The 61,248-nt window shown below is 37.9% G+C and overlaps 2 protein-coding genes across 9 annotated transcripts; one reads left to right on the top strand and one right to left on the bottom strand.

Moving 5' to 3' along the window:
- Window positions 1-4,257: 4,257 nt before the first annotated feature.
- On the bottom strand, window positions 4,258-51,575 carry LOC106879872 (ranBP-type and C3HC4-type zinc finger-containing protein 1). 8 transcript variants are annotated; one of them, XM_014929594.3, is made up of 12 exons: window positions 51,436-51,575; window positions 38,161-38,339; window positions 37,533-37,635; window positions 35,357-35,555; window positions 32,707-32,778; window positions 29,955-30,043; window positions 28,935-29,108; window positions 12,832-13,001; window positions 11,865-11,976; window positions 9,953-10,231; window positions 8,518-8,661; window positions 4,258-7,789 (listed from the first exon to the last, which is right to left on the bottom strand). In XM_014929594.3, exons 2-12 carry the CDS (start codon window positions 38,325-38,327, stop codon window positions 7,709-7,711), a joined length of 1,590 nt encoding a protein of 529 aa, XP_014785080.1. In that variant the 5' UTR covers window positions 38,328-38,339; window positions 51,436-51,575; the 3' UTR covers window positions 4,258-7,708. The 8 variants fall into 8 exon arrangements, with proteins under 8 accessions (XP_014785080.1, XP_014785079.1, XP_014785077.1 ...); XM_014929593.3 differs by lacking the exon at window positions 51,436-51,575 and adding an exon at window positions 47,150-47,310; XM_014929591.3 differs by lacking the exon at window positions 51,436-51,575 and adding an exon at window positions 42,442-43,055.
- A 445-nt stretch (window positions 51,576-52,020) lies between these two features.
- Window positions 52,021-61,044, top strand: LOC106879874 (ER membrane protein complex subunit 4). The gene is made up of 5 exons (XM_014929596.3): window positions 52,021-52,148; window positions 53,447-53,564; window positions 55,246-55,399; window positions 56,515-56,672; window positions 60,918-61,044. The coding sequence occupies exons 1-5, from the start codon at window positions 52,096-52,098 to the stop codon at window positions 60,951-60,953; spliced, it is 519 nt and encodes a 172-aa protein (XP_014785082.1). The 5' UTR covers window positions 52,021-52,095; the 3' UTR covers window positions 60,954-61,044.
- Window positions 61,045-61,248: the final 204 nt, after the last annotated feature.

Genomic DNA, 61,248 nt, shown 5'->3' with positions numbered 1-61,248 from the left:
CAAATCGACCCCAGGACTTATTCTTGGGAACCTAGTACTTATTCTACCAGTCTCTTTTTGCCAAACCGCTAAGTTGCGGGGATGTAAACACACCAGCATCGGTTGTCAAACGATGGTGGGGGGACAAACACAGACACACATACATAGATATACACACACACACATATATATACATATATACACACACATATATATACACACACACATATATATATACACATATATATATATATCCACACACACTCATATATATACACCCACATATATATATATATATATATATATATATATATATATATATATATATATATATATATATATATATATATACGAATGTGTGTTTGTGGATGTGTGTGTGTCTATATATATAGGGAGAATTCACAAAAAAAAAAACAAGAGACGAAGGCAGGTGGTGTAGACAACAAACAGATGTATTAGTTTAACACTCGGGAATTGAAAAAATCTTTAACGTTTCGAGCCTACGCTCTTCCACAGAAAGGAACAAGGAGAGAAAAAAAAATGTGTGTAGTGGTCAGCGATCCATCATGGTGAATATATATATATATATATATATATATATATATATATATATATATATATATATATATATATATATATACAGATGTGTGAGTATATATATATATATATGGGGATGTCTGTGTGTGTGTGTGTGTGTATATATATATGTATGTTTGTGTGTATATATATTTATATAGGTATGTGCTTTATTGAAAGTATGACTGCTAAATTTGTATTGTTTGAATGATTTCTGATATTTCCTCGTTAGTCTTTCATATTTAAGTTGGAGCAGTAATTAGAGAAATTCATAATAATAACTATTTTTTTGACTGTAGATGCAAGTCCCGAAACTTATGTGGGGTGGACAGGGCTAGTTGCTTATTGACCCGATTACTTGTCTGGTACATATTTCATTGACCCCGAAAGGAATGAAAGGCAAAGTTGACCTTGGTGGAATTTGAACTCAGCACATAAAGCTGGACAAAATGCTGTCATGCATCTTGCCTGGCCTGCTAACCAATTCTTTCCAGCTGACTGCCTTCTATGAGAACAACAACAACATTAACATGAACACTGTTGTTTCTAATATAAAGAGGTATGGACATCATGCCAGCCTCCCCACGATAGGATAAATGATACAGCATTGATGAACAAACAATAACTCTAGAGTAGAAAATAGCAGGAATTGAACCCTCACACATCGACTGTCTGATGATGCCAATTTGAGAGTGACAAGATGTGATGTCCCTGTTCCTGCTGTGTCCACCAGTGATTTATGAAAGGGGGCTTGTTGCTATTTTTGTATTGTTGTTTATAAACCCATCCCAGTTAATATTGTTACATCTGTATACATACATGTGTGTGTGTGTGTATATATATATGCACATGTATGAGCATCTATGTAGATGTGTTTATACAAGCTGTTTGATTCTATACTCCATAGTCACTCTTACGTTGGCGTGTAACAGTTTTGAATTCCATCAAAACCCTAAACCTGCAACTTCTGCATATTTTGATGTCTGTATGTGATACGTGCATTCAATAGTGCACCAGTTTCTCTTTTGAAAGCCCTTGTACAGTTTTGCCCTGCTCCCCGCTAACACTACATATACACTCACACACACCAACTCTGTTACAACAATGGAAGATTCCAGAAAAATCGTCGGAAGAAACTTCCCTTTCCCCCCCACCCTCATTGGGTTCCTTTTTAATCTTATCACATGATGAGCAAGAAAACTGGAAACTTGTGATAATAGATATGTATATCTATATAATGTGTGTGTGTGTTTGTGTGTATACACGTATGTGTACACACACACACATACATACACGTGTGTGTATACTTCCCCAGCATCATCATCATCACCACCACCACCATCATCATCAACAGCAGCAGCAGGAAGTGAGTACAATGATTTCTCCGATCCTCTCTTCCAACAATAAATTGACTTTTCTCTGTTAACTTCTTCAATTCTTCATCTTTTCTTGATTTTTATTTGTTAACTATTATTTCCCAAATCAGTTGTTGAATTTCTACCATAGTTCATGAATTAAGGTGTGTTTGTATCTACATGGGGAAGCACGTTCGATTGAGCTGGGGATGTTCTTTGTTGAATATCCTCGGTCATACAATTTTAAATCCATTGTGAGTCTTTGGTGATTATGGACGACCTATTGCTGTGTGTGTGCGTGCGTAAGTCGTATATCAATGGAGTGGTTATATTATCTGAAGTATCATATTCATGACGGCTGGTCATACCAAATCAGTTTCACACTAAGGATTCAAAAACAGCCCAACAATATAATCCTACGCTTTTCAGAGGAATAAGATATGGCGACTGCTCTCTATTGTTGGAGGTGGATGGACACATGCAGTTGGTGTGAAAAACATAGGAAGAAGATCCTGGCAGAAGTTCTTTTCGTCTGCGTAGAACCAGATCGTCTCAGCATGTTCAGAAGCTTCTGTCCGTTCGTCAAGTAGTCCTCCTTGGCCCTGGTTGTCAGAATTTGTGCTTTGTGCCTCTTGTATTAATGGTAGCAAAGATTCTCTTTCAGGGGCAACTCCAACACCAATCTCTCTCACCAAAGCCCAGATTCCCTTGCTTAGATCTTCCATCACTTTGTCCTGCAGTTATCCGATGAAATCCAATGTGCAGACGTGGTCAGAATGCCTGCTGTGCCCCTTCCTGTTGGCCATGGCTTTCTAGTCTCCATCGCAGCTGTCCGGCTTCTACACGGTTCAGAGCATTGTGCAGCAGTTACGGTGTTGCTATTTTGATACCATGTGCAATCATCATGACACAGATAATTCTTTACCAATATTCAAATGCTTTCCAGTCCTCCATGTCAGATAACTTTAATCTTTGTGGTCCTCAAAGCCATTAACTGTTTACCAATACATGAAGTTGTTCCTGTAAAAAAAAAACAAAAAAAATCGACAAATTTAGCCTGAATCGCAGACTCCTCCTTCCAGAGTTTGGCATCTTTCTATTCAGCTGCAATCCCCAGTTTCCTTGTGCCCAATATTTACAACAAACAAGTTTTTATTTCTATTTATTTTTATTATAATTATTATTTACACCTGAGTGAATGTAGATACCAGTTGATGTGTTTCATGTCATTAAAATGTAAGAGAGTCTGCTCCCCCACCCCACTCCCAAAGAAATCTTGTCAATTCTTCCTTATTGATATTGGCTATTGATTAATTGATCTTTGAATATTGTTAACCTCAGATCAAAACCATTCCAGCCAGCCATGACCTGCTTTTTTTTTTTTTTTTTTTTTTTTCACAATTATTTTGTCGAATACTTCAATGTTTTGGTTTTTTTTTTGTAGGGGAGTTGGCTGCTATTTCTACCAGGTCTAGCTACCAATAAGGTTTCGTACACATTAGTGTGTCATCTGATTGGCAGCTGACTTATGTCCAGCAAGCCATTATGTGGTTGCCCCGTCCCTGACTAATATCAGGGATTCACTCTAGTCGTTACTTTATTTAGCTCATAGGAGTTATCTACCTTGCTTTTAGATTTTAAACAGGAAGTTTTTGTCAATTAATTATATGGATAATAACTTCAATTTGCCTACAATTATTAAGGTTACATTCGATCAACCAAACACACACACTAACAACAAGGATTCGTCTACAGAATTAAAAATGGACAATAAATAATCTTTTATTCTCTGGCTGTTGATTTCAGGCAACAGCCCAAGCTGGGACAACATTTGAAGAGTTTCAATTGATCACATCTGTATTACTATCAGACAGAATGGCTGGTCCCGCTATTAAGTTTACATTAGGAAGACTATTTCTCCCAGTCATTCTTCACATTTAGTAATTTTTCATAATGGCACTCTTGTGCTTCTTTCGTTTTGGAATCACAAAGTGCAAGTGTACCATTATCCATCCACACACACACACACACACACACACACACCTCTCCCACATCTCAATCCGAAATACCTCATTCCGTAGAACATTGACAAACCTCTGCACTTCTACTTCTTCCCTTGCTAAATATATTTTGTCTCCTAACTTTTTTTCTAGCTACTTGATATAATTCCCTTCTATCTCCATTCTTCTAAACCCTTCCTAGCTTGGCTCTGTATACTTCACTGTTCCACCCTTATATCACCCTCGGTCCAACTGGAACTTGCTATATGTTTCCCATCAAATGCTTCAGCTTGTACTTCTCTAAACCTCTTATTTTCTGGTGGATCTTTTTAACTTCCACATTTTCCTTTTTCAATCTGAATCTTTCAAGCTGTATGTCTGCAGTCACTTACCACTAACCTATATTGACTTGTACATTCTTCACAACCATCTGGCTTGTGTGCCTACCTAATTAACTGGCTCCTTTCCTCAAGTGAACATTCTTCTGTGATGCAAATGAGCTAATGATCTGCAACACTAAGAACCTTGCTCTGTCTGCAGCCTCCATGTAATCCATCATGAAGGTCACTGCCGTTTGTTGGCCAATGCCAGTGGCAGATAAAAAGCACCGCTCAAGGCAGTGACAGGTGACAGAGACCTTTGGCGATATACCATGCTTGTGTAGACCTGTCAAGCCAAGTGAGATCATAGTTGTGGCCGATGCCAGTGTCACGTAAAAAGCACCCACTACACTCTCAGAGTGGTTGGCATTAGGAAGGGCATCTAGCCGTAGAAACCTTGCCAAATCAAATTGGAGCCTAGTGCAGCTCCTCGGCTTACCAGTTTTCAGTCAAACCATCCAACCCATGCCAGCATGGAAAGCAGAAGTTAAACGATGGTGATGATGGTGTTGTCTGCATAAAAGCATCATAGAATCAGTCCTTTCGTACATCTGGCAGTCCTGATTAAGTAGCATTGGTAAAGATAAATGTTCTGTTCTACTCTAGGCACAAGGCCCGAAATGTTTTGGGGGAGTGGGGGCAGTCGATTAGATTGACTCCAGTGTGCAACTGGTACTTAATTTTATTGACCCCGAAAGGATGAAAGGCAAAGTCGACCTTGGCAGAATTTGAACTCAGAACATAAAGACAGACAAAATACTACGAAGCACTTTGCCCGGCATTCTAACGTTTCTGCCAGCTTTGGTAAATGTTGCTCTTATTATTTGCCCAGAAGAGTCCAAGCTTTATTGTCCTCTTGTTGCATGCTTTCATTACCTCAATCATTTTTGCTGACCCAGGGGAATTTATGTTCTTTGTCCTGAAGGAGTCTGACTGAGGCCCCTTGCATGCAGCACACACTTGTACTTGCCTCTAGTCTAGCATGCTAATTCCATCAAAGCTACCTTTTGATTGCCGCTGCCCAAACTTAATAGAAAGATTCAGCATCTGAACAGAATGTGGTTTGTCTGTGCACAAATATTTCTATTTTCTACTCAACTGATCCACCATTTTCCTCAAATCCTGAAACATCCAGAGCCAAGTAAAGAAATAAATGAAAGGATTAAATAAAAAAGAATAGCTGGGTGGTGAGAGGGGAGAGGCGGGAGGGTGAAAGGGGTGGAAAAATAGAGAAAGGAGTCTGTAAGTCTCTAAGTGATTCGTTAATTAGGACAAGTACAGCTCTTAAATGGTAGTGTTTTGTCATTCACTGTACATAAACGGAGCATCTATCTTGCCAAAGTTTCTCTTCTGATTTCGTCTGTTTTCTCCTCCAGCAAATTTATTATTAATATTTAATTCCACTCATTATTAATACACTATATATCTGTCCTCTTTCAAAAATGTATCATCATCTTCGTAATCACAAATTTCGTTGTTCAGACCAAAGAAATCCCATCCATCCCCATGTGAGGTTCTTTCTCACAAATCTCTGCTGTAAATCCCTAGTTTGGCTTCAAAAGTTTCTCATTTCCTCTCAGTAAGTCATTGCTTTGTGACCCCTAATCTGCTCAACCCACTCATCCTTACAAACTTGCTCCATTTCGTAACCTCAGTAAGGAAATAGCCTAAAGAGACTCCAGTCTCTCCATTTTGTTCAGGTTGTGTTTCTGTATCCTTATCAGTATTATGTATTATCACAATGTTCTCATCTCCTCACTCATCTTGTAATTGGATTGCCTCTGCCTTTTAAGTCTTCGTCTCTATATAATCACTACACACACACACGTTTATGCCAATATTTGCATGTCAATGCTAAATTCATTTAAAACGTGTTTAAAACGTGTTTCATAACAACATCCAGATTCAAGCTTTAAATAATCTCTCAAACTTTAATTACAGTAATTGGTTTGTTATCAGTTGGGGGGAGTGGGTAACAATAGCAAATAAATTAAAAGTGAAAATAACTAAAAGTAGAAGGCCCTATCCAATACAGGATAATCTGCTGAGGGCAACAGAGTGCCAGACACATGGGAGTGGAATAACTGTAGAGGCTCAGAGACAGGTATGGAAAGACTAGCTAAAAGGGGACAGTGAAGAACACCACCAAGTTGCAAGAAGGGAAGTCAGAGGTTGAGTATATCTAGCAAAAGAAGAAACCCAGAGCAGGAAGTTTACCAATGTCTTAAGACATGTGTGTCCATGAGAGGAAGGTGAGAGTTTCTAATACAATGTGAACGTAGGGATGCAACGGGGCGTAGTCTGCAGCTTCTTGTTTATTATTGTCCTCCAAATCATAGTTGATTCAGGTTGAGACCAACTCCCTCCCCATTCGTGTGCCTTTATGTTGAAGACTTAGCTCTAATAGCAGAATGTGTGGAAAACAAAATCTGGATTGGAGAGACTTCAAAGTGAATTAAGCAAAGACTAAAGTATTAGCAAATAGGAAAGCAGTCAGGTACCTATTGACATGAGTAAAATAGCCTTCCTTAATCTGCTAAAAAGGAGCTGGTAAGAATTCCATGCAGTGTACCCAGGGGGAAACTGGGTCTATACGAGGCATAGAGGGCTAACATTTTCACATCTGATAGATGCAGAGGAACAAAAACACTTATGAAATAGACTCCATTCAATGTTCAGATGGCTCTCTACAAGTGGCTGGTAGTAAATCCTGTTGCCTTGGAGACCAAATTAGCAGTAGAGGAGTGTATTCCGAGACTATTGTTGCCAGTGTATGAACTGGTTCAGACAGCTTTTTTACCTCTGCTGGTAAAGAAGGGTTTCTTCCGTTCCATCTCATCTTTCATGTTGAGGTAACTGTTTTGTTCCCAGTTCAGTCTCCACTAGTGTTTGCCATCCCCTCCTCCCATATCACTCTTCCTTCCAACACATTTTGGGCATCTATCCATCTCCCTGCAATCCTAGTCACACTACATCAACACACACACACACACACATACATCTCTTGTTAAGTGGTAACTTAGCAATTTGATAGAGATTGACAAAACAAGTTCCACCCTGGAATTAACAAATTGAGGTTGATGTGATTAAGCAAGGCCTCTCCAGGCTTGTCCCAGCTGTTGAACTAAAAAAGGTGTCTCATAAAAATCTCATTGTAGACTTTCAAGATGGCTGGAAGCAGTTCTTTGAATTTACAGATTTTTTTCCAAACTTACTCAAACAATATTTTGTAATGTTCGTAATATGGATAAGAAAGTTAAAACTGTGTTTTATGAATTTTCTAGAAATATATCTGCAGGTGTTCAAAGATCAACATAATAATTAATTTAACGAGCAACAAGAACACATTTGCATAAAGTTAACTGAAAGAGACTCTCTATTTTCCTCAATGTATTTTGACAAATTAACCGAAATAAAATCAATGACAATTCATACATTTTGGATGACATTTAACTCCGTTCACCTTGCATTTACACCCTCCACTGTTGTCATTCTGACCCTGAAATTAAATAAACATATATTTAGCACACATTTAGCATATATTTTAGCAGGTCTACACTATCTCGTCCCACCATATTAGCTTGTCTACTCAGATGGATATATGAAAATGTCCATAACTGTCAATATTTTTACCATATATATACCTCTGCACCAATCACCTTCCCCACCACACACATTGCCAACAGATGTTTCCCTGTTAATTCTCGACTTTCCCTTCTACTTAACCCTTTCGTTACTGTATTTATTTTGAGCTCTGTTTTTCTCTCAATTACTTTAAATATAACAAAGGATTTAGTAAAATAACTTAGTTATCATTAAGCTGGTGTTAGGAACATAAATTGTGACTAAGGTTTGGTGGAAGATTTTTATTCAAAACTTATGAAAACAAGACATTTGTATTCAGAGCCAGAGCCAGAGCCAGTTTCAGCCGGGTGGATAACGAAAGGGTTAAACTTTCTTGTATTCCTACTCTATTCTAGTTTTCCTTTAAGTTGCAGTCATACTGGATCACTGCCTTCACAATTTGCAATCCTTAACTTTTAGTGAATGAAGCAGGTTGATGTTGGTGTCTTCATTTGCTTTCCATGCCATGACATTGCAGATAGAATAGTTAACAACATCTCAACTACATTTACTTGGAAATGATAAATCTATTTGATAGATACAACAATCACCACACTGGTATAGTTAGATTTTAGCCAACAGAGATTATAAAAATAGGTTTACCTTTGGCCCCCATCTTGGACCTCGTGTTGCCCAGCAGATTTCAAGTTTACACACTGAACACCTCAGCCAATCACAGCCATCCTTCTTTGTGACAATCACCTCACATTGTGGACATTTCATAGCATCTCCAGACTTAAGCAGGTTCTGAAATTGTAGACATTTCATTAAGATTTAATTTTTCTTAACTATTTCATGGTTAATGTATTTAAAAAATTTCATGGGACAAAATGGCCAAAGTTGAAGTTGTGGCTCTTAAACCTCTCAGACCTCAGCCCTTGTGTCTAACTTTGCCCTCCACCTGGGCTCCTCAGCAAAATCATAAATAGTTGCATACACAGCTCAAGAGTAATAATTGCAGACAAATTAATGGACAGAATCACAAAAAAAAAAAAAAAGAGAAAAATTCAGAACAACACCAACAACAATAGGCCTATCTTTCAACCACCGTATTTGTTCATCTGAATTGTTACTTTCCTCATCGCTTTCACCAGTTTCATTGTCCGAATCACTCTCATTGTCTGCACAAGTGTGAACTCTTCACCCAAAGAATAAATATCATCAATCATTTCTTCAACTGCAAAGAGTCTAGGCCTTGCTTGTTTACCAGACAAACCACTGCATCCCTCAAGCCCATCTTTCTTCACAAAAGATCCCCTTTTTTTTTCTTTCCGATTAAAGGCAAAAGTAAACAACAGCTATGGAGGACACCATTAACAATGAATCATCAACACACTTGACTACAAAAAGCTGTGACACGATCGGTTGTCTATTTCTGGTATTTTATCTTCTTTTTCTCCGTGAGTTGTTCATTACAGATTTAACGGGAATCCAATAGAGATTTCATTCAGGCTGTTCTCGGTATACTGGGAACATGGCATGATAGGGTTAAAGAATTTGATAGCATGAGGTATTAAATACAAATGACTAAGGAATACTCAACCAGTTTCATGTTTTGTCACTAAATACTGGGAACACAACACGAAGTTAATATGGTGTTTTACAAAACATTTTAATGATAATTTCTGGGGCCGATGCCCCTATCATCCCCAACTATAATTGAGAACCTAAAACAATTATTGGAATTGCTCTAGTAGTTGCAGTAGTAGGGAGGGTTGACAACAAGTATAGTGAAGAATTCCAGGTAGAAGTAGGGATTCACCAAGGATTGCTCTCGTAGTTGTAGTAGTAGTAGTGTGTTGTAGGTGATGAGTTAAAATTCATCAGCTTGGAGGGGAATTAGATCTAGCAAGATGGCTATTCCTAAATACATTAAGATCAGATGGAATTATGGGATAATGCCATAAATAGTATTTATTTCCTTAATCTGGTTGGAAGAACGACAGTGACTTTTAATCCAAAACTAGACACAGAGTAAAGCATCTAGTCAGATGCTTGGTCATCTCTATTAATTAGCTTATAATTAACGTTTGCTTACCGTTAAGTATATTTTAGTCCGCTCTGCATTAGCATTTTGGCGAGACGCTCGATTTAAGTCATCCTGGAACTCTTTGCAGTTTTTACCTTCATGAATCGATTTACAGGTCAAACAGTTGGTGTGTTGACACACAGGGCATGGAAAGAAGTTCACATCATCCTCGTATATGCACCAGCCTCGGCAGTTTGGAGTTTTACAGTGGAAGCTATTGTTGATTGTAGACTCTGCTCGCTGGATTCCAAGGTATAAATAGCGTTTATACACTTCATCTGAAACCAACTGCAAAAACAAAGATAATGTATGTTTGTATGTATATATGGAGAGAGAAAAAAAAGGGTGATCATGGAGAATGAATGGGAGGAGAGTCTGCTAATGGTTGACCTAATTGAGGGACCAGCTACCTGAATCGAAAGTACCCTGGTAGATAAAGCAATTATGCATATGAAGACAGGGAAAGCCCCCGACCTATCAAGAATCAGCGCTGAGATGCTTAAAATATCTGGCAGTGTGGGTTAGGGTCTAGTCACCCATATTGTAAATCAGGTAGCTCATGAAGGAGTCATACCCAATGACTGGTGTAGCAGCACCATAGTCAACTGCTACAAAGGTAAAGGTGATGCTTTAGATAGAAATAGCTACAGGAGTATCAAATTGTTGGATCAGGTGATGAAAGTTACGGAGAGGGTCACAGCCCAACTAATTAGGGAGACAGTTAGCCTAGATGAGATGCAGGTAGAAATACTACTGATGCTATATTTCTGGTAAGGCAGCTGCAAGAGAATGCATCGCCAAAGATAAACATCTGTACTTGGCTTTTGTTGACTTGGAGAAAGCCTTTGACAGGGTCTCCTGATCCCTTATCTGGTGGTCAATATGGAAACTAGGGATAGATGAGTGATTGGTAAGAGCTGTACAAGCCCTGTACTGAGATGCTGTCAGTAAGGTGAGGGTTGGCAATGAGTATAGTGAAGAATTCCAGGTAGAAGTAGGGGTTCACCAAGGATCATCATAGTCCTCCAGGCAATAACAAAGGAATTCAAGACAGGATGCTCCTCTATGCTGATGACATTGCTCTAATAGCTGAGTCACTGCCAGAACTAGAGATGAAGTTTCAGGTGTGGAAGCAAGATCTAGAATCGAAAGGCCTTAGAGTTAACCTAGCCAAAACCAAAGTCCTAGCAAGTAGGAAGGCAGACAAATCACAAACCCCTTCAGGTAGATGGTCCTGCTTGATCAGTAGAAAAGGCATGAGGTAGAAACTCCATAAGATGTACCCGGTGTAAGCTATGGACACATAAGAGGTGCAGCACTATCAAAAGAAAGTTAACCGGGAAAGTTTTTGTGTGTGAAAGATGCCCAGGTACACTAAACACCAAAAATGTACAGAAAACAGATTTCATCACATGCTAGGGGGAAAAACTAGGCATAGTTAATAGCTCTCGCTATCTAGGTGATCAAGTCTGTAGTGGGGGTGGATGCTCTGAGAGCATAGCTGCTAGAATAAGGATAGCCTGGGCAAAGTTCAGTAAGCTCCTACCTCTGCTGGCAACAAAAGGCCTCTCACTCAAAATTTTACATTCAATATGCACACAAAAACACAGAGTAGCATTCCTGTAACATTTATTTTTCAGAAATATTCTAAAGAGACAGAATGTCATAAAACCAGGCAGTTCCTGTTTACCACCAGCTATGAAATACAATCAGAAGCACCAAAGTCAGTGTACTGTATACCGCACACACACACAGATTATAAAGAGATTGTTTATGGCACACATTCACACTGTAAAGAACAACCTGCACCTAACATCATCCAACTGCCATCATTAATTAACATCAATTAATCTATAATTGAGTATCTCTCTTCGCAGTAAACACACTTCTGCTGTTTACAACAGAACTATACTTTACTCACAGATTTGATGACACGTTCAGGAATCTTTGCATCACATTTGTATTCTTCGTTCTGGAAAAGACATCTGGCATCTCCAGAGTCATTATGGTAAACTGCATCATTTAGACACTGCCTGGAAAGAAGAGAAAAACAGATGGATTTGTGTTGGAGTCTTTCCTGGTTCAGTCATAAACTTTCTACATTATAACTTGATTTGACAGTAGAACTTAAATTTCTGACGGTAGAAACCATTCCAATATAAAATGGAAATTGGATCAAAGAACCATACCTACAAGAGCAGTAACTCCAAATAACAACCGACTCCCGTCATGCTAACCCAGAATGGGGACATTAAAGGGAGATAATGATGACGCTAACCCTACCACAACCACAGCAACCATCCCGTTAAGATTTTAAGGCTGACTTCTCATAAGGTCATCACAGACTTTCAATTTGAAGTGTGATAGGTTTTAAGCTCTACAATAAATTGGAATTGCAAGATATAAGAGTCAAATACTTGGCAAAGGAAAAAGTTGATGTACTGCAATATATAAGATGAAGGGGAGCGTGTAAGAGTTTGAGGAGTTTGTAATTATTTGTAATTTGTGAGGAGGTTGTAATTATCGCATCACTTTGGTTAGGAAAAGCAATGACAATATCATTTATCTGAAAATTAAAATTCTTCACTCATTACAACTAAAAAAAATCATTAAAAGAGTCCACAAACTCTTTTATTAATTTATGGATGATAACACACCCAATTACCCATCACATTTTAGCCCATTTACAAATGGTTAACAAGTTCCTGGTTTGGAGCCAAGTGTTAGACTGGGTTGACAGGAAGTGTGTGAAGGAGGCCAATCAGATGGTGATTAGGGTTCTTAGTTTCATTGATTAAACAACAGGTGGTACTCATTAAAACTGAAATGAGTGAGATCTATTGGTGCAGAATATTACGACAGCCAAACTGTGTCTTGTAACTACTTACTTGCAGAACATGTGCAGACATCCCTGAAGAATGATTCCATCACCAGGAGGAATATCGTCAAAACACACGGGGCAGTTGAATTGCTCAGGGTTTGAAACTAGACTCTTTTTTGATGCATCGATCAGTTGTTGCTTGTGTTTCTCTCTTTCAATTTTGTGTTGGTTCTCTATCTGAAAATATAAGAAGTTTACGTATATACAGTGAGTACATGAACATGTAGTAAATACACCAGCTACCTTTAGTGAATAGAGAAAGCCTATTGTAAATATACATGTTTATGGTTAGTATAGAAGCTTCTAAGTAAGGCGTGAGTACAGGGCAAATGGGAGATATTTTGGATTGCTGATTTGACATCAGACATTTTCATGTTTCTCTTGCTCTCGTTCTCTCTCTAAGTATATTTCTATGTGTATGTGTGTGCCTCCAGCACCAGAACAAATTGAATGTCTAGTCAGCCAGACCAGATCATCTCATTCTGGCACAGGGCAAGTAAGTAATTTGATTTTAATTAGAATGGAGCTCTTTTAACAACAGAAAACCTGCCATGGCAACAAAACCCTGAGTCACGAATAAGCAGACCAACACCTTATCTATGTGCAGCATATAAACACTGGACATTAAATAACATTTCCACCAAGCATAGAGAAGTGTGTTTAAGTGATGAAGAGTCCAAGGGAGACTTAGCTATTTGTAGAAACCAAGGAGCTGTACCCAAATCTAATTCTGTTAAAAATGTTTTCTCAACGTTATGTCTACAGAATCATTAACATGTCCAAAATTTCTATTGATTCTTAATGGTTTGGTTCTGAATGGTTGATAAGTAGAGGGGGTGAAAGACAAAACACACTCTTCAAAGGTGGAGTCAGGGCCACCATTTCAGAATGTTGCCAAGATCATTTAAGAAAGGCAGTGTATGATGTATGCAGCAATTTGTATTGTTAGAGGTATCAGTGATGAAGATTTTGTAGTAGTGAGGGAGGCAGTGTGCAGGGTAGGGATGTCATGTTTGGAGTTCGGTAAAGTCACAGGTCAGACAATCTCACTGGAACACAGAGCAAGGAAACTTCTGTGTGAAAACTGAAAGATGGATGTGTAAGATAGGGGTGGTGGCATTTGTGAGTCCTACCTGGTGGTTTGGCCAACAATTACTTGTAAATTGTAGGCTTGGGACTTCATAACAACACCAAACCTCAATGTTCATTTATCTCTGTTGCACAGCCTCTCTGAATCCCATATTTTAAATTGTACAAGTTTTGCTAGTGACCCTGGCACCATTAATACTCCACAATCACCATGTGAAACACGCAGTCTCCTGTCTGTCTTTATCAACAAACTGACTTAACGACAATAAAACGAACACACCTGACAAATTTGACAAACCCTGCTGTCTTCATTTTCATCAACAGCAATGTCATCAATAATTCCATTATCAACAACAATTCAAAGAGCAACTGAGGATCCTGTCTAATCAATTTTGCAATAATTTAAACAATTTTCAAACTACAACAACTGAGAAAGCACCTCAACATGTTCGTTCTTTACAGATTTTTACAACAGATTTCAGTTCTGACTATTTTTTTTTTCTTGAAATGGTTTCTAAATTTTGGAAGAATTACTGACAGCAAAAAAACTGGAATCTTGAAATTTGGATAAATTTTATGGCAAGAACTAAAGATATTAAACCAAAGACTTTTAGGGAAAAAAAAACAGGAAAAAGAAGAGAAAAGACAAAAATTTTTTAATATTTTTGGTATTAAAAAAAAGATTTTGGTTTCATTTCAAAGAAAGGATTTTTTTTTTTCTACATTCCACCTGAATTAAGAAGCAGCCACAAACAATACAATTTAGATGCAACAAAGTGCCACAGGTTTCAGTAGGTAATTATAATTATTTTCTATATTAATTACAAGAAATTTGTATCTAAAAAGGTAAAAAATGTTATTTTTAGTTTGGAACTGAAAAGTAAATCCTTATTTAGGCCATTCCTCTTGAAAGAAGATTCTGGAGAAGTTTGAGAAGAAAAATAGTTTAAAATGGCTGACAATGAATCTGAGAAAATGAAGTGAATGGTGAGGAAGCATGACTGAAGAGCAAAGAGGAAACTATCTGGAATCAACAAAAATGCAAATTAACCCTTTTGATACCAACCTGACCACCCCTGGCTCTGGGGTACAAATGTGTTGTTTTCAAAAGTTTTGAATTAAAATCTTCCACTAATCCTTAATCATAATTTATGTTCCTAACACCAGCTTAATGATAACTAAGCTATTTTACTAAATTCTTTGTTATATTTAAAATTAATTGAAAGAAACAGAGAACATCTCAACAGAAATATGGTAACAAAAGGGTTAAAAAGAAGGAGTTTTTAAATAAAAGAGAGGATTATGGAACTGATTCAGTTGTCTTCATTGATGGAATGTCTCTAACATTTTTGCTTTCCTTTGCTAAAGCTGAAAAAAGAGACAAAGCCTATGGTCACTACATGTTCTCCCTGAACAAGTGAGGGAAGGACTGAGTGTAGGGTCAGATATAACAAGAGTGACGTCAAGGAGATGTGAGTGGGGAGAGTAGAATGCTTGAGTGGGGAAGGCAAGAGTCCAGCCAACTGTGAAGAAGAGTTGAGTTCAGGATGGAGGAAGGGGAGGGGTTAATGATGTCTTCTGGATTTCTGTTGTGTTTATCATTGAAAAGCACAAAAACTGATATATCTCAATTAGAAGTCTGTTTCTGGAATTAGTTTATGCTTGACATGTTAAGGTTGCAAGGTTGGGGAAGAATGGAATGTCATGCAATCTGTGTAAGAGAGCATTAATGGAGATGGTGACAAGTCAGTCATTAGCAGTAAGAAGGGTAGGGGACAAAAATAAACCTTGAAGCATACCCAAGGAACAACCAGACAGCAATTGCAGAGATGGGAGATTGGGGTGGAATCCAGAAGAGATTTTTGTGTTAGACTTGGTGATAAGCTTTGAGACATCAACAGTAGTAACACTAGGGTGAGTATCTACTGATGGATGGCAGAGAAAACTAGGTCACCAGGGGTCATTAATGGGTGGGAGAGAGATTGAAAGTGTTGGAGGGTGTTTTGGTTAATGACAATTTCCATAAAAGTACTGCAAATGAGTAGGACAGGGTGAAAGGGGCAGCCTTTCTTGGGAACGGCTCTCAGCATGGCAGGTTTCCTGAGATCAGAATAGATCCCTGTAAAGAGGGAGAGAGAGAGATTGATGAGTTATGAATATAGGAACTGGATGTGGGACACAATTTTGGGGGGGGGGTAAAAGAAGGAACACTGCCAAGATTGGTGACCTTCATTTCAAATAGTTGGAGGTACTTTTTCATATGGCTTGTCTGTATGTGGGGGTGGGGGAGTGCAGAGTCCTTCTCCATGCAGTAGGGGTCATGATGTGGGTTACTGCTCACAGAACTCACTGGAGTGAAATGGAGGAAAGGGGGATTCTGTAAAGTTGGCAGATATTCTTTTTGTAAAGGACCAGGAGGATCAATTGTAGTTTGAGGGTTGTATGAAGCATCTATCACAGAATCAAAGATTGTAAAATATTCACTTTGTACATAGGTCTTACTAACGTGGGATGATTGTGAGAGCTCAGAGGAATTGAGAACTTTGAATTTTTAGAATACGATAATGTCAAAGAGAAATAAAGTGAAATATAGATGCCTAAATACTGGAGATAATGGTCGAAGAGATGCCAGAGAGTCAAAGTGTTAGGAAAACGGTAGATACTGTTTAGAAATGTTTTGAAACTGGAAATAATTCTTACTGATAACTAGGTGAGAGAAGTGAACGACAGGTATATAGTCTACTTCAGTGCAGACACTACGTTTCATGGTGACCTTAGAAAAAGAGTCTGGACAGCAGGCATGAATTAGAGACAGAGGTTGAGAGGTTTGTATAAGAGAAAAGAATAGAATGAGTAAGCGGTAACGAGTGGGTTCTAGATTGGAATGAGGTAAAAAGGATATTGCAAAATATGAGGGCAAATTGTTCAGGGAGTTTACTTGTGTTGTTAGTCATTATGGGGAAGTGTAAAGAGAAGTAATGATGCATTGACAAGTGATGGTCAGCTTTTGTCAGAAGCTTGGCAACAAAATGCTGCCATTAAATACATCTTTAGGACCAGGTGGTGTGATGTACCTCCCTCTCAGGAGCCGTGGGGCTCTTTGCCGTATATAATAAGACTATAATGGAACCTGAAGGATTGATATGCTTTTTACAGCAGTAGTAGTGGCAGCAGCAGTAGCATGAAGTAGTAGTATTAGTAGCAGGAGGGGGTAGTAGCAGGAGGGGGGGTAGTAGTAGAAGATATCGATATAGCCTATGGAACTTGTGTTTGTAAACTTTTTGAAGCAAAGGGGTTGTGTATACAATGATGGAATTCGAGTGTCTTACCTTTGGTCAGACAAAAAAACCAGTTGAAGAACAATGAAAGTCCAGTAAATATTGGTAAGCATAGTATCACAGAAGGCCAAGCTGATGGTGAGATTAAAGGTAATTAAAAGTAATTAAACTGAAAATGCTGTTAAAGAAGAATCTCCATTCAGAAAAGTTTGCTGTTTCATGATGCTATGTAGAATGGCAAAACTGTGGCTGGCCATTCTGGTTGGAAGAAAGGATCCATGGAAGTGAACTGGATGATAGTCTCTCAACTGAGGGAGTAGTTGTTTGGATGTGATACCAGCTTCGTTAAGGATGTTCTGTCACCTGGAGACCCAACATTTGGAACTGTTTTGAGGGCTGCTCCAGTTAAAGGTCTTGATTAAAGAGAGCAGTGGCAGTGGTGAAGATTTGTTGTTATGAGTAGCAGCATTTGTGTCTTCTTGCTGTTGAAAGAGACAAAATTAGCACACGGTCCCCACTGGACGAAGCCCTCAGGGGTTCCATTCATGAAATCAGTGCAGGTTTTGCATATGGTGTCTTGGTTGAAAGAGGATGATATGTGGTTGAGAAAGGTAAGAGAAGAATGAAAAGTAAGATAATCTGTGTTAGGGGGGGGGGGGAGTGTTGTTGGATGTGGTGGGAAGTCATTGATGTAGAAAAGGAAGAGGGGAGGGGAGAAAACTGAACCCTGGGGGCATGCTAGAATTGATAGAAAGTGGGACAGAAAGAATTGCATCGATACATGTCACAATAGTGTTACTTGTAAGTGGGCAATTGGCTTGAAAGATAAGAAACGTACAAAAAGGTATCTGCATTGATTTCTGGCTGAGAAACACTTGTTAGTTACAGTCACCCATTGTAAATAAGGAAGAAACCAGATGAGAGAGGATTTGTGGCCAGAACCAAACACAGAAATTCTACTATTGAAGAAAGACAAACAATAAATAGTCCAAAATATTTTCTGGTTACGGTTTTCAAAGGTCTTTTAAAAACACAACCTGAAGTTTGGAAATTCCAGCAATTCTATTAAGTATGTTTACAAATAGGGAAACAGAGAAAGTGATTTATTTAGTTCAAGATCCACTTTCAAATTATAGTGGTGATGTTATGCTTTCCCTGACTGGCACACACATTAGGACTAATTAGGAGCGGGTGTGAAGAACTCTGCAATTTCCCATCTATGAATGCCACCTAAACATGATGTACTTTGATGCTCATCTACAAAACAGTTTATTATAGAAAAACCTTCACAATCTCATTGAAAGAAGAATTGACAAGTCCAAACAGAGAGCATAACTTTCAACTTAGTCAATTTAATGAATTTGCCAAACTCTTCTGTGACTGATCAATCAAGATAATACAGTTGGCAAGATGTACTTGTCCCTTAATAATATTGAAATGTTGAAGGTGTGTGAAGCCCTTCAACACACTCCACCCAAGTGAAGAGGGGACACCCATGCAATGCAAAAAGGGCTCCAAAGTGTCTCCTGCTTTTCACATCAAACGTTGTTTTAACTGAATCACTGAAAACAATGGAATTTGATTTTGCATCTTTGTTTAAGGTTTGATGACAACTGCTCTTTAAGAAGGACACAGCGACTGTCAGGTGGACATTAATCCATTAATATTCAAACTGACCAAATCAGGCCCAGAATATTCTGCATGTTTTACGTTCAAACTGACCAGATCAGGCCTTTCGCACCTACTCATTCTAAACAAGTTGAAATCTCAAAGCTGAGATTATACATGGATTCTTCAAAACAATGTGAATAAATAAGCAGAACATTTCATAACATCTGAATATAAAAGGGCAACCAGCTGTGCATGTTTGCCGAGTGGAGGGTTTTGATGCAGTCAATGGGTGAGAAGACAAGGTGAAAATGAATACGGAAATAGCCATCAATGGATTTCAAAAAGTATTATGCTAGCTTTTAAATGAAAAGATAAATATTGGTTTGGATTTTCTTCTGGAACAATCCTTGTACTCCATGGTAAGATCTTTTGTATTGATGAATAGAGTTTTGAAATTAATTTGGGGATTCCCTCTGGAATCTCCATAACAGCTCATCTTGAAAAATGATCGTCTTCAGAAATGAGCATAGCCCCTACTGCTCAACTTTGTCATGACAGTTACCTGGTGGTGGTAAAGACAAAGGGTTCCACATATCAAAGAAAGAAGAACTTTGACAGGTCGTGCCAAATGTGAAGATATTTTTGTTCAAAGAATTCCTTTGACTCAAACAGAGATACCTTTCAAATTCCAATAACTTCAGTTGCTAGGGACACCACCATTCATTTGGAATGAGAATTAATAAAGACAAACTTCTGAAAGTATTGGAATTAATTTGAAATCACTGTTTTTGAGGCCAGGATCAGCTGCACATTGCAGAAGTTGTTTCTTTTTGCCTCCCAACAAAGAAATGAGGAATAGTGAAGAAACCCAAGCAAAGTAAATAGAAAAATAATTGATTTCCAATAAAAATATCTTTTTATGTAAAAATGTTTCCCCAGAAAATAAGACAAATATACAATATGAGCTCAATTTTATTTTAAGTTTCATATTAAATTTTTAAATACATTTTCAAAAATTTCAACTCAGCAGCAGCAACATCATCTCCATGGTTTGGATATAAGAATTGGAGGGCATTGATTACCAGTCCCAGACCAACTGAAAGATTCTTCACACATTTTCCTTTTTAACACACACACACACACACATATATATATACACACATATATACACACACACACACACACATATATATATATGACAAAAACGAAACTATGACAGTTGATATGAAGTGTATTGGAAAGACTTGCTCAATCCTTGCAGGCATAGAAAAACATGGAAATTATGATTGATATGTTTCATCAATCACTGCATTTCTATTAATTTCCCCTACATTTTTCTTCTCTCTCTCTTCTTCTTCTTCCATCTACCACCCACTCTTCTCCTATCACTGTACCTCCCTACTCTATCTCTCCCACCATATTGCCTTGCTATAAGTGATAGCACTACATCTGGCCACATGCATTCGCCCATTCCCCATCACCAAATGTTTAGTACTAAACAATACATTCATTCTCTCGTTACTCTCTCTCTCTCTCATTCTCACTTCCCCACCACACCACATGTAGTTTCTAGTCAATCATCCTACAAATAATTGTCATGTTGCAGTCAATCACTCTCTCTCTCTCTCTCTCTCTCTCTCTCTCTCTCTCTTCCATTCTTCTACTCTTCAAGACTTCACTCTGATCGTCCTTCATTCACTCATGAACACCTGAAGGCGATGAGATAACCTGCTTGTATTGGAGAACAAACGAATGGACACAAGAGACCTCTCTGTTTATGGTGCCATTATTCAATGCACCCAGTCCATGGTGTAAATTGCTTGGAGACAAGGAAAGAGATGAGAGAACTTAATTTTGCCAGAATCCAAACAATTTCTCTAGTGTTGCCAAGAAGTGGTTGGGGGACACACAAATAACAGTCAGTCACAGAAAATACAAGCAAGGCATGTTTCCCTGAATTGTCGAAAGGAAGAGTTAATTTGAATAGATTTGAAGAACTGGTGAAATGATAATGATGTTGCATGTGTGAGCATATATATATATTATGCAGATAAGAAACAAGAGGATGTGTGTACATGTAATATGAACATTATCGTTTGCATGATGCCAAGTGTTAAAGAGTACTTGTGTTTTTTTAACATTTGGCATCGTTTAAGAAGATTTCCCTAGATTTCTATCCCACAGCAAATTTGGTGCGTAAGCAAAACACATACGCAATATATGTACAACCAATAATGTTTATATTACTAGAGCTGCTTTTAGTTTGTAATATATATATATCTATATAAACATCATCATCATCATCGTTTAACGTCCGCTTTCCATGCTAGCATGGGTTGGACATTCTTTGATATTTCATTGTGAGAACACCTTCATGAAGACAAATGGAGAAAGGGTGAATCCAAGAAAGCAATTAGGACTATGGCCAGATTTGAACCAGTTCTATAAAGGTTCAGAACAAAATATCACAAACTGGTTTGTTTTATTCCTTACTGAACCTGTAAATGCTGTCCATATATATATTATATATATCTAATTCTTAAATATTGTGAGTATGTGTTAAACTGAGGTGTCACACTACAGTGCAGTGAAAATAATGAAGCCATGTAAAAAAGACAAATATGATAAAAAAAAAAAAAGACCAAACAAAAGACCATACAGTTGGTGTTTGATTAGAGGAGGCATTATCATTGGTGTTTAATTAGAGGAGGGTTATTGTTCGTTAAATTTGTTGTCCTCTTCTTGTGTCTAGTCTCTACATATTCTCGCTCCTGGCATTAGTGTTGTGATCCTCCTATGTTGTGAGAAATACAACAGAAATATTTGGATTAAAATGGGAACAGAGTTGATTTGTTTTAATGAATCTAACATTAAGACTAACTGTTAGTTAATCTAAAACTAGGACTGTCTGTTAATTAACCTAATATTAAAATAATTACGAATTTCACATTTAAGTAATTGTTAATATATGTAAGTTTAAGATGACTTAATGAAACACTAAAACTGGCTTAATTGTGGCAGTTTAAGTTATAAGGAAATAAAATTATCTAAAGTTCAAATAAACAAATCTAGAAAAACAAAACAGTGAAAATATACAAAAATATGTAATTCTAAAAAAGTAATTATATATAATAAACAATAGTCGATTAAGAAAGAATTAATAAGAAAAAACACATTTGCATATTTTAAGTGTTTGGGACTTAATGAGTGAAAAAAATGAAAATTTGAAGACAAAGCTACAATTTGAACCTATGTACATTCAGTAAACAACTGCTTAATTCTGTTACAATAAAAATAGGAGAGTGGAACATGGTCAGTTGGGTTTAGGTTCAATCCTACCATGTGGTCCCTTGAGCAAATGTTTTCTAAGATAGCCTTAAGCTGACCAATGACTTTTCAGTGGAATTGGTAGATGGAAATTGTATAGAAGCCCACTATTTAGTGTGTGTGTGTGTGTGTGTGCATGTAGATGTTGCTATTTTACATCTTCATGGGACAACTGCCAAAGTAAAACAGTGACACCAGGTTTCCGTTGCCTTTTGACAATCAATTCTGTCATTCTATACTTTCAGAGACCAACAGAGTGGAAGAGCTTCACTTGAGAAACAGGTGAAGGTTGACAACAAGGACATCTTCTGACTGTAAAACTCACAGTTCCAACTCATGGATAAATATACACGACATAAACAAACAAATGTAAATCTAAAATTATAAAAAAAAAAAAATTCAAAAATAATCAGTAAAAGAAAAAGAGGAACAAAAAGAGTAAAAAAACAAATTAGTAAACAAGATAAAGAAACTTGCACAGTGCTTGAATTTTGGCTCAGAAAAGGGACAGTGCTGTTCCCCTTTCAAACATGATGTGAGTGATTGTGAAGCTGAGATGATAACAGCTAGGTACCATCACAAATCTTATCACACGTTTCAATGTTAACAAGACAAAAAAAAAAAACACTTCACTGGCTCATTTTTGCTGCCACAGGTGTTTTTATGTCTCATTCAGTCCCAGATTAGTGTCTCCCCCCCCCCCACCACCACCACCAACATACACTAGCCAAGTCCAATTAAAATATTCTACTTGTTTTATATTCAATCTGGTCAGATCCAGCCTCTCACATCTACTCCATAATTTTATTGTGAAAATAAACAGCCACCTTGTCGAAATCTCAAGGTTACAAGATAATACACGATTAATTCCAAACAATGTGAATAAATAAGAAGCATTACATTTGGTGGAACATATACGGATGCTAAAAGGTTAAGGATGTGCGACAAAGCGAAACACTGATAACAATGATGTCCCCTATGAAGAGCATCTGCCTGTAGACCCAGCATTAAATAATTCAATCTACTTATTACCTGCAGACAATCACCCTGACCCTTTTAAGTTGCATTCAGTTACTATGACAATCCATTTTCTCTCACAACAAGGGATTTGCCACACCTCCCCGGTCCCTCCCATCCTTTATGTAATGACAATTTCTTTTAGCATTGCAGAGGCAAATGAGTGTTATGGGTTTGTCAGGGAAATGAAATCCTTTTCCAGATTTTTGCCTGCTGCATTTCCAGTCTTTTGCTGCATCATCAAGAGATGCGTCTCTGGTGAAGTTTCACTTTTCTGCACTTTCTCTGCACACATTCACCAGTATATCCTCTTGGTCAAATCGTACAACTTTCATTAGTAATGAGCCACACCAGAGTAATTGGAACTGACTACTTTGTTAGTGAGTAAACACATTAATAGAATACAAGTGAAGGGAGTAAAAGTGTTTACACTTACGGTTTACGGGGAATAATCTTCCATTATACAACTAACAATAAATTCAAACTACAATGTTTCAACATAAAAGAATTGCATCTGTGATATTTTCTTTATTTTCTCTTTAATGTTGGGATTGTAGATACTTACACGTACATATATGCACATGAATATATGTAATAATGTATTTATTATAGGTGCATGTATGTATATTTATATCTGCATGGGTGTGTGTGTGTGTGTGTGTGTGTGTGTGTGTGTGTGTGTGTGTGTGTGTGTACATACTTATAGATAGACAGAGGGAGACTTACTTACTCAAGACTTATGTTTTCCAATCCTGTGAGACTCAAGAACCAGCAAGCTTCATCCAGTGCCATTAATCTGTTACAATCCTCTCTCTGTTCCCTCTTCTTTCCAACTGCTTCCAGTGCATCTGGCACAAAGTGTTCTTGGATCATCTCTTTTGCTCTCGGTTTCCTTTTTCTGGTGCCCATGTCTTTCCAGTATTTGTATGTTAAATGGCTGGCAGAGATGCCAAATGTGACCTTCCAGATAATATTGACACAGCACCAAGATGTTATACAGTATCTGGGATTCGTTTCACTGAATGATTTCTTTGTAATTCTATCTCACTGGTAACTTTGAGGATCTTCTGGAGGCCTCGTTGGTAGAATACGTTCAACACATTGGCCACTTCACTGACATCTTCCAACTTCCACTGCAGTACAGAACTGTACGACTATTGACATGTATAGAGGAACCTTCTGATGCATTTTATTGTTGCCTAGATTCAGTACCTACATTGAAACATGGTTCCTGCTTTACCAATTCTGCTGTTCCCATCACTATGCTTCCATGATGACAGCTTATACTGATGTGAAGAACTGATGTGGTCAAAGATGAATGGCTAAAGGAAACACTGAAGAACACCAAAGCTGCTGGATATGACCAAATCTTGGCTGAACTCTTGAAGAATGATACAGCAGAAGCAGTAATACAGCAAAAAAAATCTGATGGAAACAACAGCAAACCCCAGTTGATTGGTGAAGCATTTGAAAAGGAAAACCTAATAGATGCCAACGATATTGGTTTGATGGCTTTTCAATCTGGGTACCTGTTGCTGAGGATGAAGCACATGTCATGCTGAAACCACATTTCAGTACTGTCAAATTTTGTCATCTGATATAATCCATGCTTTTTAGCATTTAATGTCTATATGAGATGATTTTTCAGGATGATTACTGCAGCTTATGGTTTTCAAAACCACACATATATACTAAGTTGGAAGTGCAAATTCCTATTTGTTGCAAAGGTTGCTTCTGTCACTAACGCACGCGTGCACACACACACACTGTATTTGATATCCAATAAGACTCGCAGCCATGTAAGAGTTCCTGTTCCACATTTCTGTAGGGTTTTTGTTTTTTTAAATGATTTTCAATGTCTTTAATGCTTATAAAAATTTGTAACTGCAGTGGAAGAGAAATTATAACACATGGACAAACATTTCACTAAAACACAGGGAGAAATATTTTTCATAAAAATGGTTTCTCATTGAGGCACAAGGAGGGTTAGTCAGTGGCATCAATGCCAGTTCTTAGCTGCTTCTTTATTTTATCAACCCTAAAAGGATGAAATGCAAAGCTGACTTTGATACAATTCGAACTCAGAACTTTCCCAATGTTCTAAAAATTCTGTTAGCTCACCACTTTAAACTTTCTCATAATAATAACAATAATAATCCTTTCTAGTATAGGCACAAGGCCTGAAATTGGACAGGGAGGCATAACTGATTGCATCAGCCCCAGTACTTAACTGATACTTATTATTTTATTGACCCTTAAAGGATGAAAGGCAAAGCTAACCTCGGTGGAATTTGAACCAAGAACCTACCGACAGACAAAATGCTGCTAAGCATTTTACCTGATATCCTAATGATACTGTCAGCTGTCTTTTGTTGTCAGCAAGAGGAAGGAAGAGGATATAAAATTAAAAAGACAAAAGTATCTTCGCTCTAGGAGAAAATATCAGATTAAGTTCCCAGTAGAGATTAATATTGGGAAAAGAAGAAATGAGAGAGAAAAAAAGGAATGGTAGTTTATGGGGATGAGATGGGATTTCAGAGATGGCTGCAGAAATAAAACATTGTGGCATAAGCTCTTGGAGAAAACATTTTACTAACAGGAATTAACCAGAGTCGAATAGATGAGAAAAATGAAAAACATGACACCAAAGCTGAATATGAAAGCAAAAAATGAAGACAATAAGAAATGGTTGAAAAGAGTTTGTAAAAGAACAAAGTATCAAGTCTAGTTGGCCATAAAGAGAATATGATTAGTTAAGGAAAAAAAAAAAAAAAAGGATTTCTCTACAACTTAGAGAAATATAGGTAGTTAGGGGTCAATCGCAGCTGTTTCTTCTTGAAGGACATCTGCTGATTCTATTATTAAGTTACCCACAGTTGTTGCTGTAGGTTAGATATTAAGACTGAGAAGTATGGAAATATTATTTGCAGATTTATTGCATAACAAAAGAGGAAAATGGAGATTTCTTTGGTTTTGAACAACGATATTAAAATCATGCAAATTCATGGTTGAAAAGAAATTAAATGAATTTAATTAATAGCAGAGTAGAATCAAGGAGATTCATATTTATCCTTATGAGAAAGAAAGAAGAAATGTGAGACTAGTTAGGTATAAACAAAAACTAAGGCAACTCAGGGTTATTTGAAAATATAAGTGGAAAAGGTTTTATGAGACATTTCTTCTACAGAAGAATAAGAGATAGGTATTTCTAACTCCAAATAAGCCATGTAAAGAAAGTTGTAGAGAAATGTCCAATGGAAAAGTATATTTGAATTAGGATATGAGTTGACAGTTTGAAACAATACTGAGTGTGGTGTATATTTAAAAAAAAATTTTCTACATGAGAATGAAGTTAAACTAGAGGATATAGTATATAAAGGGCTGCTGGAATATAACGTAAACAAGTATTAAAGGGGTAGAAATGCTTAAAGAGAGAAAAAAAGAGCTACATAAAATGGAGTTGTGTTAGTGCAAGAACTAATATTTGTTTGTCATCATCATCATCATCATCATCATCGTTTAATATCCACTTTCCATGCTAGCATGGGTTGGACGATTTGACTGATGACTGGTGAACCAGAAGGCTGCACCAGGCTCCAATCTGATCTGGCAGAGTTTCTACAGCTGGATGCCCTTCCTGACGCCAACCATTCCGAGAGTGTAGTGGGTGCTTTTACGTGCCACCGGCACGAAGGCCAGTCAGGCGGTACTGGCAACGGTCACGCTCAAAATGGTGTTTATTACGTGCCACCTGCACAGGAGTCTGTCCAGTGGCACTGGCAACGACCTCACTTAAATATTTTGTTCACGTGCCACCGGCACAAGTTCCAGTAAGGCGACACTGGTAACAATCACGCTCAAATGGTGCTTTTTACATGACACCGGCACAGAAGCCAGACAGCTGCTCTGGCAGTGATCCTGCTCGGATGGTGCTGTTAGTGCTCCACTGGCACAGGTGCCAGTCATCGAATTTGGTTCAGTTTCAATTTCACTTGCCCCAACAGGTCTTTGCAACACGATCCAAATTAGACCCATCGTCTCCAGCGTGGAAGGACCTCTATATAAAATATCCTGGTTACTTTCTCACATCCTGAAACACATACTCTCCACCTTTCCGGGACACGTCAAGAACTCCAACGAAGTCATCAAAAGACTGCACCAATTACCCCAAGACCAACTCAGGCAGAACAGATACGCCTTTAGTCTTGACGTTGTCTCAATGTACACAACGGTGCCAGCACACTCAGCGGTCAACCTATTGACTGACTGCATAATAACCTCCAACATCCAATGCTTCGGACTTACCACAGCTGATATACATCAACTTTTGTCCATCATCATGGACAACACCTACTTCGCTTTCCAGGACCATATATACAAACAGACAACAGGTCTCCCCATGGGATCCAGTCCCTCGGGTCTACTAGCCATCACTTATATGAACCATCTGGAACGTCGAGCACTCAACATCTGCCGCTCATGTTTTTCGATTATTTATTTATTTATTGTTAAAACAAGTATTTTTCTTTAGATATTTAGTATAAGTTACGATACATACATTGATTTTTTTTATTATTATTTTTATTTTATTTTAGACCTCACGAGTGACTATATTTTTGAATAGATTTAATTGTAGATCGATTTGATTATTAATCGAATTATTAATTAAATTGGTTTTATTAGTTATCAATTTGAAAATATAGCCACAAAACATGCGTAGTCATTTTATACCATTTACTAGTTATTCTTTTATGTATTTTATTGATTTTTTGAATAAGGTTTTTATGATATATTTATTTTCTGGAGGGTATGAATTACATTCTTCTTTATTGAATTATTTAATAGTGGTTTTTCTCTAAATTATATACATATATTTTATATTGGGAAATATGATTTAGTATTGCTAAATTGAATTTTTCCCTATAAGTTTTGGAATTTATTCCCTAATATTATTATTATTATTATCATATATATATATATATATATAGGGTAGGAAAAAATTATATAAATTTTTTTACCAGTGGCCTAGCATGTATACAAAGTCAATAGATATATTTTTCATATAAAATTAGTGTACATTTAAACACAAAAAGAGGTGAGCCTTAGCAGGTCACCTTACATGCTAGAAGGAACAGTCAAAGGTGCAAACCACAGTTGAGAGCAATTTTGAAGGGAATGAAAAATAAAAACATTTAGCATGTTTTACAGCTGGACCTTAGGTTTCGAACTTTAATTAGCAAATAAAATAGTTTGCAAGGCAAAGTTCTCATCAGTGAGTACATTAAAACATGAGCATGTTTTTCATTCCCTTCGAAATTGCTCTTAACTGTGGTTTGCACCTTTGACTGTTTCTTCTAGCATGTAAGGCGACCTGTTAAGGCTCACCTCTTTTTGTGTTTAAATGTACACTAATTTTGTATATATATATATATATATATATGTAGGCTTCTACAGATTTTCAATCAACCAAATTTCTCTAACAAGGCATTGGTGAAGCTGAGGTTAATTAGGAAACACTGGCCCAAGTTGCCCCTTTGTGGGATCAAGTTAAAAAAATATGCTGTTGCACACACACACACACACACACACACACACACATATATATATATATATATATATACATACTACCAAAATATAGTGTGCTTGTGCTAGTACACACCCACTCATAAATGTATCACTAGTTTAGGTTTTCTTACACTAATTAAAGAATAATTTATATAATTAAAATATAATCTGTAATGTTTATACAAGGGCAACAAGATGAAATTTGTTAAACAGAAAGCCGTACCTCTCTTTGGACTTGTTCTGCATCTTCCTCTTGTTTTTTCCAGTATTTCTCCACAGAACTCATAGAATAATTGTCTGGTACCTCATAGTCAACAGGGCGTGGTTCAGTGCACATTTCACAACCAGGACGCATAGGAAGGTTGTCGTATGTACATTTGCTACATTTCCAACCAGGCTGTAGGTAGAAATGATGACAATGTCATTAGAAGAGGTGAAGTGAATGCAGGAAGGGAAAAAAGAAACGGAGAATTGTAAAAGATACACGTAATGGAAAGGTAAGTCTGTGAATAAAGCAATAGAAAGAATTGTTGGTTGTAGTGACCCCCAAGATTTTGCTGGTATTTAAATTAACAATTAACTAAGGAATGCTGGAGAGCATTTGTAATTTACAGTGTAATAAGCATCAATTTTTTTCTTTTTTCTTCCTTTGCAAATTACTTCCTTCCATGCTAACAATTCCACCAGCTCACTGCCTTGCTGATGATGGTGGTGGTGGTGGTGGTGGTGGTGGTGATGATGATGATGGTGGTGGTGGTGGTGGTGGTGGTGGTGGTGATGATGATGATGATGATGATGATGATGATGATGATGATGATGATAAGAAGAAAAAAGGTCAACAAATATGGAGACCAGAAAATTGAGATTGCCAAGATGTGGCAGCTGCAAGAGTCAAACATAAAGGTTGTTCCGGTTGTCATTGGAGCAGTGGGTTCAATACCACCCAACCTCAAGAAATACCCTACAATCCTGGTGTGTTGCAAAAATTGGCTGAAGTTGGAATTGCATGCATATTGCGTAAAGAACTGCCTGTCTGAGGTCCTTGCTGTGACTTGACAGACAGCACAACCCCACCCCAGTACACACAATATCTTCAAGCTACATCACCACAATAATGGATACTGTGTGATGTCTTCAGTAATAATAATTATGTGGAGGAAGAAGAGAAGAAGAACAACAATAACAGTTAAAATTAATCGAACAACATTTAACAAGAGATGCTGCAATGAAATAACTGACATACCTTCACGGAAACATTTTCTTCAACTGGAGAACTTCCAACTAGGTTGGACATTTCAGCAGCAGGAACTCTGAGGCATGCCCCTGATAAAGCTGTTAGGAGGAGACAATAATTGATCCAGTTTTAATCACAGCCGATTCCGACTAGGAAGGAAAAATGAATTTTTGATAAAGTCTACAAGCATCTGTTATGGTTAGAGGCAGAAGGAAGCTTGTTATATAGTTTTAAGGTTAGTGGGTTATTATATAGTATCACAAGCACAAAATATGCCAGGTGTATCACATCCCCTGGTTTAAGGACCACCACTATTTCTTAAATGCCTTGAGTGAAGTTCATACTATTCTGTTCTCAACATTCAAACCAGGTCTGTTCCAGGTTTTCTTGGAAACATTGAGGCTGGCTGTTGTTCTTATATTGAGTCTAGGGGGAGTAGTCAAGGACACAAACACTGCTGTTCATCTCTTTGTAATTTAAAACTGATTCTTATCAGCCCATTCTGTTTGTAAACAGGTGCCACAGGGAGGCATGGTTCCTCATTGAAAGCAGTGGCACCATCAAAACTGATGTGTTTTGATTGGCTTTTGGTGCAATGTTTAAATGTTTTATGTTGGAGGAGGTCAAGCTGTTGCTATAGCAACCATAGCCCCATCAAAATATATACGAGTGCCTTGGGAATACAACAAAAGAAAATGCTGTGGTCATGAGACTTAAGTTGATATCATATTTTCATATTGATTTCTAATAAATGTATTTTTGGTGGGAGAAATCAATGAATTATGGCAAACCCCAGTACATCACTGGTATTTACTTTTTCTTCTGTGGCCAAACTATGACCAACTTCGTTAAAAGGAAGGTGAGGATAGAGAAGAAGGTGGGTGAGTGTGTCTAGACTGCTGATGTTGAATAGCCCTAGGAGAAAAGTTACTAATAGAGGGCACTTTCAATGCCTTAGAGTAACCCAAACCTTTGTGGAGGAATACCCCAGCCCCAACCCTAAATTACCTTCACTTACCACTTCTTATACTGGGGATCTTTTCTTGTTGAAATTTTGTTTTATCTTTTGCTTTTCACTTGTTTTTTTTTTCTTTTTCTTTTACTCAATGGTTAAATACATCTTTGTGAGTTGTATTTCATCCTTGAATTGTCCTCAATGTGTTGAGCTCTTGTGGCCAATGAAAGAAATTATTATTAAGATTCTTATTGTTATTACTGACAGTGTGGTGAGTAAGAATTAATTCCTATTTGCTTCTGTCTAGAAATCAAAGGAAACGACTACTGTTCCCTTCAAACTTTGCTTTGTTTTGAACCTGACCTATTTTCCTTTATATTTCAGACAGATTCAGTGCCATGTTGCTGAAACAGACACATCAATATAACCAATAATGTGCTCAATACCATACATTTGTTTGACCAAAATCCCTTGAGCATGTCCTTTAGTGGCTGACAATATGTGCATTTCTGATCATAAGCAGGAATAGGGAGGGAGCATCATAGCCATGTAGTGAGACAGATTCTTTAGGGTTTCAATATAATGTAACAAAAACAAACTTTGAAGGAAATATTAACCATTTTTCATACTTTCTAGGAAATAACAGTTGCAACCCAAGGACAAAAATTGTGTTACATATTTACAAGTGAAGTAGTAGAGGGGTGAGTGTAACTGGCTGTTCTCCTCCCCTACAATTTCAGATCATGCACCAGTATCTGGAACAATTCATGGTTACTGTTGTCACTGTTATTGTTAATGTTATAATGGCATAGAGAGTCATCGTTAATATGGAGAACAAAAACACTTTCTGGAAGTTGTTGTTGGTGAACAATTTCTGACTCTGCAGGAAGATTCTAAAACTGAATAGATACATGTCATTGGTTTGGTTCATGCTGTTTAGAGTCATTGTTCCAGGGGTAGCTTTGACTGAAGAGACACAACCAGGTTGAAACACCACTGTCTTTTACTCATACTGCTTTGGCAATGCCCTGCCACTACATTACGACCTCCACACCTCAAGGGCACTTGTCACCATTTATCTCTCTCTTCCCTTACTCTCTACCATCCCCGTTTATATTCTGATCCCTGTCCCTTGTGAGTATGCTCTGGCACTTCACTATCATCTCTCTCCTTCTGTTGCTCTTCTCTGAGACTGGGTAACCATGTACCTCCTTTACAGCAGAACACCTGTTTCTGTCCTCATTGTTGAGCACACTCTCTCTCTTACTAGGTAACCATGTACCTCCTCTACAGAAGACACTTATTTCTGTCTCTCTCTGTCACACTCCAACCTTTCATCATCTGACACAAGATCCCCTCCTCCAATGACCCCCTCCCCTCTCAAAGGATCTTTTCCTTGCAAGTTACTTGGTGACCCTGCCAGTGCTGGTACAATGTAAAAAGCATCCAGTCCTTACTGTAAAGGGGATGGCATCCAACTGTAAAAACCATGCCAAAATTGACTTCACCTGTGCTTGTGCCACATAAAAAGCACTCAGTCCACTCTACGGGATGGTTGGTGTTAGTGAGGGCATCCAGCCATAAAAACCATGCCAAAACAGACACAGAAGTCTGGTGCAGTCTTCTATCAGGCCAGCTCCTGTCAAACTGTCCAACCCATGCAAGTATGGAAGGCAGATGTTAAATGATGGTGATGATGATGATCATTATTATTATTAGTAATTATTATTATTATTAGTAGTAGTAGTAGTAGTAGTAGTAGTACTGTTGCCAATATTATTATCAATACTCTTATGACAGACATACCATGAATTTCCTCGCAGTTAGCATTACTAAGAATATCAAAACTGCCTGGGTATACTTCATCTGATTCCTGTCCTAAAAAAGATAAATTACACATTCTCATTGGAATCAATATCTTTCACAGAGACACATCTTAAGGAGTTTATTTCAACTCCAGGCCAATCTTTTGTCCATCCAACATAGTTTTTGTGTTGACAGTTTTCTTTTTCTCCAAAGTCAATTTCTGTCCTCTAAATCAGACAAAATAACCAAAAGATATTCCAATCTTAGAATTCAATTTCATTTTTTCAAATACTGCCAAAAAATCCCTGCTGACATTAAAATATTCGACATGAAGTAGTCTTAAAAGCAGCAATATGTCGAAACTCTTACAACAGGGGTGGGTTACATCTATGTAAGTGACAGAGCTTCTTTACTGATGTCTTGTAATAAATGATTTCTGGATTTTCAGGTTCCTTTTGTACAACAAAAGGGAACCACTTGAAATGCTTGCAGAACTCCTCATCTTTAGTTTTCAACAGCAAACAGACATTGATGTTTATCAACAGAAAAAGTAGCCATCACCTGAGTTAACAAGAATTCTACCTACCTGCTTCTTATTGCCTTCACATCTTACATGTTCAACCCTTTCCCTCTGACCCCTTTATTTCCATCCACTACTCTCTATATCTGCAACCAGTGTCTGCTGACCCTACATCTCCATTCACTGACCCCTATGTCTCTGAAGAGTGTAGGATTTCTAACCAGAAGATCAACACTATACAACTTACTCCAACCAGGGTGTCGTGGCCACCCCTAAAAACAAGGTCTGTTATCCTTTTACCTTCAACTCCCTCATACATACACAGTTGGGTAGTAACTGAATGTTGGAGGTCAAATTAACAACAATAAAACATAATTAGTTTAATGACAACAACCATCCAAACTGGACAGAGAAAAAAAAGAAAGAAAAAAATGGATGTAATGAGATTTTCTTTTGATTAAAAGAAAGCAAAATGTTGGGTTAACTCTTTTGTTTTCATGTTTCAGTTAAAATATGCTTCCTTGGTTTTAAATTAATTTTGAAAATAATAAATTTAGTAAAATAACTTTTGCCATTAAGGCCAAGATTTGAACATAAATTACGATGGAATTTTAACTGAGATCCCTTTAAAGACAGTCTTAAGTGGATTGGTATCAAAAGGGCTGAAGGCCTTGATGAATCCAAATTAAAGAATGGATGGTTAAAGGTAGGGTTAGTAAATTCTCTTCAAAAATCTTGTCTTCTGTTATAGCTGCAAGTTGACCAATTTGAGAATGGAAGTCAACCAGACAACTGGTAAGTCAGTGAATCTTCCAAAGATCAGCAATGTGCACAAGACAGCAGTGATCAACCAGAAATTGCTATGACTTCAAGGGCACATTGCAGCACTCCAGGAAACGTGGCTCCCATGAAAGAGTGTATAACTTCTTCTGTCAGGGGAAATGTATAGATGAAGCCAGTGAGCATGGTGTTGGCTTTATCATAAGAAAGTCATTGCTGAAGTTGGTGGAACTCTGCAGCAATGATTTAGAGGAGATTCTTTCACTCTGATTGCACACTTTAGAATGGGACTGTCAACTTTGTCGGTGCTTATTCCCCAACCCTCCATTGCATGCAAGACAAGGATAAGTTTTATGAATAGCTCTCTAGGAAAATACAGGTGATCCTAAATTGAGAACAGCTGGTGCTATTTGTTGACTTCAATGCCAGAGTGGGAGCTGATCACTACTTCTGGATGTTGTGTCTGGGATGGTATGGGATCAGCAAGGCTAGTGGAGCTCTGTATGCTTCATTGACCATGTATCACCAACACCTACTTCCAGGCCAAAGCTCCACACATGGTTTCTTGACATTATTTTTGCTCAGGGCAGTGGCACCAGCTAGATCTGATCCTTGCCAGTCGCAATCACCTGAGGAACATGCTCCTGACTCAATCTTTTTAGAGCACTAACTGTGACACAGATCACTTCCTGGTTTGCTCCTCAAACCCCAACCAAAAATGATGCACTGCACCAAGCTTCCAGGCAAGCAACATATCAATGCTACTGCAACTCAACAGTCAGCCAAAGCAGATGCATTCTTCAAGTCACTGGAAGACATCCTCCTTACAGACCTGCCAGAAGGTAATGTTCAGCAGAGACACAGACTCTGGGACACCATCCATGGCACTGCATAGTGGGAAGGCAGAGAAGGAGACAGGACTGATTTGAGACAAGCACAAATGACCTCAATGCGCCCCTAAAGGAGAACATTACCCTGTAGAAGCACAAACACCAACCCACCAGGGCAATGCTGCAAATTTTGCAAGCTACAGTGAAGACGACTCATTTAGAAGACTAATATCTGAATATAAACAGCGAATGTAGAAGCAACTCCTCAGCTAGCAGAGAGCTGTTCTTATATTTGATGGCCTGATAAAAGTCACAGTCCAGAAGTTGATAGGAAGGACATCCCGCTGTATGAAAATGAAAGAAAAGAAAAAAAAAAGAAAGGAAAAAACATGCCAAGACCTAACAGACACATGCACTGATAATAACATAGATACAGTAATGTGAAATAAAGAAATAGAAACAACACAAAATGCAACAAAACATCAACTATGACCAGCAAAGATACAAAAGTTTTAATTACTTTGTAATTCAGCTGCTGCACATCTTTCCTTATCAACTTGTTCTTTTGTTAGGTTAACTTTATTTGCAGGAACGAGGTAAATAAACACACTACTGCCTTCTTTGACACCATGTTTTGATAAGACATCCTTCTCTTTGGGAATTTTATGAGACACAATTAGCCGCTGGACTTGTACAGGTAAGTTATGTTTGAGGAAGACCTAAATGTCAATTAGAAAATGGAAAAGAAAATCAAAAATTGTTCAAGGAAATGTGAAGAAAAGTATTCTAGTGTAAGATTTATTGAAATATAAGGGGCAACATTACAGCAACTCTATAGAAATTCTTAAGTGTGAGACCCTTAATCTGTGCACAACTTGCCTGTAGTAGAGACATGTGGTAACCTTAATGCTTATGGAGAGACTTTACCTGTAGTAAATACTGTCAATGGAATTAACAGGAGCAGTGATGTACTCTTAATGGGTATACAATGCATCAATAGAATATAATGTAACATGCAATGAAACTGTAATATCTAAAGGGATTGTGGAACTCTGTGGGAGAAATAGGGAAACAATGAATCACAGAAAGAAACTAAGGCTCAAGGGATGTAGGAGGAAATGTATGAAGATATTTAGGTAAATCTTCATACTTAGTTGATTACTGACAACAAATGAAATGATTGTATATCATCATGAGCATCAGAATAAATGTACGTATACACAAACACACACACACACACACACACACACACACATATATATATGAGCCTCACAGAGAAGACAAAAGATCAATATGATTAGAAATTTGCTGATCTTGAAAAGATTCATCTGAGTAGAAATTAAGTTCCAAAGATACATTATTCATGTTGAGGCCCCCCTCTCCAGCAACTCATCTTCCTAACATCCCTCCCCGCTCCCTCCACCATCTCTCATTTTCTTATTGCAGACTTACCTGTCATCCACTTGCCCAAGCATCTGCTTTACATATATACACATACAGGGGGTTTGGGCTAAATCTGATGATTTTTTTAGGTCGCCTTTTTTCAGGAACAGTTTGATGTATTAGTGAACAGTCAACAAAGTCGGCTGACAAGGAGGACCGGAAGCCAACTGAATATTGGAAAAGAATGACCGGTATCATGATAATTCCTGCCAGGTATGCAAATGCTGGCATTACAATTGCTGCTCAATACTTTGTGAACACCACAAAGGCTGTAAGACATGACATGGACAGCTTTGATTTTATAAGATATTCATTCTTTTACTTGTTTCAGTCATTTGACTGTGGCCATGCTGGAGTACTATCCTGAAGGGTTTTAGTTGAACAAATTGACCCCAGCACTTATTCCATGAGCCTAGTACTTATTCTACTTCATTGTCTTTTACCGCACTGCTAGGTTATGAGTGACATAAACACACCAACACCAGTTATCAAACGGTGATAGGGGGACAAACACAGACACATATATGACATATCTCTCGGTTTCTGTCTACCAAATCCACTCACAAGGCTTTGGTCAACCTGAGGCAAACTTCTTACCACACAGCCACGCCTGCATATGTTTGTGTGTATATATATATATATATATATATATATATATATATATATATATATATATATATAGACAAGTGTGCTGAAAAGGCCTGGTTGGAAGTTAAACCTTCCAAGTTCTTTAAAGGGCATAGAAAAATTGAAGGACCACTGCAATAAGTGTGTGAATCTGAGAGGGGAATATGTCAAATAAAATCATAATTAACTGATCTTCCTGTATTTTCTTTTACCCAAAGCCATGAACTTTTCAATGCCCACCTCATAGTAAAGTAGTAAAAAACATAATTCAAGGCAATCTAAGACCATTGGTGCCAAAAGAAAATATGGTGCAAATTAGACTTGGGAAGCAAAGTGTTAAGTTGCAGCTCTTTACTTTTGGGGTTCAAACCCCATAATAGTGGGCAAACTGTGTTGAGAAAAATGAGATTAAAAAAAAAACAGTGACAGAGGTTGGCGGGGGGGGGGGGGGCAGAGGGGAAGATGAGAAGAATTTTATATAAGGAGTAATAGGGGTATAGTGAAAGTGGGAGAAAATGAGATGGGATGATTGAGAGGGGGAGAGAGTGAGGAAGGAGAAGGTGACTGGCAGTAGAAAATAACGAGAGATGAAAACATTAATTGAAATGGTCTCAAAACTAATTTACCATTCTCTTAAGTTCTCTTACTGTTGTCTTGGAATTAATTTTCATCACAAAAGGCGGCGCTGAAGAGACTCGGTCTTCAATATAAATCTTGATGCTGAAAAAACTTTTAAGAAATAACAGAAATAGAGAAAAAACAAGGTTTTAAGGATTGTTTAGACAAGTGACTCTCAACTAGGGTCCGTATGACCCTTGGCAGGTGGAGGGAGAGTCCATATAAGATTCTGTTGTTAACATTTATCTCCAATAAATTGGTTGTAATTCAACAATTTTAAAAATTCAATTCCTAGTAATATTTAATTGTAAAAATTAGGATTTTTTAACCACTGAATGACTATGAAGGACCACTTGAGTAAAAAGGGGTCCACAGGGAAGAAAGGGTGCTGCTTGCATGACAGTGATACTCATTTACAACAACCATGTAATTTCAAGGCAAACAACCACACACACACACTATAGGCTTCTTTCAGTCTCCGTAAACCAATCCACTCACAAGGCTTTGGTCTGCCTGAGGCTATGAGAGAAGATACTTGCCCAACATAGTTGGAAAGCAAACATCTTGACCACACAGCTAACTCTGCCTGTATGTGCGAACTTACAAGTAAAAAGAAAAACTGAAATCAATACTGACCGATATTCTGTATCGATAGGTTCTTTATGAAGAAGTTCAATCTTCACTGATGTTTTCTGTCTTGCAAGGTAAGCAACAAGAGTTTGGGAAGTTTTAACATCCCCTGAAGTTATGGCTGTCTCCAGCTGAAGTATACATGCCCCAGGCTCATTTTCTTGGCCCTTCATTTCCAAATGACTCTGAAAAACAAAAATCATACATAAAAGCTGGGTTTCTTCAAAATTTTCAGCAGCATTACTACTACTACTACTACTACTACTACTACTGAGGATTCCCCATATTCCATCCTCTGTATTACTTCACTTAAAAATGGTCACAAAATCTGGTGAACAACCCAACATTCCAAGAATTTTTCACAATACTGCTCTTTTGACAATATTAAAATCCTTCTTTTCAATCAACAAAGACTTGGATATAAGGCACTTGCTAATTGTAGAGAAAATTATGTATTACAAGTACCTGTCCTTGATTTAAAACTAGATAGCATTTCAATGAGCATTGAGGGGCAAATGTCATTTGCCAATGAAAGTTTAGATAAAACCTTGCCACAAGAATTCTAGAATTATCAACTATGGATTTAGAGGTTTTTGCCCTTTCTACATTGGGACAAGAATTTTGTGAATCCAATATCGTCGTATAGAAGTTCCTTGTTTGTTATCAGATTAAATATGGAGAGGAAACTGTTCTACACTATTCAACATTACTTCTATTGGGATACCGTATAAACCTGGCACCTTGCTGCTATTAATCCCCTTAAATCCCCAGAGCCAGTTTATCTTCTGTAATCTTACAACCCATAATGAACCGTATCTGCATGAAGCTGTTGTTGGTGGTGGTGGTGTTTTTAAACCATCAACAATCACATCAGCTACTACTGACAGAATGAAAAATTCCTGATCCCTAAAACTTTCCCAAGAAGCATCAAAGCTTAGATCAGCAACTTTAGTTTTGGACCCAGTTTTTCAAATGTTTCATATCAATCCATTTTTAACATTTTGCTTCATTCATGAAAATCTTTTTCCAAATTCAAGGCTAGAAACCTTCCCTGCACCAATTTGTACCTGGTGTCACATTCAGCCCTCTGTAGCACATGCACAAACACCTTGAATGTCAGATTTCTCAAGGTGTTATGAAATCAATCCTGTGACCCTGTTTGGGTTATGTACGAATCCATGTAACTTTGTGTTTTAACTTATGGCAGAAAGTTTTACAAACAACTCAATTGAATTCTGAGCCAAGAAAAACAAACTGTTGTTGTTTATGTTGCTACAAAGAAATTCATAGAACAAGAGTGTTTTTGCCAGTTATGAGAGTTGGCATATAAATCGAGAGAACAGATACATAACCCCCATGGGAGTGACAATCAAAGATCCACAACTGTCTAATTATTCAAGTAAAGTTGTTTTGATAGCATGCTTGCATCCATCCGTTCTATCTAGCTATCTTTAGTCAGAAAATGCTGTCCTGTCTTTAGTCAGAGAGTGCTACTCAATCTATCTTTAATCAGAGAGTGCTTCTCTATCAATGTTTAATCATTATAATTCTCTGGTTAGAAGCATTCCTCAACATTATGGTCAGTTAGATGAAACACAACCAAGAAGAACCCTAATGTTCAATCAACAGACATTAAATGAGACTGTTAGCTTCGTGCTTTCTGCTTTATGGAATTGATGTTTAATAAACTAACCAACTGAATTTAGAAAATTTTTTTGATGTACCTTTACAGGAAATCATTTGCAGGAAATCAGATGAATAGTTTTCTTCTTTCACAAAATTAGTCCCTGTCCACAAAGACATTGCAACAATATTAGTTATAGACACTGCCCACCTGTGTAGATTCGTGACTATGTATTTCCAACTGGTAAAGTCTGTACTTGTTGCCACTTCTTTAGTAATGGATGTCTCAAGAAATCTTATACATAACTGATTACAGGGATAGACCACTTGGTCACTAAATCTTGTATAAGATGAACCACTAAACGAGGAAATGAACTGCGCGAAACCTGAATTTAAGGATTGGCTTCAGCAAGATAAAAGATTATAAATAAGTAACTGTGACTGTTGCTACGAGAACAAGTTATGTGTTTCATTTATATGAATGTATATAAATGTCTCAAAGAAAGGAAATGCTTTGATGTGGCTAAGTACAGAATTAATATTTCTGAAATGAAGACACCAAAGCAATCAGTGGAGAGCGAACTAAACAGCCAAACACAAATCGAAAGCAAAAAATTACAGTTGTTCTATATACATAAAAAAAATTAATAAAAAGTGGATTGATTTCTACGGATATTCAATATTTCACTGCTTGGGTTTTTCCCTGAACAAAGGAAAACCCAAGTGATAAAAATACTGAGAAAATAGGGCAGGAGTTTGGAAAATCCCATGAGCAAACTTTACAATACGTTGTTATTTAAGAATTATGTAAATTTTTCAGTTGTGGTCTCTCAGCTCATTTTACTTTAATACTATACACTACTTTTATTTTGGAATCAAAATCAAGGATATATTGGTTATAGAAGTATTGAGCAAGATTACACAAACCCCCACACATAAATATACATGACCATAGTTTATGACAAAACAAAGATAAGCATTTTCTCAGAAACAAGCTTTATCAAGAAACAGTGCCTCCCCCTCCCCCCATGATTTTATTATGAAATGAGGTAAAGTGTGCTTGAGTGTGTACATATATATATACATGTGTGCGCGCATGTGTATGTCGTTTTTACTTCCTACCTGTTTCAGTAATTGCATTACAGCCATGCTGGCGCACCACCTGTAAAGGCTTAGTAGAACACATCAACCCCCAGTATTTTGTAGGTCCGCAAGAAAGATAAGGGAGAGGGGAAACAAGAAAGCAGAAAGGTAACTGTGCCTAGTCAAAAGAATTTGCAGGTGGCTATCTAAATAGAGAACAGCTTTCCTTATCTGTCAACGGTTAGAATATATATATATATATATATATATATATATATATATATATATATAAAACAAATGAGTATATGCATATATACGTACAGGTATATATATATATATATATATATATATATATATATATGCGTGTGTGTAGGTATGTATATATATATATATATATATATATATATATATACATACCTACACACACGCATACACAAGCACACATAAATACAGTACTTACAAACAAACTGACCTAACAGCACACAACTTTGGTGATTGCAAGTGTCTTTTTGCACAGATTTCACCTAACAAATTCCATTGGAATTATTCTATATGAATATTTATATATAGTGTTACTTAAGGAAAACAGAAAACCTAGGAATGAGGTTAGGAAGAAAAATATTTCAAGTTCTTACAAGCAACCAAGACTGAACTAGAGTCACAAACTAATTTTATTGTGTGTGTGTGAGAGAGAGAGAGAGAGAGTTCATGGGGGAGGCTAGTAAATAGATAGTAAATAACATCAGAAACGGTAGATGTATGTGTGTGTGTGTGTGTGTGTAATATATCTTTCGTTTATGTATATTGGTATAAGAATCGATGTCTTGGAAGTTGTTAGCAACGTTTGTTTTATATCGAGTTACGAACATTTCCATTTCACTCTGATCATCAAAAATGCAGCGAACTTTGACTTAGGTTACCAACGACGTTATTGTGCACCTGTTGCTGTATAAAATAACAAAACATCAAAACGAGGGACCCCGCTACAGGATGGCGATGATTGCTAGAAATAACAACCAACTCCTAAAAGCACAAAGACACATTAGATAATATAATCATTAAAAAAAACGGTGGAGATGGAGTATATGTAATCTGGGTATACCCCCACTTTTAAATTTTGTTTTTTTTACGGAATCCTATGTTTCAGACCATGGAGAATCCGATTCTGGAAAAATTTTTTCAAAAATCTCAATTTCAAAATTTCGATCCCCCCCCCCCGGTTTTTATATAGATCCACAGGGTAAACCTAACCCTAACTCAAACCCTGACCCTAACCCTGACCCTAACCCTAACCCTAAACCTAACCCTAACACTAGTTTTGTGAGATTTGGCTGTTATTTCTAGCATGTAAATAGCCTGCTTGGTGGGGGGGGGGGGAATTGAAATTTTTCAAAAATTTTTTTTTTCAGAATCGGAATCTCCATAGCCTAAAACGTGGGATTCCGTAAAAAAAAAATTAATAAATGAGGGGGGGGAAAGGTTCAGATTACATATAGTCCATCTCTACCAAAAAAACTGTCTGACACATCACCAACCACCACAGATTGTAAAAAGTAGAACAAAAAAGATTGTTTTACTCACCTGGCCATTTACTTGAAGGCCAACTACAAAGCGAGCAACATTCGAGAGGTAAGTACAAAACACTATAAATTGATTGTAAAATCTCCAACACACGACACCGAATTGGAACATGTAATGAAAGTAATTTCTGACATGTGCAAATGCAACAACAGTAATAAGGAAAAAAAGGAAGACATCCAAAATAACCATTTGATGGTAGAGTTGATATGTTCGCTCGACTTGGTATAAATAACAGCTATATCTCCTCCAAGTCACACAAATATCGGATAATGTACTATATCATTAATTTTCTTGATTTACATTCCTGTCTACATACAGTGAGCATGACTATAAGATGGATGGTCACGACTGGAAACCCTTCGATCAAAAGCATTGCTGGATCACGACTGACAAGGAAGCGAGGTGCTACAATAATAACTAATCTCGAGTATTAGCAATAAAACTAAGAAAAAACATGGTTTTTGTTAATAGTTGTCATTTTGGTTGTCAATAGTTGTCATGTTGGTTTACCCTTATTTCAAGGTTTGTCACGTAAGCTGTAACTAAATCCCTCAAAGCACAGACATGACAACAAGCTCCGAAACGGGGGTTGCGTCGTTACAAGACGGTCTCCTATCAGACAAGGGAGATAAGCGATAGACTAGAGTTCGGGGTCATGGCGTGTCGGGCGGGAATCAATACGATAAATACTAGCTAAGTCCCTGGGGTACATAGACTGAATACAGCTCTACCTCGAAATGTCTGACCATGTGCCAATATAACAAATCCTTACAAATATATAAACCAAAGCATTTCTACCTGGAGCGGACCCAAGAGAGAGGGTGGGGCTGAAGGGCACATGCCCCACCTGAAGAAAAGAAGTGCGCCCTTCTAAATAATGTTATTACGCCCTTATCTCCTGGACTTGTATTCCCTTCGAAAAATACCTGGGACCGCGCCTGCTTACACATGTGCCCCCGGCTTTGTTGCCTCATAACTTCCAGAAAAATGGATATTTTTGAATAAAATTTTCTACAAATACGCTTCAGATGGTGTAAATACCGATTATATCATAATTTGTGATAAAAAAAACTTTTCTACGAGTGCGAGTTGGCTTTTGTTTCCTCCTAACTTTCAGAAATATGGGTATTTTTTTATGAAATTTTTTCTACATATACTTTTCCGGGTACGTAAATTACGATTATATCGGAATTTGATGTGAAAAGGAAAACAGTGAGCACACACACATCACAATTTTTTTCGAAATTTCAAGTTTCATTTTGTAGATATATATGACGTGTCATATGTATATGAGCCCAGCAATTTCTTTCTTTCTTTTTTCTTGTTTGTTTTTCATGTTAAATTCTGATATAAAGAAAGTTGTCTCATGTGAATTTTCCGAAACTCCTCATCCCGCTCTCAGAATTTTTTTTCCCCCACCACATATACCTATATAATCAGAATCTACACCATCTGAAGCATATCTATAGAAAATTACATATAAATATCAATTTTTCATGGGACTGTCACATTAAGTTGACAGCATACAACTACTTTATATATACAATCTCCCCCAGATACACTCAGGCTTCACCCTATTATTCTTACCCAGCTGAGCAACCAGCCAGCATGCTCTCTCTGAGATCTATTGTCACCCAACAGACTCTCACCTTTACCTTACTATCCACCCCTTACACTTCTAGGGTGCCTTCAGTCCTTTCTTACATTCACCTCCGCCCCTACTCTTTTCTCTATCCACCCTCTCTTCCAATTTAAATTGGGAAACTTTTACTGCTTCTACACACACCCCTTCCCCACCCTACCTCCATGGCTCCTTCAGCCTTTTTCTTGCCTGGGAGCTGACTCACCTAATACTCCTCCCACACAAATCCTGCTTCTTTCCCTCTTCCCAGCTTCTCTACCTCCTCAACACCCTCTTCCATTCAATAACTCACCTAGTTCCCAGCCAATCTTGTCTTTTTCTCCCTTTTATGTCCCCCTTTCCCCCATACTTACTTTATAACATAAGGTAGCCCTGGACCTGTCAACACAACCCACTTTGTCCCCTTGCCTAACAAACCCTTCATTTCACAAGCCTTTCCTTTTCCTTTCTCTACTATACACCCCCGCCAATAGTATGAAGTCTCTCTCCCCACCACCACCACCACCACCACCCTCTCACAACTATAGATCTTTTCCTCTCATCTTGTTACCAAAAATCATCACACTCTCTTCTCTTTCAGTTATCAGTCTTACAAGTTGTAAGACGACCTCATTAGTGCCAGTGCCGTGAAAAAGAAAAAAAGAAAAACCTCAAGTGATTGGCATTAAGAAGGGCATCAAATTGTAGAAATTATGCCGGAAGCAGACATTTGGCGTTTGACACAGTCCTCCGACTCCTTGGAACCTCTCAAACTGTCCAACTGATGACATCATAGGAGACAGACGCTTAATATTGATTGTATGTATTAACACACAATGCATAGGTACACACATCTCGATATCAGGTGTGGTTGAGTATTAAGTTTACTTTCCCAACCACATGGTTTTGGGTTCAGTCCTATTGGTGGTATCCTGGACACATGTTTTCCACTATACACCCAGGTTGACCAAAAGCCTTGAGTAGATTTGGTAGACTGAAACTGAAAGAAGCCTGTCATGCATGCATGCATGCACACACACACACACATATATATATATATATATATATATATATATATATATATATACTAGCAGCTAAGCCCGGTTTCACCCGGTCTGTTTGGATGATGTGACTGTGATCGTTTTCGGTTAGGCAATCTATAACAGCGTTTCTCAACCTTATCATTTCGGGTCCCCTGTTTCGATTGGAGCCTCCAGCTCTATGAAAATTTCCTCCCCCGCCTCTGTCAGAAAATAGCTTCGCCCGTCCCCCCAAACCACCCTTTCTTTAATTTTTTTTTTTCGACAGAACCCCTCCCCTTTTCAGCTACAGGGAATACGAATCTGCAAAAAAATTGGCAAAAATCGACATTTCTTAATTACCACCCCCACCCCCATTTCTTTCATTTTGAACTTTTCAGAATTTTTTTTTTTTTTTCAAAATATGCGGAAAAATACAGAGATTCTGATTCTGAAAAAAATTTCAAAACATTTCTGTACTTACAGTTAGGGTTTTAGGGTTAGTGTTGGGGAAAACGTCAAAATTGAAGTTGGGGGGAAAAAATTTCACAATGCCGATTTTTGACAATTTTCCTTAACCTCCGTATCCGAAAACGGGGATTTTTGGCAAAAAAAATTTTTTAATACACAAATTTGGGAGAAAATGGGGGGGGGGGGGGTCGAAATGAGGTCGTTACATAAACTACAAATTTATGTTGTTATCTAATATGTTATGTAATGGATGCGTATCTGGAATAAGCCAGGCGATTTAAAAATGTTTAGCAATGTTTTGCTTTTGTTTAATCAGTATTACATCACGTTTTATATAACAATTATATCTTTGATACATACACGGATTTGCATGCACACTCACACACAAGTGCGTATTATATACATACCGACGCATACATATACATAAATTGAATAATGAGGGTAGAAATTAATATTGACTAAATTAATATCAATTTAAACCAGTGGCCTAGCATATTTAAAAAATCCGAAGATTAAGAAAATTATATTATATTAGGAATCCACCTGGTGGTCATTCCTCTTTATATATATATATATATATATATATATATATATATATATATATATATATATATATATATATATATATATATCGAAGTGGAGGTGTATGGTATTATATATCCATTTCGGTCGATATTACAAATCGGTTTCGCACTTGGGGTTCAACGGAGTGTTAGGCAACAGTTCGATTATATATAAACACACACATTGTGTGTGTGTGAGTGTATATTATATATATACACGCGCGCGCGTGTATATAGACACACGCATTATAAATATTCTTTTACTTGTTTCAGTCATTTGACTGCGGCCATGCTGGGGCACCGCCTTAGCATGTGTGTTTATATATATTACAAATGTATATATAAACACATACATCATATATTCTCCCTCCCTCCCTCTCTCTCTCTCGAACCATATATATATATATTTATATATATATACACAAACACACAAGCATTATGTATACAGTTAGATACATGCACATACGCAAGTGCATCTTCACGCGCGCGCGCGCACACACACACACACAGTTTCAATAAGACCAAAGCATCTTTTGTGTTTGTAGAGCGATCGTCTCATGAATTTCGACAACATCGTTTTATTGCCAGCACCGACCTCCAATTAGTAGCAGACGCTGAGGCAAGGCTTCCTGATGACGTTATAAGAACAGAGACCCCGTTTAGTTTTGGCATATATTTTAAAGGTTTGCAAGAATACTTCTCAATTCCCTAGAAAAACAGAATTTTCTTCGCTATAAATCAATTTAAATCAATTTAATGGACAGCTAACTTTAAAACGAAATTATTAAACAAAGAAAGAAAGGCTTGTACACAAAAAAAATTGGTGACTTTGGACTATTGACGAAATGGTTTCACATTCAGATATTAGAATTTTATTCACTTTCTACTATGAATGCTAATTATTTTTAATATTGGTTTAGATTAATTTATTAAAAACAAATGAAAAGAATGTCAATGTATAGCAAGGAGAATGTTTGGTCTATGTCCAAGTGCCGCCCGGTTTATGCTCCAAAATAGCGAACGGGTTTACTAACCTGGTATTTGAACTAAATCTCCAGTTCAAAAGGTTTCTGCATTCAGAAGATGGAATGGAAGAATTGGAGTGAAAATGTGTGAAAAGTAGCCAGAAGCTCAGTGAATTTCCGTTTATGAAACATCCATTCTGTGCTACAGGTTGGGGGGTGCTTCCTGGAACGGTGTAAGTGACAAAACGTCCCCTATTTATAAATTTCTAAGCAGCTTGTTAGGAGTAGGGGGTCTAATGTAGCGGCGGGGGACGAACAAATTGTTATGATTAATAAAATTAAGAGCGAGCTTTCGTTTTATGATCCAGAAAGTGAAACCACTGAACTCGGCAGAGAGGGACATAATAAAGTGAAAGTAAAATAATGTTGAGTAGTTCTCAATAAAACCTGTTATGAAATGAAACTGGAAGAAGGTTTTTCTTAGGCACTAAAAGTTTATTTGGAAATTATGTATAGAAGAAATAGGTCAATCGTTTTGCCTGTGAGAATTGTAGACAGTATCATCAATAGCAATGAGTCGACTGAATATCCATATTTTTGTATGATTACAATGAACACAAAGTATAATTAACTCTCTTGCATCATTAAGATTAATTAATAATTCAGTGGTGTGCCTGTAATGAGCCAAGGTGTTTGGTGACTCACCACAAATATTCAAATGCAAAAGTTTGAAGGTGTTGTGTCTGCAGACAATTACCAAATTATTAGATAAGATTCTTTCCTCTTTGGCTTTGATATTCCACTGCATTACCTTCTACTATTTGTTTTAGCTACTCTTCAGGCCATGGGTCTCTTGATTATATCAAGTTTTAACTTGTTGTTAGGAGACCCATGTTAACACATGGAGGATTCAATCAGAATGTATAGAAAGCACAGTTTGAGTGGAGAATATAATTATGAAGAGAAATTAGAAATATAAGAAAAGAAAAAATATAAAAGGGACTGGGAAAGTTTACAAGTAAAAAATTTAAGTGGCAAGGTGGGTCATTTCACAGATGGTTTTCAATGGGAATATTCAAACCAAGCCAGAGAGAGAGAGGAATAGGGAGTGGTATTTGAATGGGATATTGTGGAGAGAAGGGGAGAGGAAAAAGTATTTGTGTTCAAAGGGAAGGAAAAGGTATGCTTAGAGAGAGGGTATAGCAGTGAAATTGAAAGTCTTTGACAAGAGGTGCAATGGCAGTAATGACTATAATTTAAGAATTAAGGAGTTTCTATGTGTGTGTGTGTACTGTATGATCTGGTAGAGGTGTATGTGTTTCAGAAAAATGGATATTCTTTTATGAAATTTTCTACAAATACATTTCAGATAGCGTAAGATGTACTCCTCCGCTAATTTTGCTGCTTTATACATTTCTGAAAAAGGCATATTTTTTATAATGAAATTTTCCAAAGATAAATTATAAATGACGTAGATTAAGGTTATGCCAAAATTTGTCAGGAATTTTTTGAGGTGGATTGGAGTAGGTAGAATTTCTGATGAGTTACATGTCTCGACTTTGTTTCCTCATAATTTTTTGAAAGCTGAATACCTTTTTCCAAAGAAATTTTCAGCAAATGTGTTTCAGATGATGTAAAATTACGATTATGTTGGAATTTGGTGTGAAAAACTGAAAGGTGGTGGTCGAATATTCAAACTGGGGCTGGGTGCACACATCTATAGTTATGACCCATTGTATGCATATGTATTTTGGCACTGATTGGAATCAGTGATATGAAGACAAGTTTACCTTAATTGTCTACATAACTTTTCCTTTCACTTTTGCTGTCAGCCCTTAAATGTACAACAAATGAAAGCTCACCTGATAAATAAATGCGTATTTAATGAACTACACTCTTAATCAAGAAAATTTGTGTATGATTAAGTTTTGATATCAAAAATGTAAGATACATCAACTAAAAACGGTGCATATGGCGGAAATATTACCCCACTTAAAAAAAATTTTTTACAGAGATTCCGATTCTGGAAAAAAATTTGCAAAAATCCTAATTTAAAAATTTCAATTTCCGCCCCCTTCCTTTTTTTTTTTTTTTTTCATTTTTCACTTTTTCCAGAAATTGTTTTGGGCGAAATAAGTAGGAAAAAAATGGATCTTGTTCAAAACGGGGGCACCAGTATTTTCTTAACGAAACACTTTGAAACTTGGGACACTGGCAGAATGTGTCATATAAAACATCTTTTTCTCTTAGTCTTCTTGAAATAACTTGCGATGTACGTTTTTTTGTTAAGAAGACTAAGAGAAAAAGTTATTTCATGTTAAAGTTGTATTTCTGTAATTTCAACCAATGACTGACGTCCATTCAGCCGTAAAAATTAAGTGCTGACTACGTAAACAAACGAATCTCGGCGGTGATAAAATTATTATTTCCTTGTCAAAAAATGGCTGAAGCATATTGGCAGTAGCTAATAAACCTTTCTATTATAGGCACAAGGCATGGTTTTTGAGGGAAGGAGCAAGTCAATTAGGGTTAGGGTTAGGGAAAACGAACACACGTGTGTTGCCTTTGCAAAATGTCAGAAGTAATGGAGATTAAATACGCTTTACACCGCTTAAAGTGCCAAAGGAGTAACTTGTAAACAGCTGAATACTTGTCAGTAATTGGTTGAAATTATCGAAATAAGACAATTTTTTACATGAAATAAATCCGAATACAAAATTTTTTTTCTGTTCTATAACGCAAAATAGATAAGTATACGAAGTTTGAAAGCCTTTCGGTACCAAAAACACTACATAAAACATTAATGAAAACTGGTGCCCCCGTTTTGAACAAGATCCCAAAAAATTACTCCCCTCCCAATTCTACGGCCTTCAAGCAGGCTACCCACATGCTAGAAATAACAGCCAAATCACACAAACTTTTTGACACGTACATACATACTCTGTATCGAATGCTTTGCTGTATCAGTCTTTGCATTTCTCTTGGATAACATTGGTTTCATGGAGAGGCTGGGTTGCATGGGAAGACCAGCAGTCACCCATGTCACTTGGCGGAGTTTGAACTCAGAATGTAACAGCAGATGAAATGCTGGTAAGCATTTCGTTCGGCATGCTAACGATTCTGCCACTTTTCCGACCTACACCATTTCTTTAAATATTGGAGTTTACAACTACGTAAAAATAAAACTTTCACAAATTCCAAACAATTATTTTTCAAAAAGCAGATTACGATTATACTGGAATTTGTCATAAAAAAGGAGGCGGAGGTAAAGATCGTAGGATTTTTTTTTTTTTTTACAGGAACACACTATATCGAGGGCGAAGATTCTGGATCTGCAAAAAAATGAATAAATAAACACCCCCTCCCCTCCCCTCCGTCCAAGAAGTGAAATTAAAGTGTTTTCTCTAGTTTCACGCATGCATAGAGTTATAAAATAGCAGACGCAAAAATTATCTAAACAGAAATCCTGACATGCTATAAACACGTTTTCAAAATTTTTATATGAATCACCAAAGAAGAAAAAAATTTCAAAAATTTAAATCCACCCCACCCCCACAATTTCTTCATTTTTCACTTATTTTAGAAATATTTTTTGACGAAATATGTAGAAAGATCGCCGAAGACACTTTTTACGGAAAAGGCCGATAATTAGGAACTCGTACCGAAAGATCGCCCCATGATCTTTACTTCTGCCAAAAAGGAAATGGTGAACTCGCCCACAGATACTGTCATATGTCAGTATCTATGTATACGAGCCCACCATTTTTTGCTTTTTTACCCATTAAATTCCTGTATAAACGTAATCTATATCCTCTGAAAGGTAATTTTTAGAAAATATCAACAAGAAATAGCTAACTTTCAGAAAGTTATGAGGAAACAAAGCCAACTCGAGTGAATTTTCCGAATCTCCTCTCCGCAACAAACTCCTTTACAATCGTGACTCTACACCATCTGAAGAGTATTTGTAGAGAATTTACCCTTTGCTCTCTTTACTCCTTGGTCAACACTCTTGATTCGCAGCAATTTATACAGAAAATTTGCGCTTATAACAATATTTTCCAGATGACAAGTTTCGGTCACAAACCTATTCATAAAGACTCCTATATGTCAATGTTCAAAATTCAGGGTTAAACCTATCATCGAATGGGGTCTATTCTTCCTATCTACACCGATTCCTTCAAGTTTACTTCATGGGAGATACCAATGAGCAAACGGCTCACCGAACTCAGGTAGTGCGTGGAACAAAGTGAAAAGAATATCACCAAAGTAACTTAAACCGTCCAAAGGACGGGTAAGTTTGCTAGTGAAGAAATAAAATCAATGGGGGCACACTTATGTAGGTATACCGAACTTACCGTATCATCTTCAACATACTTTAGTGCCCGAACGGGAGCCTTCTTGAAAAAGCCATAGCAGAAGTAGACAAGGAAATGTTGTCGATATTAGCTTTCACGGAGTTGTGCATAACTTTCAGTTACTAATGAAACAGCGTGAGTAGAACGATTGTAATCTATTGTATGGAGTAACTTTGCTATTTTCATGTGGGTGGGTGAATCACTTGGTGAGAGCCGCCGGGCGAAATGCTTAATGGTATTTCGTATGTCTTGACGTTCTGAGTTCAAATTCCACCGAGGTCGACTTTGCCATTTATCCTTTAGGGGTCGATTAAATAAGTATCAGTTACGCACTGGGTCGATGTAATCGACTTAATTCCTTTGGGTGTCCTTGTTTGTCCCCTCTATGTTTAGCCCCCTGTGGGCACTAAAGAAATAAATATACTACACACTCACACATGATTTCAGATGTGTTCATATATGACTTTTCACTCATTTGAAAAGAAAGCATGCAGTGTAGCAAAGAAGAGTCCTTTACTTTTTAAGAATGGCAAGGTGTAATTTAAAAGAGATTTTAGCTGCTATTTCTGGCATATCAAGTGACCACTACAAACCGCTTAAAAGAGTTAGACAACTTGAAGTTGTGTAACTCTTCTGTATCGAAGTTATTTTTATTGTTTAATGATGGCTTCCCGTGTCCGCCGTCATCGCTGGGCTTTGGATTTCTCTGGAAGGTTTGTCATATCTTTGCATTCGTGTCGAACATTGGTTTCAGGTGTTACAACAGCCTTACAAGTAATATTTTCATCGTTCATTCTGTTTATGGTGATATCGTAAACAGTATTTTTCTAGTGAATAAGTTTGAGATTACAACAGTTGGACTGGCAATTAACCCTTTTGCTAATTAAGAACTGGTTATTTATTTCTAATTGCGCTAATTAATAGTTTAATATATATTTCTAAGCTTTCTTTATGTTATTAAAGTAGTACCTTTAACGGCAGTTTAATAATTTTTTTCTAATGTGATGTGTATTCGATATATTCCTGAATAAATTAAACTTAAGGGTACTACTAAAGCAGCACGGTCATGAACGCGCAGTCGCGCGTTCGCGCTAGCTAGTCTTGAGTGGTCGATCCTAACCCTAATCCGCGTGTGCAAATGAATACGTGTTTAGGGTTAGGATCGACCACTCACGACGAGCTAGCGCGACTGCGCGTTCGGGACCGTGCTGCTTTAGTAGTACCAAACTGAAGAATGGTTTAATATTCATTTACACTAATTCCAGTAAGATTTCTATCCGAATTAGACAAACTGGCGCTTAGCAGAATCGTTAGCACGCCGGACAAAATGCGTAGCGGTATTTCGTCCGTTTTATACTCTGAGCTCAAATTCCACCAACTCACTTCTTCACAAGACAGGGAGGCTCTAAAATGGGTCAGAGTTCAGGGAATGCTGTCCTTCCTCGTCTAATAAACCCATTAAACAAAAAGTTTTGAAACAGATTAAACATCATCATCATTTAATGTCCGCGTCCCATGCTGGATGGCCAGGCAGGAGCCGCACTAAACTTCTGTGTCTGTTTTGGTAGGGTTTTTATGGCTGGATGCCTTTAACACCAACCAACCAGCAGAGTGGACTGAGTGCTTTTTACAGGGCACAAGCACAGGCGAGGTCAGTTTTGGCAGGGTTTTTACAGCTGGATGCTGTAAAATAAACAATAAAAAGAAAATCTGCAACTTGATTGATATGATTAATGAGTAAAAATTTATTAACATTGACAGATGGCTATGTGTTTTGGGTGGAAAGGGAGGAGGCAGTAGTTAATTACAAGGATTCCAGTCTTGGTTGCTTGTTCTATTTCATGGACCCTAGGAGAGTGAAACACAAACTCAGTACCTACTGGATCTGAACTTAGAATGTCACTTTATCAATCCTGCTCTCCACTGTATTATACTAGTTAGTGACTGACTTTTATAGTATTGATGAGAGTTCACACTTGTTAGGCTGTTGTTTATTTTCTCTTTTTTGCAGGTCCAAATCTGACCACCAGGTGAGTCGAATCTCTGACCTCCGACCTCCAGTTGGTTACAGTGAGACTGCCAATGTATCCGACCGAGTTAAAGACATTGATCCAGACTTAATTGTTAAAGTATGTACTGAATATCTTACTGAATCTTCTTTTCTTTTCATTTCTTTCCATTCCAATGTGCAAAGGGTTGAAAAAATCTTCGCTTACAATGTCCCTCAACCAAATCCCACTCACTAGGCTATGGTAGGAGAGCTGGTATTAATGAACTTAATGTAGCAACCCATGACGTTTTAATTAGTGAGGAGAAAACTCATTGGCTTAATAGATTAATTCTAGTTTTAAAATGTCTACAAATTTAGTTGAAGTGTTTTTACTGAAGATTATCCTCCCTAATTCCTGTTGCTACAATTAATCTCAATAACATTCTATGTTTCTGTTAATCCTACTAGGAGATGAGGAGAGAAGCAGTTGGTGTAATTCTTAGACTGAGAAGGTGTTAGAAATAAGGTTACGTCACCTCAGATTAGCCCTTTTTAAGGAGATCGTAGGTGGTCGGTTGAGCAACAATCTGCAGCTTCCCTGTCTCTGCCCAGCTAAGGACCATACTCCACCACAGTCCAACATTCAGTGATTAATTTAAGCAACATGTTCAGTGTGTCATTCTGAACATGTTGCACTCTCTTCAGTGTCCAGTGTTGTTCCCTGCAGATTCTGGTGGAGATTGGTAAAGTGGATTTAGCCAAATTCCTGGGGTACATCCCACCAGTGTTTGGGGTTGGCACAGTGCTTATTGATTTCACTGTTATTTTTGTTGGTTTCATTTTGACTTTATGCAAGTTGGTCATTGTTGGTAGACAGAATTTTAGAAAGTGTTTTTGTGATGAAGAACAGAGATTAAAGTGTTGAGTCAAAGATCTTGTAGTGGGGTGGGATGGGAAAGCCATGTTGTCAAACATCCATGTCAGCTCTGATCCAGAAAAGCCATAAAAAGCTGTTCCAGTTGTGAACAGCCCCGATCAAGCAGGTCAATGAGGAAAAGTGATCCAGACATTAGATAACTTGCCTTACTATTAAATATGTGTGCTTCCCTTTTTTAAAAAAAAGTAGCATACACGAGGAATTTGATTGCTGTTTCTAAACATAATCTCCCTCATCATGTTACAGACTCAAAAGAAATGAGACATTGTTTGTTCTAGAACTTCAATTCAACCAGTCCACCTGCCAATCAGGGAAGGAGATGTGCATCACAAATCAATTTATGGACTGTTCGCCAGTTCAGAGACCATTCGAGTCTGGTCAGGGTCGTCTCTGGTCCACAGCCAAAATATTTTGTGGCATTAAAGAAAAGAAATGTCTGGAATGAAGTTTTGGTAACATGACTGTGTGGTTGCTATGGGAGATCAGATTATATGACCTTACATTTGTAACAAGGATATAGACACAGATATTGTGGTACGATGAATTGCGTGTACTAATTCATTATATGACAGACTCATCCTGGCCCTTACCGACATTAACACTTTAAATGTATTATTTAATTACTACTTCCATTTACAGCATTTATTATGATGAGTTTTCTCAGCCAAAAAGTCTGTCATGAGAGGACATGAAAATGAAAACATTGAGTGTTGATGTGATTGAGTTTTAGATTAACATATTTAACAATTGTCTTATTATGGCTTTGACCTTTGTTGTGGTTGTGAGATCTCATGGATGCTGTATAAAAGAGGGACTGGAACATAAGTAGTGTAAACTGTTTTTGCTAAGATCCCTAAATCCTTCTGTGATGTTCTAATTTTAGAGATCTTGGGATGTGGCCCTTGGTCCTGTCAAACAAGTACCAATGAATATTATTATTATGTGGATGGCTGGAAATTCAATATCTATTTTCCCAATAATGATGGTTGGAATGATGTTCTTCAGACCAATTCAGGCTCTGATTGGAATTCAAAACAGTAAGTCATGTTTTGTTGTTGTTCTATTAGCACTGATACTTTTCACAATTTTTCAACCTCCCCATTTCACAATCCGGATGGGATAAAATGTATTTGTCATCTGGTTCAACATCAACCCCCAGGCCCTTAGATGCTCTCAGCAGAGTCTACCTGGTTTCCATTTCCTCCCTCCATTTCAGGGTTCTTCTCCTAAGTGGTATAAAAAAAAAAGGTTTCAGTTCCCTATTCTCTAGCTTCTCCTTTCTTGATCTTTCAGCTGCTTTTACATGAATTATTTGAGCCCTTAAATAATGAATGCCTGGTATTTATTGTTGGGTGGATGAGAGATAAATATCCCCCTGAATAAGATGCTAATCACTGGCAGACGTAATTACATTCTATGGAAGACTCGTCAGTTTTAGCAAACTGAAGAAGTACTTAACGACCCCAGCACATGTTCATTGCACTTATTTACGGGAGGGGTGGGGACGGTCCATTTACAGTTGACCGTTTTTGTTGAAACAACAGTGACACTCTGTTGAATAGTTTCGTCATTTTTTTCTCAACTGAAAAACCATGTTTTCACCTTTGGAGTTGGTTGTAAGCAACATCAGAAGGGAGGAGACTCTGGGTTAAGAAAGAAGACAAGAGGTAGATACAGGACTGGCAGAGAAAATGTCTTCTCGGCAACCACCAGCTGTGGTTCTGGTGGTAGCTAAGGGTGACTAATGACTGTAGGTGTGCAAGGTTTAGGACCAGAAAGTGACATACATTGACCCCCCCCCCCAGCAGGGGTAACACAATATTAGTGATTGGATTGAAACCACTTCACCTGGTAAACTTTCACCTTCACATATCATCTCTCTCTCTCTCTCACTACTACCCACAGTCAATGGAGCATCAGAAACAGTTAAGTATTAGACTAGTGACCTAACAGGATAGGAATAGTCTGTGTGTAGCTTTGCATTATGAATTCAAATCTTTGCCAGTCAAGGAGCCCTTGAAGATGGTGTGGTGATGATATTGGAGCCTAGAGTTGAGACAGGGCAAGAAAGCATAGCTAAGGGGTCCCCTGACTAATCTTCTGCCACAGAAATCTGTACCTGAATCATTGTTTCAATTTTTTTTTATTTCAGCATTCAAATTGATTGAAGGTTACCAAGGACCATTGCAGAAAATAGTTTACTTCTTTGGGAATGTCATCTGTTTGGCACTGGCTGTGTATAAGTGTCAGGTGATGGGTTTGTTACCAACGCAGCCATCTGATTGGTTGGCCTTTGTTGAACCACAAAAGGTATGTATCACATTTGTACTCCTTGACAAACTTTTCCAAGAAAGGTTAGCAGGGAATATAGATTTTGTGTGTGGAAGGTGTACAGGTACAATAAACACTACAAATATACAGAAAATAGACTGCATCAAATGCCAGGCAGGTAAGCTAGAAGTAGTTGATAGCTTCCATTATCTAGGTGACCAAGTCAGTAGTGGAGGTGAATGCTCCAAGAGTGTAGCTGCGAGATTAAGAATAGGCTGGACAAAGTTCAGAGAGTTCTCTCCCTCAGAATGAAAGGCAGAATGTATGATGCCTGTGTGCAAACAGCTATGCTACATGGCAGTGAAGCATGGGGTGTGACCACCGAGGACATGCGTAGGCTTGAAAGAAATGAAGCTAGTCTGCATCACTGGATGTGCAACGTTAGTATGCATGTACAACAGAGCGTAAGCATCTTGAGAGAAAAGCTGGGTGTAAGAATCACCAGATGCAGTGTGCAAGAGACGTCTGTTTTGGTATGATCATGTGATGCGTTTAGATGAGGCCAGCTGTGTAGAGAAGTGCCAATCTCTAACTGGGTGGGGGAACTTGTGGAAGAGGTAGACCCAAGAAGACATGAGACGAGGCGGTGAAGCATGATCTTTGGACATTGGGCCTCAGAGAGGCAATGACAAGTGATCGAGACTTTTGGCAATATGCTGTGCTTGAGAAGAATCATGAAGCCAAGTTGTGGCCATGCCAGTGTCATGTAAATGGCAGCCATGCATTGTAATTGTGGTTGTTGCTGGTGCCATGTAAGTGGCACCTATGAATCTTAGTTGTTGCCAGTGTCATGTAAATGGCAGCCATGCATTGTAATTGTGGTTGTTGCTGGTGCCATGTAAGTGGCACCTATGAATCTTAGTTGTTGCCAGTGTCATGTAAATGGCAGCCATGCATTGTAATTGTGGTTGTTGCTGGTGCCATGTAAGTGGCACCTATGAATCTTAGTTGTTGCCAGTGTCATGTAAATGGCAGCCATGCATTGTAATTGTGGTTGTTGCTGGTGCCATGTAAGTGGCACCTATGAATCTTAGTTGTTGCCAGTGTCATGTAAATGGCAGCCATGCATTGTAATTGTGGTTGTTGCTGGTGCCATGTAAGTGGCACCTATGAATCTTAGTTGTTGCCAGTGTCATGTAAATGGCAGCCATGCATTGTAATTGTGGTTGTTGCTGGTGCCATGTAAGTGGCACCTATGAATCTTAGTTGTTGCCAGTGTCATGGAAATGGCAGCCATGCATTGTAATTGTGGTTGTTGCTGGTGCCATGTAAGTGGCACCTATGAATCTTAGTTGTTGCCAGTGTCATGTAAATGGCAGCCATGCATTGTAATTGTGGTTGTTGCTGGTGCCATGTAAGTGGCACCTATGAATCTTAGTTGTTGCCAGTGTCATGTAAATGGCAGCCATGCATTGTAATTGTGGTTGTTGCTGGTGCCATGTAAGTGGCACCTATGAATCTTAGTTGTTGCCAGTGTCATGTAAATGGCAGCCATGCATTGTAATTGTGGTTGTTGCTGGTGCCATGTAAGTGGCACCTATGAATCTTAGTTGTTGCCAGTGTCATGTAAATGGCAGCCATGCATTGTAATTGTGGTTGTTGCTGGTGCCATGTAAGTGGCACCTATGAATCTTAGTTGTTGCCAGTGTCATGTAAATGGCAGCCATGCATTGTAATTGTGGTTGTTGCTGGTGCCATGTAAGTGGCACCTATGAATCTTAGTTGTTGCCAGTGTCATGGAAATGGCAGCCATGCATTGTAATTGTGGTTGTTGCTGGTGCCATGTAAGTGGCACCTATGAATCTTAGTTGTTGCCAGTGTCATGTAAATGGCAGCCATGCATTGTAATTGTGGTTGTTGCTGGTGCCATGTAAGTGGCACCTATGAATCTTAGTTGTTGCCAGTGTCATGTAAATGGCAGCCATGCATTGTAATTGTGGTTGTTGCTGGTGCCATGTAAGTGGCACCTATGAATCTTAGTTGTTGTCAGTGTCACGGAAATGGCAGCCATGCATTGTAATTGTGGTTGTTGCTGGTGCCATGTAAGTGGCACCTATGAATCTTAGTTGTTGCCAGTGTCATGTAAATGGCAGCCATGCATTGTAATTGTGGTTGTTGCTGGTGCCATGTAAGTGGCACCTATGAATCTTAGTTGTTGCCAGTGTCATGTAAATGGCAGCCATGCATTGTAATTGTGGTTGTTGCTGGTGCCATGTAAGTGGCACCTATGAATCTTAGTTGTTGCCAGTGTCATGTAAATGGCAGCCATGCATTGTAATTGTGGTTGTTGCTGGTGCCATGTAAGTGGCACCTATGAATCTTAGTTGTTGCCAGTGTCATGTAAATGGCAGCCATGCATTGTAATTGTGGTTGTTGCTGGTGCCATGTAAGTGGCACCTATGAATCTTAGTTGTTGCCAGTGTCACGGAAATGGCAGCCATGCATTGTAATTGTGGTTGTTGCTGGTGCCATGTAAGTGGCACCTATGAATCTTAGTTGTTGCCAGTGTCATGTAAATGGCAGCCATGCATTGTAATTGTGGTTGTTGCTGGTGCCATGTAAGTGGCACCTATGAATCTTAGTTGTTGCCAGTGTCATGTAAATGGCAGCCATGCATTGTAATTGTGGTTGTTGCTGGTGCCATGTAAGTGGCACCTATGAATCTTAGTTGTTGCCAGTGTCATGTAAATGGCAGCCATGCATTGTAATTGTGGTTGTTGCTGGTGCCATGTAAGTGGCACCTATGAATCTTAGTTGTTGCCAGTGTCATGGAAATGGCAGCCATGCATTGTAATTGTGGTTGTTGCTGGTGCCATGTAAGTGGCACCTATGAATCTTAGTTGTTGCCAGTGTCATGTAAATGGCAGCCATGCATTGTAATTGTGGTTGTTGCTGGTGCCATGTAAGTGGCACCTATGAATCTTAGTTGTTGCCAGTGTCATGTAAATGGCAGCCATGCATTGTAATTGTGGTTGTTGCTGGTGCCATGTAAGTGGCACCTATGAATCTTAGTTGTTGCCAGTGTCATGTAAATGGCAGCCATGCATTGTAATTGTGGTTGTTGCTGGTGCCATGTAAGTGGCACCTATGAATCTTAGTTGTTGCCAGTGTCATGTAAATGGCAGCCATGCATTGTAATTGTGGTTGTTGCTGGTGCCATGTAAGTGGCACCTATGAATCTTAGTTGTTGCCAGTGTCATGTAAATGGCAGCCATGCATTGTAATTGTGGTTGTTGCTGGTGCCATGTAAGTGGCACCTATGAATCTTAGTTGTTGCCAGTGTCATGGAAATGGCAGCTGTACTGGTGGCACATAAAAGCACCCATTACACTCCTGGAGTGGTTGACATTTGGAAGGGCATCCAGCTGTAGAAACCATACCAAATCAGACGGGAACCTGGGGGCAGCTCTCCTGCTCATCCATTCCAGTCAAACTACCTAACCCATACCAGCATGGAGAGTGGATGTTAAATGACGACGATGATGATGATGACTACCTCTTCCGTTGTTTTATTCCTTTGAGGAATGAAACAGTGACGCCATGATAATGAGGTGAATGGTGAGATGTGAGTTCTGTGGAAACAAGAATTTAATGGAATTGTCTTAAGTTATTTAGTTTGCAAAAAGTTAACAGACACACACACACACACACATATGTTTGCTAGAAGAGAGGACTGCCTCAAACAGAGCTACAGAGAATTTGAAATGATATGACAATAATTATACTTAGACTAGTCAAAGGCAACATAACTGCAGCAGTTGCCCCTGCAAAGACACCCGAATCAGCTTTGACTGATGAACAAAAACCATTTCCCTGAAGCCCTCTTGCACACTTCATGGATAAGACACAACAGTCTCATTGGAGGCTATGGTCATGTATGGTGCATGGAATGAAAAGTGACCGAGGTTCTTGGAGGCAATTGACTATTTGCAGCATCGTTAGGAAATCATCCAGTCACTTAATCACACATATGCATATGTGTGTATACATACACACACACACATCCATCTGTTTATGTCTGTCCATCCACCTGTGTGTGTGTGTGTGCTACTTGTGCATTTGTGGTTTTATTTGAGAAAGTTTTTTCATTCTGGTGTTATTGTAATGTACTATGAGTTTGTGCTCTAATATAATTTGTTTTTACTCAGACACACCTACGGGTTCTGCTACTGCTTCAGCCATGTTGGGTTTACTGACCAATTATCTTCTTTTTGTGTCTTTCAGAGAATGGAATGGTCTGGTGGTGGCATTCTTTTGTGAAGGATGAAATTAATCACTCTGTTGAAGTTGTATCTAAATTATAACAACAAATGTTTTTATTTAAAGCAAATAAACAAACAAGATTCTGATATGTCTGTGTTGGAGATTGATTGATTGTTTTATTTTTTTAACCCCATCTTATGCACACCTGCTTCCTACCCAGTCTGTGCCCGTTGAACCTTCTCAGTAACATCCACCCCTCCCGCCTCTAACTATGGCACTATTTCTCAGCTGCTGCTATGGAAACAGAACTGCACATAATTCCATTCCTTTGTTTGTTTATCTCTCTTCTCAG

This window comes from Octopus bimaculoides, chromosome 20 (genome assembly GCF_046866305.1).
Source record: "Octopus bimaculoides isolate indiv1 chromosome 20, ASM4686630v1, whole genome shotgun sequence".
NCBI classification, from domain to species: Eukaryota; Metazoa; Mollusca; class Cephalopoda; order Octopoda; family Octopodidae; genus Octopus; species Octopus bimaculoides.
This window is presented reverse-complemented; position numbering and strand designations above follow the sequence as displayed.

Bases quoted from the DNA above. Each gene is read 5' to 3' on its own strand.
- LOC106879872 (XM_014929591.3), bottom strand. From the start codon at position 42,630: ATGGTTATTTTGGATGTCTTCCTTTTTTTCCTTATTACTGTTGTTGCA. The intron at 30,044-32,706 runs GTATGTCTGTCA...TCCTCCTAACAG, and splicing joins TAACTGCGAGGAAATTCATG to CTTTATCAGGGGCATGCCTC. The intron at 11,977-12,831 runs GTAAGTAGTTAC...TCTTCTTTCCAG, and splicing joins TGTCTGCACATGTTCTGCAA to GCAGTGTCTAAATGATGCAG.
- LOC106879874 (XM_014929596.3), top strand. From the start codon at position 52,096: ATGATGGCTTCCCGTGTCCGCCGTCATCGCTGGGCTTTGGATTTCTCT. The intron at 52,149-53,446 runs GTTTGTCATATC...TCTTTTTTGCAG, and splicing joins GCTTTGGATTTCTCTGGAAG to GTCCAAATCTGACCACCAGG. The intron at 56,673-60,917 runs GTATGTATCACA...TGTGTCTTTCAG, and splicing joins CCTTTGTTGAACCACAAAAG to AGAATGGAATGGTCTGGTGG.